At 44.0% G+C, this 72,089-nt stretch overlaps 1 protein-coding gene across 2 annotated transcripts; it reads left to right on the forward strand.

The window, feature by feature from the left end:
- Positions 1-13,151: 13,151 nt before the first annotated feature.
- PDPN (podoplanin) lies at positions 13,152-39,706 on the forward strand. 2 transcript variants are annotated; one of them, XM_088790122.1, is made up of 6 exons: positions 13,152-13,445; positions 29,053-29,189; positions 32,428-32,554; positions 36,139-36,165; positions 36,734-36,845; positions 37,721-38,121. In XM_088790122.1, exons 1-6 carry the CDS (start codon positions 13,385-13,387, stop codon positions 37,725-37,727), a joined length of 471 nt encoding a protein of 156 aa, XP_088646248.1. In that variant the 5' UTR covers positions 13,152-13,384; the 3' UTR covers positions 37,728-38,121. The 2 variants fall into 2 exon arrangements, with proteins under 2 accessions (XP_088646248.1, XP_088646249.1); XM_088790123.1 differs by having other exon boundaries at positions 13,186-13,445; positions 36,734-36,839; positions 37,721-39,706.
- Positions 39,707-72,089: the final 32,383 nt, after the last annotated feature.

Consider the following 72,089-nt stretch of genomic DNA (forward strand, 5'->3'; position numbering starts at 1 on the left):
CTTTCCTCACACCATATACAAAATCAATTCCAAGTAGATTAACAACTTAAATATGAAAGACGAAAGTTTAAAACTTCAGAATAGAATATGAAAGAAAATTTTTATGATGTAGAATAAGGAAGTATTTTTTTAATAAGGCTTTAGAAAAACTGAACACATTGAGCTATATTAAAATTGATAATTTCTGTTTATCAAAAGACACCTTAAAGAAAAACAAGCCAAGAATTGGGGGATATATTTGCACACATATAACTACCAAGGTAAGGTAGCATATAAAGAATATATGCATATATTAAATTGCTACAAATCAAAAAGTTAAACAATCTAATAATAATACATGCAAAAGATATGAGCAGGCCTTCCACAAAAGAGAAAATGCATATGGTGGCTAAACATATGGACTGATAATCAGCCTCATTTGTAATCAGGTACTAATTTGCATATAACATCCTAAGAGATAATATGGTTTTATACCATCTAGATCTGCATTGTGCAGGAGTTAAGAGCACAAACACCAGATCCAGGCTGGCTGGGTTCCATCCTGGCTCTCTAAGCCTTGGGAAGACTTTTCCATGCCTTAGTTTCTTATGTAAAATGGGACACTAATCCAGTAAAACCTTATTAAAAATTGTCTCCCATTAACCACCCAGCCCATTTTCATTCCACCAACCCTGTAATAAATAATGCCACTTAGTAGCTTAAACAATTGATATTTTTGGACCTCATGTAGAAGATTATGGCAGGGTTTTACTGTAGTACCTAATTCATAAGGTTATTGTGAGGATTGCACAAAAATTAGTATATGTAAAGTATACTAATTAGCGATAGTGGTATTGAAAAGTCTGACATTAACAAGTGACAGAGGCAGGGATGCCAATTAGAAAAACGAATCACTTTGGAAAACAATTGGGCATTATCTTGCAAAATTAGTGTCTTAGTTTGTTCTGGCTGCTATAACAAAATACCATAGACTAGGTGCCTTATAAACCACAGAAGTTTCGTTCTCACAGTTCTGGAGGATGGAAGTCCAAGGTCAAGTCTCCAGCTGATTTGGTGTCTGAGGGCCCACTTCCTGGTTCACCGGAAGTGAACTTTCGGCTGTGTTGCATGGCAGAAGAGCGAGGCAGCTCTCTGGGGTCTCTTTTGTAATGGCACTAATCTTATTCATGACCTAATCATCTCGCAAAGGCCCTCCCTCCAAACACCACCACGTTGGGGGAATAGGTTTCAACATATGAATTTGGGGAGACACAAACATTCAGTCTATGTCAGTAAGTCACACACATTCATAGGCACATTCCCTATAATCCGGTGATAATACTAGTGGTTCTCATGCTTTCGTGGGTCTCACAGTTGCCTGGAGGCCTTGTTAGAACACAGGTTACTGGGTCCCACTCCTAGCGTTCCTGACTCAGTAGCTTTGGAGTGGGGCCTAAGCATCTGCGTTTCTAACTCGTTCCCAGGTGATGGGGATGCTCATCCAAGGACCACATGTTGAGAATGGTTGGTTTAGAGACATTTTCAAAAGTGGGCACCAGGAGACTTGTACATGAATGTTCATGAACTAAAACTAAAACCGAAAGCATAAAACTAAAAACCCTACCCAAATGTCCATCCACAGGAGATAAAAAAATAGACTGTGATATTCCCATACAATGGAATATTACACAGCAGTGAAAAACGGAGTGAACTATGCTACATGAATATTAGCAACCTCATTCTGAACGGAAAAAAAAAGAAGTTGCAGAAAACCACATAATTTAGGACACTTTTTTAAGTTCAAAAACAAGCAAAATAACTTACCATTGTTGAGGTAAATATACATATGTGATAAACCTCTTTTCAGAAAATCGAGGGGAGGATAAATACAAAATTCATGACGATGTTAGTTATGGAAGTTGGCAGAAAGGCTTGGGGGACAATTCTACAGTATTGGTGATATTTTTGTTCTTCAGTTATGTGGTGAATCCACAGATGTTCATTTTATTGTGGTACTTTATAACTTACGCTTATGTTTGTATATTTTCGGCATGTGTCAGTTATTAAATAATTTTTTATAAAAGAGAATAGCTTTCTCACTGTGCAATTATTACTTAATGTAATGAAAAACACTTTGTAGCAGAAGCCAAAACTTATACACTTCTTTGGGGTATGTGGAGAACAAAGTTCTCTATTTTTCATAGATGTCCTCACTTTGATCCAGATTTTGGGTATTAGAGGAACTTAAATACTGTCACTATTGCTACCTCGATCTCTTCTGGTTTAGAACAGTCCCCTAACACCTATCCACTCTGTTTTTGGGAAATGCTCAGTTTCTCAAGGTTTCTCTCTCTAAATAGTATCTGGATGCAGGGGACGTTTTCACATCTCACAGGAGAGCGGTGAGAGGCCGTGGTTCTTAAACCTGCTGTGAGTGTTCTGGCTTTGTCATCGGGGGTCCTGCTTGCCCTTGGGCATCGGCCTCTGTCCTTGCTGAATCGGCTGGTGACATCATAGGTCCTGCCTGCTCTTAGGCCATGAACTGACATCTGCCATTGCTGCTGATTCTGAGCTCTGCTAGTTGCCCTGGTCATAAAGTCACTGCTCTCCGAGGTCTCCCTGTCCTGAACAGGGCTTCTGTCAGGACCATTGGTCCTCTTAGCATCTTTCTGTCCACCAGGGAGACATGAGGAACTTCTCACTGTGGGGAGCCAGATGTGCCATTTCAGGATCATCTATCTAGAACCTGTCTGGACACCTCCCTCACCATGCCACCCGACTCCCTCCTCACCAGGTTGGAAGTTTCTGGAAGCAGAACATCAACCCATATGTTCTTGGGATGTGCCCTCAGCCTGTCTAGAGTTTCTATCTCCTTCCTATCACCCCCGACCTTGGGCAGAACCCCAGGGACACAGGTGACCTCTGCTCTCCCCTCGTCTCCCTCCTGAATGTCTTCTTTACTCTTCCATCTCACTTCAGGAACATTCATCACTTCCTCCTGAGGAGAGGCAGCCGGACATACGACCCTGGAACGTAAGGCAGAGAGCTGGCTGAAGACGTCAGTTTGGGAGTCATCAGTTCTGATGAGAGTAGTTTTCAAAAATATATATCACTGAGTCATTTGAGCCATTTTCAGTTTCGGGAAAGCACACCCAAAACATATTACCAGCATTTATTAAGTGACGACTAATTTCCCTGTTGTTCTTGCATGTAGAGGCACTTTGTTTAATGCGTTATATTAAAAAACCAGTTAATAAAATAAAACCATTTTTTCATTTCAAAACACCTTTACCAATGTATTTAAATGAACTGATTTTATCTTATCACATAAGGGATAAATGTGTATATTTATAAATAAATAAATAATTTATATTGATTTTCACAAAAACCCATAGCTGTAAATTTTGCTCATTGAATTAATGGGAAATCTCTGCCATGAAACCTAATTTTCAAAGCCAATGCTCTTTGTTAAATCAGTCAGCCAAATCAGACTTTCCTCATGTCAAGAGTCTACTTTTGTTTCCATTCAAAACGACATACTATTATACACCTTCTTGAGAATTCTGATTCTTCTGACTTCTAATTCTAACATGGATATATGGACATGGCGGGAACCTTGGCCTTGAGTTTGCCTCCTGTCTGACACAAGGGGCCATAGCTTCCACAGTTTCTCTCTGTCCTCTCTTTTCTCTTTGCGCCTCAATTGCCCCGAGCTCTCCCGTGGAGCCATGCATCTGGGTCGAAAGCCAGGGCATGGAAGAGGCCAGCTCATTAAATTGTCATCACTCTCACTATCTGAATTCAGAATAACTCAACCTGGGTCAAAATACCCCAATTCCAAAGCTAGATTTCACACTGAACAGGAATATCAGAAATATCTGAGGGAATACAGTCAAGAGTCTTGTAATAACTATGTATGGTGTCAGGTGGGATAACTTTGTAAGCTGTACAAATGTCTAACCACGATGCTGTACACCTGACACTAACATAATACTGAATGTCAGCTGTCATTGAAAACTTGAAAATTAAAAAACAAAACAAACAAACTATATATATATATATATATATATATATATATATATATATATATATATATATAATCTCCATATGCCAGGAAAAGAGGTAAAGCTCTCCTGTGGGCTTATGGTGCTTTACTTAAAGAGGCTTGCATACACCAGCTTTTTGAATTGTCCCTTAACTGCCCTTGGAGAGTTTTTACATCCCTTAGCCGATGCACCATAGTAGGATTAAAGATGATTCAGAGGTTTGTCTTTCCACAGCAAAGTGGAAGAAAAACAATTGTGAAGGGGGAAGGTGACATCCACGTTAGCAAAGAGGACACGTGTTAATTGAGAATCTGAAAAGTGATACACTGTAAACTGTCCTGCCTGTGTGTCCCCTCAGAGGGTCAATGCCTCCCTCCGGTGGAACACACCCCACTTGGGTGGGGGAGAACACTGACCCCTTTTATTTTTCTCAAACACTCAGCACAGCCTCTACTTATTTATTTCTGTACCTGTCATCTGTCTCCCCCACAGAATGTAAGAGGGTCCAAAACGGCCACCCTGCTTGCCTTGTTCCGGGCCATGTCCTTGGAGCCTAGGACACTGCCTGGCACATACTCAATGTTCAATAGATAGCTGGTGAATGAAAGCATCAGTCATCTGTCATTGTAGCTTCCTGCTGTGAATGCCAATAAGAAAAAGATGTTCCTGTCCTCTGGTTCTGCTGAGGACGACAGTTAAACGCCTCCAATAACATCTCCCAGAAATTCTCCCGTGCCTCTTGCCCATCTCCAGAAACCGCGATGTTCCAGCGTGAGGACAGTCCTGTTCCTGACGACAGCTGGGGGCAGGGGGTGGGCACCAGGCTATTGGACTGCTAACATAAAAGCTGTTTTCTTCCAGCTTTATTAACTTGTAAGCCTTTTCCTGTTTTCATATCATGGCCAAACCCACTACCTCTTGGCCGATGCTAAAGTCTGAAGTTTTGAATTAGATTCCTGAACGGCGATTAAAACAGATTAGGGATTTCAACAAAAGGGATTCCAAAATACCAACAAGATCCAGACTATTCCAAAGGGATTGCACCCAGTGGAGGGAGGTAGACAGGGGTTTCGGCTCTGGGGAAGTTTCCCTCTGTCCTGGCCAGGGGATTCCAGGCTGGGATGGCACGAGGTCTGTGGTGGTGTTTTGCTGTCATTGCCCTCATTTTGGGGGCAGGGCAGACGCTGGTAGAAGACAGGGGGAGGTTGCTCAAGCCTTCAGCACACAGTGACGCCTCATGCATAGGTGTTCCCACTGACACGCAGAGGCCTTACCACCAGCATTTTCACAAGCCCACTTTCCACCCAGGGAAACTGAGGGAGAAAAAGGCTGGGATTGATATCTTCAAGGCCACCGCCCTCTAAGGAGCAGGAAGATAAACACCGGCCTCCCAGCCCTGTCCCCGCCCGACCTCCTAGCCTCCCACACTGAGATGCATTCATTCAGATTGTTTTCCAAGCAGTCTTGTTGATGAAGGCCTCTCTGAACACACCAGTGAAAGGAGCTTTCTGTGTGTACTGGTCTGAATTGTAAAAAACATCAACCTCTCCCAAGGCTTGTCTGTCCATTAAAAACTCAATGTTGATCCAAAAAAATAAAAATAAAAAAAAATAACACACACACACACACACACAAACACTAAAATACAAAACAAACAAAAAACGGATTCTATGGTCCCAACCATTCAAATCATCAGTGACCTTTTTCTCCCAAACCATCCAACATACCTGAATTTAAAGCCAATGGGGGGATTCAGCCAGCAGTTTCTTTTGGGCAGGGGGAAGGGTAGTATGTAAATAAGCAATTTGTTGTGGTGAGAAACAAAAAATTCTCAGTGGCCCAAGTTGAGTTCTTTTTGCATTTCTTTGGTGCAAAGAAATGGAACCGACATCAGATTTAGGGTAAATAACATGGGGGTATCATCCTCCCGGGGAAGAGGACGTTCCCATCCTCAGCCAAGCCAGAGCCGTCTGTTCTTCTAGAGGCTGTGGCTGTCACCCTGTGTCCAGCAGAGAGGCCCACGGCTTCTCCAGGACAACCAAGTGCACAGAAGCCTGTTGATGCTCTGAGCTGAATGTTTTCCTTATTGCTTTAAGTGAAAGCCCTGGTGCTTTTAATAGATCAGTGCAAAACTAAACATCACACCTTGTTCCTTGTCCTAAGACAGCCACAGGGCCCCACCTTGGCAACGAAGACTCAACCTTCCTCTACCAAAATGAGGGCTAAGAGTGGAGCCTGGGTGTCTGTCAGGTAGACGCTGGGAGAGGATGGCCAGCTCCAGCCACACCCAGGGGATGCCCCAGCCGAGCTGCCTCCTGAGTGCCTGGGACCAGCGATAAGCGTGTCCTGAATGAGCGAGTCCATGAGTTGCAATAACCAATGGATGACAGCATCAATCCTGGCTGTTGCTTGACCAAACACAGTGATAAAATGGGCAAGACGTGCTTTTGTGTGCTTTCTCCTTCAGGGCAGTATCTAAGAAACCAGCAGTCTCGACACCTTATCAAAACCTGCTCTTGGGGAAGGGAGAGAAACCCATGCCCACCAAACACTGTAAGACTGACCGTGCTAAGTACCATCCTTCCTGGGTACCCTTGCACCCTAGAAGGGATCAATCTTGAAGCAAAGGAATGGATCTCAGTGCATGGAACTTTAGCCACCAGCCAGTTTGCAGTGGGAGAGGTGGGGCGCACCAAGTTTTGGTTTTGTCTCTGCATAATCAGGATGGTACATCATGTGCCATTGACTCAATTTCTAGGCTGGGCTGGGCAGAGGTGGGGGGTGTAGGGGAGAGGCGTGCGGGAGCTGGGAGGTCCTCCATGGTGAGGATCTTCCAGTAGGTCTGATAAAATCCCAAGCTCTCTTTCCACACATGCTTACAGAGCACGTGCCAGAGGTGGAGGCTACAAACACGAATGTATCAGTGTACACTGGGCTCAGTCCTTTAATTACAGCACGAGGGTGAGGTGGCCCTAATGCTGGGAGGAGGTCCAGCCAGGCAGGGGGCTGGGACAGGGGTCTTCAAACTGGGGGGAGGGGACCTACAGATTTCCCCAGGGGCATGCCAGCAAGAGATCTGCTTCTCAGATCCTCAATGTGCATACGTTTTCCTCTAAGACTGCTGGAAGAAGGCAGCACCTTCACAATAAGCTTTCTCCCATTTGTGAAAGAAAGGCTGCTCCTTATGCATCCCAAGTCCTATTACGGAGCATTTTCTGGGGGTGAAGGAATGCTTTTGTCCCAGAGCAAAATATCATGAAATATTGTCTGTCCCCGTTTGGCAAACATGGCGGAGTTGGGTAATCTGAATTCAGGATAAGATTCCTGTAACCAAGGAGTCAAAGGCAATACTCATGAGCACTGGGCACTGATGTGGGTCCTGGGTCTCCTCAGGTGACTCACTGAGAAAACACAGCATCACAATATCCAACCAGAAATGCACACCTGCATCTAATCATGAGCAAAGAGCAGACAAACCCAAACTGAAGGATGGTCTACAAAATAAGGCCCATAGCATTTGAAAAACATCAAGTTCAAGGAGGACAAAGAACGGCGGAAGCAGAGTTCCGGTATCTTCTGGAGATGGGACAGCCAAGTGCATTGTGTGGTCCTGGATTAGATTCTTGTGCATGGTGGGGGGGGAGGGCTGTAAAGGGTATCACTGGGAAATTTGTCAAAATTTGAATATGCAGCGTGGATTAGATAATAGTGTTGTTTTAATATTAAATTTTGTGATTTGACAATTCCCACTGTGACTGTCAAAGAGAATGTCCCTGTCCTCAGGAAATTCACACCCAAGTATTTAGGGCTACAAGGCACCGGTATCTTCATGACTCTCAAGGGTTTCAGAATAAGACCAATATTAAAATGTGTATCAATGGAGAGATAATGATGAGGAAAACGGGGCAAAATACAAACAGATTAGTGAGTCTGGAGGAAAGGTATATGGGAATGCTTGCACTTACAACTTTTCTACAGATTTGCAATTTTGTCCAGAGAAAAAGTAGTAAACAAATACACAAAGAAATCTGGCCAAATGATCATTTTTCTATTTTCCTGCTTTTTCTACATTTTCTTTAATAAATGTATATTTTTATAATGAAAAATTAATAAACGCACATCATTTTTAAAAAGACGGTTAGTGATGCTAACCCTTTTAAGTGTAACTGGAAAGGTTTCCAGATCTATCAAAAAAAAATTATCAAGATGTATGAATTGAAATTCACAGATAAAAATTTTATGTAATTTTTTTCATGGTCAGTGTGCTTACTCGGCCAATATTATCATCATCTCATTAAATATATTTTCCAATTACAGTCAGTATTTATCTTCTCTCTTTTTATGAAGTGTTTAATACCTTGTTTCCCCCAAAATAAGACGACGTCTTATATTAAGGTTTGCTCCAAAAGACGTACTAGGGCTTATGTTCAGGGGATGTCATCCTGAAGAAATCATGCTAGGGATTATTTCCCAGTTAGGTCTTATTTTCGGGGAAGCACAGTATGTTCTACCTCCAGTGAAACATACTTATTTAACGCTTTAATGAAGATTAATTGGTACCAAGTTTTTAAACATTCCTTGAGGGGGTCTGTAAAATTGTGTGCAGCCCACTGGAACAGGGCATGAGACAGTTTGAGTGTGACAATAGGACGGATCACTCATTGGGGAGACCCCTGGGAAAGCATGGGGTGTTCTGGCAGACAGAGACAGCCCAGAGAGTCAGAAATCCAGTCTAGCTTCCTATTCATGCAGTGAATGCAGGAGCCAGCCTCCAGGTCGCAGTGCAGAAGCTAGCTAGTTCCTGGGTGGAACTGGGAGGTAATCTGCATCCCAGAGGGGACCTTGGACCCAGAGAGACGAACAAGGATCCAGGTGGGGCCTCTCAGGAATAAGGCCCAACGTGACGGTTGGACTAGCAGAGAGGACGAGTTGATGCTGAATCCCTATGTGTGGGACCAGCTGGGTTTCCTAAGGTTGAAAAGAACCAGTTCTATTGGGTCCATGTCAAGAACCTCTGCCCTGGAGGTGGGGCTGGCCAGTGTTCAGGTGAGGACAGGTGGGCACCCGAGGACTCAAGAGGCTGAGAACCAGGCAGGACAAGGCAGGGACGAATCATAGCAATCACAGCAGTCACACTCTTTGCTGTACAGAGAACCCTCCAAAGTAGGAATTACATGCCCATTTTAAAGAAGCAGAAACTGAGGCCTGTGTTGCCCAAGGCCACCAGGGAGCTGAATTTTGATTCCAAAACACTGAGGCTTTTCCCAGCAAACCAAGCTGCTCTGGGTTCCTTCAGTCACAGTGCCTCTCCCCACTCACCATCCCCATCCCCCGTTCCCCCCCCCCCCCCAGCCTCGTTCCATTCTTGCTAACCCCAGCTCGTACCTCCAAGTGCAGATCTATTCCTGAGTCACAGAGGTGCCTCTGACATCAGAGATCCCATCAGGTGCTACCTCAGCTCCGAGGGAGGGTGTGTTGGGAAGCCAGGGAAGATGCTGAGAAATCTTCCCAGGCAGCCGGGGAAGCTTGGCCCGCTGCTCCCAGAATGCAGGGAACATGAGAGATCCTCCTTCACTCTCCAGCATCCCTCAGTGTGGAGGGTCCCAGGCTGGATGCTCTGGCTAGATTCCTTCTCCTCCAGCCTAGTCCCCAACCCCGGGGGACAGGGCAGGGGATCCTGCTTCCTAAAGGCAACTTACAGACCTCTCCCCCCAGATCCTTAAGCAAGACACAGCACTAGTCCTGCCATAGAGGGACGGTGGCTCCATCTCTCGTTATGGACCACCCCAACCCCCACCGCTGGAGGATTTGTGTGGTCTCTAACCCAGCGTTTCTCAAGGTAGGGCCCCAGAAACTTGTTAGAAATGCGACTTCTTGGGCCCCACCCAGGCAAATCGGTGCACACTCCTCAGAAAAACCACTTTGCTTTGGAAACCCGTGTCCTTGTTCATAAAGTGAGGATTATCAGTGTTCTCACCCGGGGTTGTTTCGAGAATTCAGTGAGATAGTGCTGGATTCCTGGAGTTCCTGGTGTGCTGGGTAAATGTCCCCGCTATCTAACCAGTCAGCACTTTAGGAGCCCAAGCTGTTTCACAAGAAGGGAGGAGTCTTCTGGTGTGTTCCCTGCTTGTCCCCTTCTTCCCCTCATCTGGGGTGGCCTCAGGCTTCTGGATTTCACCCGTTCACTGACGTCTCTTACCCCGAGCCACTCAGGTGCCCCGCTCAGGTACACTGAGGCCGCCTCCCCTCCCTTTGCTCTGCCGTTTGCCTTGTTGAGGAAGGTTCCCCACCCTAGGCCGAGCCTTTCTCCTCAGTTCCTCAAACCCACAGCACCAGGACCCCGTCCTTACACTCCCCGGTCCTGGCCGCTCTCTCCATCCCCAGGATGGCCTCCAACACGATGCAATTCCCTGTTACCTGCTCCTCCATCTTCTACCAGACGGTCAGGTGATCAACACGGTAGAATCTAGACACATCCCTGCGGGGGCAGAGGGTAGAGGGGGCATCTCTGTCAATAATAACCTGGCCCTAAGCACCCTCTAAGTCAGCGGCGCTTAACCTGTTCTCCCACCTAGCTTCATTTCATCTCCATTTCCGAGTGTAGGTGGCCTTTTGTTTTTTTCTTGACTTTGGAGTGGATTTGCATCTATTCTCCGTCTAGCAGTTTCAACAGATAATGCCTGCTCTGAACATGCAGTAATAATAATAAAATGTATTAGCAAGATGGTGTTGTGCGGGAGACCCTGCTCGCTGCGCCATTTGTCGTGCAGGGGACCCTGCTCGCTGCGCCATTTGTCGTGCAGGGCGGCCTGCGGGGTCTCTGCTCCCGCTCCCCATACAAGAACGCAGGATATGGTGAGGCCAAAAAGGAACACCCACGGAGCCATAGATGGGGGAGTCATACCACTATATTCTCTCTGGCGGCACTATACTCTCACTGGAGGCTGGATCCACACTGTCCGCAAACCGCCATCCACGCTTGCCAGCCCAGCCGCCATCTTCTTGCTAGCCCCCATTCTTTCTCTCCTCTGCTAGCGTAGCCACAGCAGTTATATTGTGGCCAATGGCTCACTGGTTACAGCTGACGGCCAACTAGCCACAGCTGATGGCCATGCAATCACAGTTGATGGCCATTTACTACCTGAGCCAGCACCTTTCCACGTGAGGCCGAGAGCCTGGAAACTACTTTCTGAGGCTCTGCCCCCACAGATGGGCAAGTCATTTCAGATTTGATCTATTTCCAGTTTTCTCTTTACCTTTCCAATGCCTTGACTCTCTGGGCCCCTTCCTGTCCTTACTTCAGGTGTCAGCTCCAGGACCAGGCGTCACCTGGGGGATCTTTGGAAATGCAGACTTCTGACCTCCCCCCCAGGCCCCCAGAGGCTGTACCTGCATTTTAACAACACTAAATATCCCTGTGGACAAGTTCTCTGGGGACACTGGCTTCAAATATGAATTCCCAAAGGGTATGGATAATGAGTAGGGGTGGAACCCAGGAATCTGAGCTCTTAAAGCAGTCTCCCTAGGTAATTTTTAAGTGAATTTGGATAAGTAAGTCTTGGATAAAGATCTGAAAACAACCAATTTTCACCCCCATATGGAGCTTTAGGGCGTTAGTCTTCAGGTTTTTTATTGAATGAAATTGGTGACATCTGGGAGTGGGTCCAGGGCCACTTCCCCAACTCCTCTTCTTAATTTTTTTGTGTTTTTCAATTCCAACAGTTCAGAAGGAAATAAAGTATTAGGTTGGTGCAAAAGTAATTGTGATTTAATAGGTTAAAAATAATTGCAAAAACCTCAATTACTTTTTGTCGTGCGGGAGACCCTGCTTGCTGCGCCATGGATTGTGCGGGGTGGCCTGCGGGGTCTCTGCTCCCGCTCCCCACATAAGAACGCAGGATATGGTGAGGGCAAAAAGAAACACCCACAGAGCCATAGGTAGGGGAGTAATACCACTACAGTCTCACTGGAGGCTGGATTCACACGACGTGCGACCTGCTGTCCGCTTTTCTGCCAACTGACCGACTCCCCTCGCTAGCTGCAATCCGCCTTGCTAACTGCAATCCATGCTTGCCAGCCACCATCTTCTTGCTAGTCCCCATTTTCTGCTAGCATAGCCACAGCAGTTATATTAGTGGCCAATGGCTCACTGGTTACAGCTGACGGCCAACTAGCCACAGCTGATGGCCATGCAATCACAGTTGATGGCCATTTACTACCTGAGCCAGCACCTTTCTATGTGAGGCCGAGAGCCTGGAAACTGCTCTCTGGGGCTCTGTCCCCACACTTTTGCACCAACCTAACCCAAACTCTGCTTGTTGCTAGCATCTGGTACTTGCAACCAGGGCGATTGCTGAACCAGCGGAGTGGGGATTATGGGGTCAAACTCCAGCATTACAGAGAATGAGCTGGAACTGGAAGTGAATACAGGTTTGGTGACCAGGTGGGTCTGCTGACGTCCTTGGGCTGCAGACCTCATCCCACTGCCCACAATCATCCATGGGCCCCAGCATCGCAGCGCTACATCCAAAATCAGGAGGGCTAGTCTTGAGCTCAGCCTTTTCTCTGAAACTGCCACAGCCACAGCGTCTGCCAAGCTCTCTGCCACGTCTCTCCGGCAGCTACTGGGGAGCCCGCCTGCTCCAGTCTCCCCTGGACAAGGGCGCAATTTACCAGCATGAGCGGCCTCTGGCCCACCCAGATGAGGGCCCTTCTCCCCCCGCCCCCCTTTGAAGCCATCCAATTCAATGTTTACAAGAACAATCCCATGCTTAGTTCTAAAATTACTGGCCACACAAGGAACAGTTTACTTCTCATAACGAGAAAAACCTAGCTTGCGCCTTGCGCTTAAAAAACCAGAATAATAAATAAAGTTTAAAAATTTAAAAAAATAAATCGCTTACTGCATGCGCCCCCTTTCCCTCCTGTTGGGGAACAGAGTCAAAGCAATTTTGCCAGCGCTCGGGGCCCTCCACGCGTCCTGCCAGCCCCCACAGCTGCAGTCCTGTAACTTTAAACCTGGCCTGAGGTCATCGTTTTCACGCTGGCCAAACAGAGCAAGAGGGCGGTCCCAGGGAGCCCAGACTGAGACCACCTTACAGCGGGAACGCTCCCGCCCTCCTCGGGAGAGATAAATGCTGACTCCACTCCCAAAGTTTCCAACTGCAAAGTTTGCTCCTCCAGCTGCCGCGGGCGAAGGAAGCTTAGGGACCCCTCCCGCGCTGGGACGTTTGCCTCCCCGCACTCCAGCCCCCACGTTCGCGCTCTGCCAGGCGAGGGCCTGTGGCTGCAGATTTTTCATCTTCCCTCAGCACAGAAACTAGCTGCTCGACCCCCAAGGGAGCAAGTTAACGAAGAAGATGTGGAAGGTGCCAGTTCTGCTGTTGGTTTTGGGAAGAGCATCGGGAATTTTGGCAGGAGGTAAGACTCAGCGCGAGGAGAGCTCGCCGGGACTTGCAGGAATGCCTGGGTCTGGGATATGAGGTTGCCCGGGAGAGCAGAGGGCGGGCCGGGAGTGTGTGAGTACTCGAGTCTGGAGGACCCAGGAGAAGGAGAGACAGCGGCTTATCGGGTGCCAGGTCCCATAGAAAGAGCTGAGCGGGATGCGAGGAGGAGCCCCGGAACCCTACAGGCAGCAAGGGTGGGGAGCAGAGGGGGCCTCCCTCCCTGTCAGCCCACCTCCTGCTGTCCCCTGCTCCGCTCACAAGAGATAGGGCGACAGAAAACAGCAAGGAGGCTTCCCACTGGCAGGATTGGGCTTTCCTACAGGGCTGTACTGGAGAAATGCCGTGGCCTCAGAAGAAATGGGGCCCATGGAACGGGGAGGGACATTCAGGAGTGCTGGGGTTGGGGGCAGGGTTCCCCCTGTGCAGTGGTGGTGTCTCTCTGGGGGCTGCCAGGTCTTACACCCTGTGCACCCACAGAAAACACACTTAGGACCCAACCAACAGGGATGAGCTAGAAGAGGCCCCGTCTCCTCGTAGAGGGAGTAGTGTGAATGGACAGGACTGAAGTGCACGGCTCCTGAGTAACGCAAGCGAATGGGAGATGGCTCTTTGGGGCTGTGTGTTGAACCTGGCCAACAACCTGAGTTACTGCACGAATGCTGGTGACTCCTTAGATTTCAAATGTATTAGATCTGATGCTGGGGGCACTGCCTGTCAGTCATCTACATCTTTCCATCCCATTGCCCTCTTCTTCCTCTTCGCATCCCTTTGCCTCTTTCTGCGGAGCGCGCTGTGTGGATGGCATCCGTGAACATTTGTCATTGCTTTATTTCTTTTCTTGGGTCTTTATTATCTGTTTTCCCCCGTAGAATATAAGCTCCCAAGGACACAGCTGTGTCTTAGCCTTGATCCCCGGGGACAAACCAATGCCCTGCGCGCCAGAGTTGCTCACTAAATGTTGGCTGAAGGAGTTGTAAGCTAACGCTTGCTCTTTGGAGTTGGAGCTGGCCGAGCTCTGGCTCTGAAAAGTAAACTCTTGCATTGTCCAAACTGAAGATCCAGGTAGAGAAATCCTTGGAGGGCGTGACGTGGGGGAAGAGCAGACGTCACCTAGGCTTCTGTCACCTAGGCTTCCGTATTTCCACACAAAGGAAAACATCCTTAGCCCTAGGGAAAAGATACGGGGAGTAGTGTGCTCAGCGCTGGGCTGGTTGCTTTGGAGAGAAGGAACAACTCTCTCTATAGGCCTGGGGGGGGGGGGCTATTCGTGGTGGCCCTATTTTAGAACTTCTCTTTCCACTGTGATATAGACAGCTCTGCATTTCAGTTACATTTCCTTTTTGGCGAGACAGTGTGCACATGACACCATTTTGTGCTCACCAGGGCGAGGGGTGGGAGGCCCCCCAAACCGAGCCGCCTCCCAGCCCTGCTGAGCAAAGACGGCCTTCTCTGTTTGTGACCAGGGAAGGGTTAGCTGTAATTACCTGTAAGCCAGTTCCTGAGTGTCAAAGGGACTCCTGAAAGGTAGCAGTGAACCTTGTCTGAAACTACAGCCGTCCTTGGTACTAGAAACTGGACTGCTAAAGACGGAAGCCCCCTAGGCTGTGGGGGGTGAGGGGAGATGGCTGTGTGGGGACGCTGATTTGCTGGCCTGCTGGCAAGGAGCTGAGGCCCAGGAGGGGTTTTGTCTGAGGATAATGAGTGAGGCGACTTGCATATGGATGAATAACTTCATTGAGCTGAGCTATTGTTGGTTCTTGTTGGGGAGCTGGGGGTGGGGGGCAGCGGGTAATTATGGTGATGAATTTTGTGATCCTTCTCACAGGATCTCACTCCCCCACCGGGCTTCCCTCCTCTAGTGTTCTAATCTGGTTCAGTTTTATAATCTGGTCCCATGTGTTGTCTCTTTGGATGTGAGTGGACTCAAAGGCGCTCTGTTGTCCACACATCTGGCATTTTCCTCAATTGTCAGGCCCCACCCTCCCTCTGAACTTTCCTCCAAAACATACCTCAGGGCCTCTCCATTAGATCGTTTGTTTGGTGAAATTCTGCAGGCTGCTGCTTGCTGCAAACCCACAAAGTGCGTGCTTTTCCGGGATCAATCCACCCAGGATTAATCATGCGGCAAACAAACTTGCCTGTGATTTCCCCGAAACCCTTGCCAGTTTCGGAGGCCCTGAAATCTTCCTCGGTTGCTAAGACTGTGTGGAGCACATAAGGCATTGATCAAGCATTTAATAAAGATCAGATCTGTTAGAGCCTTCGTGAGGCAGGCCTATCCATTACACGGGTGTGTAGGAGCCAAAATAGCATTTAATACAGAAAAGCACATTTTAAAAAAGTATCCAAGCACGAGAAGGCTAAGTCAGGACACGGCACACAGGGAGGAGCCCTGGCTGAGCAGAGGTATGCGGCAGGCCCCTGGTCTCTTTCTTTGGCCTCTGAAATCAGTGGCCCATGAGTAACTCCATTCCCTAGAATTATAAAGACCCCAAAGCTTGGCATCACGTGGATGGGCTGCCCAAGTAGGAAGGATATCACCTCCCAGCTATTCCCGTTCCCTTCCCAACCACGTGCCAGGTGTGTCACAGTTACCTCATGTAATCATCACCACTCCTTAAATTCTATTTTAATCTTCAGACTATGCCAGAATTGAGATTAAAAATGGGTCTAACTCCAAACCCCAAGCTCTTTTTGCTACCTTACACTGCTGGAAAAAACAAAAACCTGAAACAATAACAACAACAAAATGAAGGTTGAACTTGAAATGAAAAGTTAACCTCACTTTAAGCTCCTTACACTTGCAAACAACATTTTTTAAGAGATGTAAGAAGCCCTTTATGTTAAATACATACCGTAATAGTCCTTAAGAATGAAGCTGTCACGGTACATTACAATAGGATTCATTCATTCATTCATTCCCCAGATGGTAATTCAGCATCTCCTAAGTGCTTGGTATGTTAGATGCGGACTTTCTTGCACTTTTGAGAAAGGCACACCTACCATTCTAAAGTGCACTCTGAATTCTTTGCCAGCAACGCAACAGACCTGTGCTTTAAATTCCATTGGCTTATCTGAATATTTGTCATATTTCTGGCTGCTAAGAACAGGCGCACCAGGTTAGAACTTGTGGAAATATTGTAGGGGAGGACATCGAGAGAGAAAAGGCTCAAATACCTAGGACTACTCTTGTGACACTCACTTGAGGAATCTGAATAAGTTCCTTCCAGGCTCTGCAAGGAAGCCTGGCCATTCCTGACACCTCTCAAGGAAATAGCCAGTGAGAGCATTTTGTTGGAAAAGAACCCAATGATTGAGGGGATGGGGGTACGTAGGTGGGGGTACTTTTCAAGCCAAGTAAACAGTTACTGAGATACGTCTTAGGATTCCCATGGGGTGAGCAAGAGAGAAAAACGGCTCTTGATGGGAAGTTTGAATCCTGTCCCTACTGATTTCTTAAAACTTTCGGAGAGGAAAGAACAGGCGTTTTATCTGAGGGCTATCAGAGGGAGCCAGGTTAGGGAACAAGAGGAATGCTGCCAAGGTCATCCAGGGCAGGAAGACGAAGGGTCTGGCTTTTTCCTTCCCTCCTGTCTCACCCCAGCACCCACCAACCAGGCCACTCACAGAAGGCCAGTCAGGACTGGTGCTCCCTTGAGCTTCTATCTACGGGTGGGCGGGCTCTCCTTTTCTTCCGATTTCCCGTTCCTTTGCCTCACTTGGGAAGAGATGTTTTTTCTCCTTTGAGGGCAATCCAACTAAGTCCAGAAGGAAACCAGAGAACCTGGTCATCCCATTCGCCTAGTTGTCTGAGGACCTGCAAACTGAAATTGTTAGGGCAACACTAAATTTCACGCAGGGGAGAAAAAAAAGTACACACTAAAACAACAAACCTGCCAAAAGGATGATCACTTTTCCGGAGGAAGGTGTGTTTCTGACCTATGTGAGGAGAGAGAGAATATCTCTGGGTTAATCGTTGACATTGTTACGTTGGTAGCGGGCAGGGGAATGCCAGTTCCATAGAGTATGGATGGGAAGCAGGGCAGGGGGGCATGCTAGAATGTGTGTAAACATATGACGGATGAGAATGGAGTATTTCCTGCAATTCATCAAGGTGTCTCCATCTGGGAGAATAAACCACAACTAATACTAAGCAAAGCTATGACCCAAGGAATAGTGTCCTGCCCAACGGACATGGGAGTCAGTTTGCCTCGAATCTGGAAAGGCTGAGGAAAGGAACAAGGATTTGATGATGTCCGACCTGTTCCAAGGAATGCATTTACTGAACAAACATTTCTTGAGTAACTGCTTTGCAAGTCAGGCAAGGCAAACATTATGCCTGCTTGCAGCTAGTAAGCAAGAGGTCATATCGGGTGGCCGTGGGGATTCAGATCTCAATGATGGGGGTTCTATGATGAATCAGAGATGCCTGTTCTATCACAGTCTGGAAATGATTCCACTCAACGGCCTCACCCTTTGTCTGTGTCCTATATACGCCAAACAGCATCCCAGATAATTTCACTCTTGAAAAGGGCATGCCAGGGTTGCAAATATGTGTATAAAGCATGGACAAAAATGATTTCCTGTTCTAAATAAACTATTTGGTTTCCTGGCTTCTTGTGAGTTTGGCTAATGTGAAACATTTTCATCTGAGCTGGATTTTCCCCTAATGAGACTAATATTCTGTATCTGTAAAACTCAGGGAACTGGACTCTGGATGGATGGTGTTAATAGCTGTAATTATGTAATAATTGCTACCATTTACTGAGCGCTTTGCGTGCACCAAGCACTTTCAAGCCTTGCTTCACTGAATCTGCACAACGGACCTACAGGGTAGGCACTATTTGTGTTTCATGGACAAGTAAAGAGGCTCAGAGAGGTTCAGTAACTTACACACAGACACAGAGCAAGTAAATGGCGGTGGTGAGACTTAAATGTAGGCAGCCTATCCCCAGAGCCCCTAACTATTCAGTACAACAACCAGCTATGCTTGGAGTTGAGGCCGCAAAGACACCCAGAACAGTCAGCCCGCTGATTTCTTCAAGTGCTTCTCTTAGAGCGACACTGCTTGTTACTTGTTAAATAATCATTCAGGTGGAAGAACTAGACGGCTCCAGAGGCACCGAATTGAAGGACCCGGTCCCTGGCCCCTTAAGCATTTACAGAGCGTGCTTGTTATTAAGAACTTGTTATTAAGAATCAGAGAGGAAGCATAAAGTGGGATCACAGCTCGCAAAGAGAGGCAAGACAGACGCGTGTGTGGTGTATACTACGTAAAAGAAGAGATGAGGCAGTGTCAAATGTCATGCCCTGAGCAGCACATACCGTTATCTGCTGCTAGGAGTTTGGAGATGAGATTCCTATGGCCCATGGGAGCCAGAAAAAGCCATGTGGGGAAGATGGGACTTGATTTTGCCTGTGGAAAGGGTGGGGTTGGTTGGACAGGTGGCAGGGAAGGGCAGTGCAGGCAGGAGAGACTACACGGCCTGAGAACAATCTAGAGTTTATGTGGGAAGAGGTGTGGGTGTCAAGGGCTGGTAAGGGCCGTGAAGGCTGGCCGGAGTCAAGCTGGTTGAGTTGGCAAGTGGCAGGAAATCAGAGAGGAGAATGAGACCATGCTGAGTGGGAGAGGTGAACCTTCTTCTGTAGGCAGTAACAGAAAATGGAGTGGGGCAGCCATGAGTAGTGGTTGTCAGAAGAAAATGATGAGGGCACAATAGGGGATTGAGTCTAGTTTAGGGGACCAGTGTTTTGGGGGAGGAGAGATTCAGGAGGTAAAGAGACTGAGTGTGGTGACACTAGAAGAGGGGTGAGACCAGATTTGGGGGAATAAGACTTGCAACTCAGTATTTCCTGATTTCTTATTATTCATCTCTCACAACACTCATCACTCTAATGAAAATTTTTTATTAATATGCAGTTTCACATGTCATAAAATTAACCCCTTGAAATTGAACAATCCAGTGGTTTTTAGTATATCCAGAGCTGTACAACCATCACCACTGTCAATTTTAGAATGTTTTCATCACCCCTCCCCCCAAACTCTCAAACCATTAGCAGTTTCTCCCCTTCTCCCCTCCCCCATCCCCTGGCAATCATGAATCTTCTTTCTGTCTCTATGGATTTACCTATTCTGGAGATTTCTCATAAACGGAATCCCACAATGGGTGACTTTTTGTGTCTGGCTTCTTTCATGTAGCATGATGTTTTCAAGGTTCATCCATGTTGTCGCATGTCAGCACTTCATTCCCTTTCATGGCTGAATAATATTCCATTGTATGGATAGACCACATTTTGTTTATCCATTCACCAGTTGATGGACATTTGGGTTGTTTTCCACTTTGGGGCCATTCTGAATAAAGCTGCTACCAATATTCATGTACAAGTCTTGTGTGGATATATATTTTTATTTCTTTCAAGTGTATACCTAGGAGTAGAATTGCCAGCTCATATGGTAACTCGGTGTTCAACTTTTTGAGGAACTGCCAGGCGGTGTTCCACAGTGGCTGCACCATGTTACATTCCCACCAACAATGCAAAAGTGTTCTAGTTTCTTTACATCTTGTTATATTCTGTTTATTTTTAATAGTAGCCATCCTAATGGATATGAAATGGATTGTCATTAGTGGTTTTGATTTGTGTTTCCCTGATGACTAATGATGTTGAGCATCTTTTCATGTACTTCTTGGCTCCTTTTCGGCTTTTAAAATTGGGTTATCTTTTTATCGGTGAATTTTTAATATACTCTGAATCCTAGACCCTTATCAAACATAAGAATTGCAAATATTACTCCCATTCTGTGGATTGTCTTTTCAATCTCTTGATAAGTGTCCATGGGGGCACAAATTTTTAAAATTTTGATAAAGTCCAATTTATCTATTTTTTTGTTTCCTATAGTGTTGGTGTGATACCTAGGAAGCCATTGTTTAATCCAAGGCCACAAAGATTTACTCTTATGTTTTCTTCCAACAGTTGCAAAGTTTTCGCTCCTACATTTAGGCCTCTGATGCATTTGGAGTTAATTTTTATATGTGATGTGACATAGAAATCCAACTCCATTCTTTTGCATGTGGGTATTGAGTTGTCCCAGCACTATTTGTTGAAAAGATGATTCTTTCCCCCACTAAATTATCTTGGTGCCTTTGTCAGAATCAGTTGCCCATAAGTGTATGCATTTATTTCTGGATGCTCAATTCTATTCCATTGACCTATACGTCTCTCCTTAGGCCAAGACCACAGTCTGATTTGTGGTCAGTAGCTTTTGTAGTAAGTGTTGAAATCCAGAAGCGTGAGTCCTCCGTCTTTGTTCTTTTGCAAGATTGCTTCGGTTTGTCTTTTCACTGTATTTTAATTACCTGTGTACATCTTGCCCCTTAGAGAAGAGAGTAGGACCCATGTCTTCTTCAGCACTTTAAAAGAACCCATCGTTGGTACATAGTAAACATTTGGCAGGAGGAAGAGGGAAGAAACTCAGTGACCCAAGCCTTTTGGCAGGAATGACAAGGAGACAGGTGATAGAACTCAGGTAGGAGGGTGAGAGGTCAGGATCCCATTTGCTGAGAAGGAGCAGCTGTTCATGCACTCTGTTACAGACACATGGAGTCTGAGGTAATAGTAAGACATCCAATGTGTGTATCTGATGAGTACCTGGGGAGATACTCCACTAAAATGACATCAGAAATAAGCCCTGGAGACAAAGTTTGCTGCCTGAATTCCCCATTCATTGGAACAAGGGGGAAAAGATGACAGGGAGGGTCAGAGAGACCCTCCTGGCTAAGAACAATGATTAAAAATTTACCGCAGCACACTTCAAACAAACCCTCAAACCAGGCTTAGGATCAAGGCCAAGGGCAGCTCATGGAAACACTGCACATTCTGCACATTCCTGCGGGCCCTTGTCCTCCTGGGCTCACAGCTGGGCTGTCTGCAAGCTGCATGGGTGGACGGTGAGGTCAGATCCAAAGGGGCTTCTCTTTTCACTCTTCCAAATCAGGGACTGCTCAGCTGACGGCCCTGAGTGAATCAGTTTCCTAGCAGATGGTGTGTTTCCCAAACACTTCACCACCCCGTGGAGATGCCTGCTCGGGGCAGCACTAAGGAAGCTGGCTTTAGTCATTTGGTTATTCATGTACTAAGCTGTCCTTCCTATGAAGTGGCCTTTCGTGTAGGATTCCAGCCCCAGCTAGGTCTAGAAAAGTTAGACCAGAGGTGTGATTCCAGTCTGAAAGACCGTGAACTCATTTCCTCTTTGAGAACATTCTGCTCTTGGTCAAGAGAGAAACGTCTCCCCAGGTTGAGTAATCTTGGTTGAGGTTGTAATCAGCAGCCTCTCGTTTCAACATGTGAGGACTTCTGAGCCCAGTTTGTGGTTGGGGGTGAGTGGGTAAGTTCCTGTGAACCCGGAACCCAGTCATTCATTCAGCTCTCAGAGACTGTGCTGGTGGTTGGGCCATAAACCCACCACAAAGCGGAATGGGATATGGCCCTGAAGGAGCCTCTAGATGACAGCAGGGAGAAAATAGTGTATGCCCAAGGTATCAAGTCCTAGACTAGGTTAGGGGAATAGCTTTCTCCTGGCACCTTGGGAGGGCTCTGAAGGAAGAGGTATTTTACCTGGGCCAGGTAGAACAGGAGGTAGGGTTTAGAGGGCGTTGAAAGATGAAGCTGCATGTGAGCTTGGTGTTCAGAAGCCCACGATCAGAGCAGCTCCAATTCTACTCCAGCCCTTTCTCTGTGGAGTAGAGAGGGATGTGAGTGGGACCTGTGGGAAAGTGGCCAGTATGTGCACAGGTTGTGTGATGTGGTGATTGGAGCTGGCGTTTGGCGTCTGATAGAGCCTGATGTTTAACGTCTGCGTCACCACTTGCTGGTTACATGGGCAGTGTACTCTCAAGCTCATCACCCTCCTCTACAAAAAGGAGGAGGGTATTAGTTCGCAAGGCTTTTGTAAAGATGAAGTGAGTGCTTAGCACCACGTTTTGCACATTCTCCTATTAATGCAATAAAGAGTAGCCATTATTAAAACATCTGCCTTGTGGATGGTCATGGAGGTTAATTGCAAAGATTTGTAAAGGGTCCACAGTAGGTCTCAGTTCCTTTTCCCCCATCACAGGGCAGAGAGAATGGATATGGATGGGAGGCCTGGTGTCGTTTTATAGACTGTATGTCCTGTTCCTTCCATTGCTGGTGACCTCGTGTGAGTCCCTGCTATTGAAATGAAAGTAAGTCCTCAGCCTCTCCTTTATTGCCCATCTTCAGCTGCAGGGACCCTCAGATTGCTGAGGTGAATCAGAGGGGCCACCCCACCCAGAGCCCCCTGGAAGGCAGTGTTGGGACATTGTACATTAACCACCTGGCTCTGAAGTCGGGGTGCTTGCTGCTCCAAATCTGAACATGTAGCACTATTCTGATTTCTCTCAAGGAGCTCGTACTACTCATCTGATCTCCTCAGCCTTGACATGTTTCTCTTGAATTTCATGGGAAAGGCACACGTCCCCAGTGCCGCCAGTGGGCAATGAAGTCTCATCGTTGGCCTCGGCCCACAGGGGCTGACAGGACCTGACAGTGAGCAGACAGACTGCTGCTCATTAAAAATCAAACCGCAAGGCAGCCCAGTTCGTCCTCATAGGTGGATTGTTCTATTTTCAGCCACGCTGTCTCTTTTATCAGGGGAAAGTATTTAACAACTCTTGGGTGAAGCACAGCGGAAAGTGGCGGGAATTTTATAATATAAGGGATAACTGAAGAGAAATTTCCTCCTTGGCTGTAGGCGTACTCTTTCAGTCAGTTGCTCAGTAAACATCTGCTAAATACCAGTGCCAGGTACTGGGGTATGTACAGTGTGGGCTTTAGGTGGCACTTTGTGGCCTGGAGGAAAATTGTGCCATTTCTGTGGGATGCTGAGTGGCAGGGCAAAGTCTTCTAGGAGTTGCCTAGATTTTTCCATGATCAAACTTCTGATCCAGTAAGCAATTTACCAGGATCCAAGGAAAGGGTGGGCATGGCGGGGAAGCCCACTGGCCACATCAGTAATTATATTGACCACAACCTAATGTCTGCCAGGAGTTGAGGGTCCGGCCTACAGCTCTGGGTCAGAGAATGGCTTTCACTATTTCATAGAGAGGCTTTTACACAAGGTGAGGAGATGGGCCAGCCGATGAGACATAGGGCATAATTCGAAAGATGTGGTAAGTAAAAGCAGAGTCCTAACACCTTTCTTCCGGTTACAGAAATCCACTTCATGGTATCTAAGGGCTCACCATCAAAAACAGCTAAATGTGGGATGTCGTGAATTGAGATGAAGGACTGTACAAAGATCTGAGTATCTGGGTGATCACAGTGGGTGGTCTGCAGAGTCCTGGAAAATGTTGGGGGTTGGTATCTTTCTCCAGTTTTGGGTGTATTGATTCTCAGGCTTCTGAGCACAGTATTGAGACATAATAGAAAAATAATTTACAAAAGCCTGTGTCTGAGCAAAGGAACGGAAGTGAATGTTTTTGTTTCCCAAATAGATGTTTTGACTTCCTTCTAAAAGCAATACTTCTTCCCAGATGTAATTGGGAGGAGGGGGGAATGCTAGAATTAATTGTTTATTAATTTTCCTACAGGGGGAAACCAGAACTTCCAAGGATATTGTAAGAAAAAAAAAAGAGATTCTAGTTCTCAGTGGCCACAGAAGTCATTCCAGGGCTCTGTAGTCAACCATTTCAAAGGTTTATTTGTGCATTTAGACACTAGAGAAGCTCAATAGTCTAGAGAACAGCAGGCAACACGAAAGATGCCTTAATCTGTTGGCTAAACCCGCAGGTTTTCTTTGAAAACCCCGAGGGTAACTTAGCTTGTGACTTCTTTCTTTTTAAAATCAACTTTCCCACTTCAAGATAAAACACGGTTGAAGCTGCTTCTCCAGCTGTCCGATTTTCAAGCTTCAGATCAACAGGCTTAAAGCAGAGGAAACCTGCATTTGCTCACGTAGAGATGGAAACGGGCAGGGGTTCTGTACCTAACGTTATGTAGGGGGCGTCTGTGGCTGTCCTAATGAAATGTGGTGAGGTCCAGTAAAGGACTCAGCATCATATAGGAACATCTTACTTTACTTTGCTGATGCCTTAACTTATATAGTTAAGAGGAGAGCTGCTGCTCAGAGAGGTACACCTTTCTAAAGCAAATCACACCTTCTTTCTAATCTGCCACTTCTGAAAGCTTAGTCCTAGAAAGGAGCTCATTTAAGGACATTGAGATTGTGGTATCTAAGCAGATCGGAACATTCTAACAAGATGCCGGAGCAGGCGGTTGCTTCTGACAACCAGAATTAAAATTTATGAAAGGATGAGGATGGGGGCCAAAGAGGAAGGATGTCAGAACCCAGCAGGGGGCAGCAGGCTTTGTAGCCCACAGCTGCCAGGGTGGTGCAAACGTGCTTCTGGATCTGTTTTGGTGAGGACTCACCAACCGGGCAACCTTGGAGAATCATTTCACTTGTGATGTTGTTAAAGAAAAAATTACTCTGACACTTGTTAAAACAGTGGGAAAACTTTATTCAAGACTATTGCAATAGGGGAGAGAGATAGGGCTCAACTCTGGGTACAACAAAGACAGCTGGGGATTTATAGCCAAGGAACAGAACTGAGGGTCAGTGGATAGAGAAATTAACTAAGAAGAGACACCAAGGATAGGGAGATTCTTGCTAAAAATAGCCTAACAGATCCCTACTAAAGGCAGGCCAAGGACTTAGACATCAAAGGTGGGGGTGGGGAACTTGATCAGACACCAAGCGTAGGCAGATTCTTTCTGAACTGACTTAGCAGGTCTCTTGCTGAAACTGGACTATCCAACGATGAACATGGAAGCCCAGGGTCGTGGCCTCATTGAGAAGGGCTCAGAGGAGCCTAACTAAAGTCTGGTCAAGGAGAGTGTCAATCTCACTTTCCTCATCTGAAAAATGGAGACAGTAATGCCAGTGCAACCCCCCCAGGGTGCCGTTGTGAAATAAAGTCAGCCAGAAGGCACCGTGTAGACCCACCCGTGGCTGAACAAATGTGAGAGAGGATCTGGTTATAAAGCTGGGCCTCCTGTGTTAAGGAGAGCCCACAACTCGGAAAGACCTCTGGGCACTTCTGTTCTCTGAGCCCCATGTTATTCTAGCGACATCCTTGGCACTGAGTTAATTAACTTGGCAGTGACCAGCTGATGTGAGGGAGGAAGAGGAGCTGATATGAGGGGCATGGATTTAGGAATTTGTTCTGGAAAGAATATGTAGAGAGGGCAGTAGATAACCGGGGGCAGTCGGCAGTGCTCAGGCCATTTAATCAGTTCCTTGTGCTGAAAGGTTTCTCCACGACCGTGACATAGTGTTAGAAAGAAGACATTGTCTCCCTGAGAGCTGGTTGTGAAGCACTAGGGCAAAGAGGATTTATTGGAATGACAGCCTAATCTTTTGGGGGAAATCCAATGATATTCCCATTTCACAACATGCTTCAAAATAAACACTAGACAAATAGAAACATTAAGTGTAAGAACAAAACCATAAGGAAAATATAGGTGAATATTTATATAATCTTGAAAGTAGGGTTGGTGATTGTGACATCAAAAGGACAAAAGAAGCTTAAGTTTGATTAGCGACAGAACTTGCCACTTACAAAAGGGATGCAAATACCAACTAGTAAAAAAAAAATGTTTGCAGCATTTATTGCAAAGACTATATTCTTAAGGTTATAAAGAACACTTACAAAACTATAAAAAAAGATGAAAACCGTAAGAGAAAAATGTTCACAAAAGAAGACATTGTTAAGAGCCAACAAACAGATAGAACACTCACTACCACTAATCAAAAGAAATGTAAATAAAACCAAAAAATTGAAAATGCTTATTCAAAAGATTTTTATCAAGAATGTGGCATATTACATAAAGTGATAATAGCAGTGTGATTTAACATGGCATCTCAATTTTAAGTATATTTTTAAAAATGCCATCCCACAAATGTATGTAAACTAGAATAATTTCTTTGGCGACATTAGGCTTTAATGCAAAGATAAAAATGATTCGTAATTAGCACTTTCGTACCAATAAGCATCTCTTCAGTTTTTGTTTGTCCTCAAACTTAACCTTAAGGTAAAATCAAGGTATCCACATCGTCTTCTCAGAGGTAGTATAAACTTAGGCCTAGCTAAAGAATAACACACACACACACACACACACACACACACAATTCCAAAGCAAATGGATGTGTTGCCACTTTATTTGGAAACTTCCATTGGTTCTGACACACAGCTGGGTGAGGCTGGGTGTGGCAGGAAAATGTGTGCATGTGAGCATGAGGGGACAGAGCTTCGGAACTGACAGTGTTATTGTAGGTTCATCATTGCACTTAAATAAACAGTTGTGCATGTCCCCTGCGCACTCGTATGTCTTAGGAAGACAAAAGGAATTGGAGAGCGTAGGCATCAATATGTGATTTGAATTTCACCATTCAAGGGAAAAGGATGGCAAATACAGGCTGGAAACTCGGCAGCTGGGCTGGAGGTACTCTTCCCCCAGGAAAGCCTTTGGCCAAAATAATAAGAGGGACAATTGAGTATCTCTTGTTAAAGATCAACTTTCCCATGGAGCAAAAAGAATGCCTGGGCAGTGAGACAAAGGACATGCGTCTTAATCATGGGTGTCATTCATAAAACACCCTTTGTCTATTCAGAGCGATTTTAGTACTTGGCTCTGTGGACCTCGAGTAGAAAAGAACCAGAAGGAATTTTTATCAAGTTACGCTTTCAATGAACTGAACTTTCTATGAAAGAATTCAAACCAACTTCATTCAGTACTTGTGTTTTTGTTTTTTTTTAAAGCAAGGGTGGTTTTGTTTTGTTTTGTTTTTTCAAATCAGAGGATGCCCTGTAGTAAGTGATTTTGCTGAACAGCCCCAGAAAACGTTTTTAAAATCGATAATTTGTTCACTGAGTTCAAAGAGGGGGAGGAAGAAAAGAAAATGATATGCTGAGGGTTGTTTGTGTTTTTATGTTTTTTTTTTTTTCTTTTTAAATTAGGACTACTTGCCCCACAATGGGGTATTTCCCCCTTGAGCTCAATAAATGCATTCAACATTTGCCTATACCAGAGTCATAAATCCCTGTGGGAGCCAATCACTACGCCCACCCCCACCCCGGCAAATAGCCAGGAGGGGTGGCCAACCATTTGCCTTCACTGAGGTATTCAGTTATTGCTAACTGGTGAAAGCCTTTCGCCACCCAGACCGAAAAATAGATGCGTGTACTTAGGAGGTTCATCCAAAGCCATTGATTGGCAGCCCTGGATTAGGACTCTAGATACAAAGAGAATACACAGATTTTAGAGGCTTTCTCCCTCTATGCATCAGCAAAGAAGTTGTGATCAAATATTTATTAGCTGTGCCTTTGGCTGGGCCGTCTAAGCATAGGGAGAAATACGTATCTTAAGGCAAGGACAGGCTGCTGACTTCAGCGCTGTGATACAAACCTATGCTCTAATTACACAAAGCAGCCCCCGAGTACTTCCTCCCGCTGGCTCCCGGGATGTGCGTGCTCCCTTATTTTGCAATTGTATTTAGTCATGGAATTTCCAGAGCCACTCTGAGTCTGGGGAGGCAGCCTGTGGCCAATGAGTCAGACTTTTAAGTTGTGAAAACGTTTATTTGGTGAGTTTGAGATGATGCTCCAGCATGGTCATGATTAGTTCCGGTCATTGTGACAGAGATGGAAGAGGACGCTGTTTTTGATCTGTTCTCTGCCCAGTCGTGGAATTCAACCTGCTTCCCCACCCTACCCATCCCCTGCTCCTCTGGAAACCTTTTTCCTTGGCACAGCAGGGTCATTCATCCAATGTTAATGTAGGAAAGCCAGGGCCAGGGCCAGTAAGTTCTCTTATTAGTATAGCTCTTGATGTACTAAGCATTGTTGGTTGTCTCCAGCAGCCTTAAATCTATTACTGACCTTCCCCTGTAGATGTTAACCCAACTGTAAAATAAGAGGTTGAACTCTATGTGATCCCTGAGGTCTGTGGTCAAAGCCAAAGGTTCTAATCATTCAGGTAGGCCGCAGTCTCAAAATTAAATAGAGAGCAAGCATGATTTTGGAAAGATGGAGCCCCTGCTTTTGGACATTCTGATTCAGAAGGTTTGAGATAGAGCCTGCAAATTGGTATTGATAGAAGTCTTTCAAGGTGACTGTATCTTAGAATTTTTCCAGGTCTAAATGATATTCTATTAACCAGAATACATTAATTGATTGTATGAAATGGCACCAAGAAGAATCTAGTTCATTACTGCAAAGGGACGGTATACATCCCTCTGTTCAACCTGTCTCAGTGGAGTACAGGGAGGCTGGGTACTTCACCTTTTTGTGTTTGTACCTTCCTTTCTTTGGCATTGGAGACAACCAGGCCATCATATGTGCCAGAGGTGCAGCAAGGAGAATGGTTTGTGGTAAGCAAGAAAGGTGGCCCCCCAAAAAATATCCCCAAAACAAATAGGAAAAAAATTATCTTATTGTACCCAGCCAGTTAGTTCTGTCCACACTACTTGCATTGAAAGCCCTGACTCAGTCTTTCTTTTTTAGTCATCACGGTCCGGCCAGAAGATGACATCATGACTCCACTTGTGGAAGATGTCCTGGTGACCCGAGGTGTGGAAGATGACGTGGTGACCCCAGGTGCCAGTAAAGAGCCCTATTGGTCTACTGGCTTGACATCTATGGTGAGTGTCCCAGGAATAAAGGAATTTGTTTTGTAGGCACACAATTACATGCAAGGATATATATATGCATATATAGATATAGCTATAGATATATAATATTCATTCAGCAGAAGCTACCATACATAGAATTGGTACATGGTTTGCAACAAAAGCTACTTCCCAGTTCCCTCCAACTAGTAGGTAGCTGGTGTGCTGATTGCAGGTGATTTGGGAGTATACACCAGGGTTCTCAAACTAGTAAGGAAGTAGGTTTATAGATGTCCAACTTATTACAGCCCGATTTTCAATACAGGAAAAGTCTTAGATCTTGCAGCACCGTCATTGCTATAAAAGTTTCTGAATACGTATTCACAATTTCTTGCCTTTTTGTAGACTAGTAATAAGCACAGACTAGAGCCCATCCACAGACCATGCTGGTATAGACTATGTAGAGTCTCAACTGACACATTCCTAACCTAGTGAATTTTAATTAATTCGTAATGTGTCTTAAGCACCTGCCATGGTCAAGACAAGATGCCAGGCTCTGCGAGGCATTGAGGAAATATATGAGGCACACTCTCCACGCTTGAGTTTATTTAGTTAGTAACATGGAACAGAGGCTCCTGCCTGCCTCTCTAACCTCATTGCACCACAGCCCCCTCACTTTCTCTATGTCAGCCATGTTGACCCTTCTGACCTTTGAACTTATTCTAACTTAGGTTTTTGTTTCCTGTGCTTAGAACACTCCCCAGATCTTTACATGGCTGACTTTTTCTCATGAGTCTCAGGTTCAAATGTTATCTCAAAGAGGTCTCAAGTAATCCTGTCCCCTCCACTCTCTTTTCCCCTCAGGAATTACTCTCTAGCCCTGAGGTCAGCAAACTACCCACCACCTTTGGCCCACCACCTGTTTTTGCAAATAAAGTTTTATTGGAACACAGCTATGCCTATTCAATTGAGAATTATCTGAGGCTGCTTTCATACTATAAGAGCAGAATTGAATAGTTAGTTGCAATAGAGACCAAATGGCCTACAAAGATGAAAATATTTACCATTTGGCCCTCTACAGAAAAGTGTGCCAACCTCTGTTCTAGTATATTCCCAGGGTTTGGAACCATGCCAAGCACTCAGTAGATACTCATTAGCACATAACATAAAATTTACCATCTTAACCACTTTAAATTGTACAGTTCAGTGGTGGTAAGTATATTCATCTTGTTGTGAAATAGATCTCCAGAATGTTTTTATCTTGCAAATCTGAATTTCCACACCCATTCAACAACAACTTTACTTTTTATCTCTATGATTCTGACTACTCTACGTACTCCATATAAGTGGAATCATACAGTATTTGTCTTTTGGTGACTGGTTTATTTCACTTAGCATAATGTCCTCAAGGTTCATCCATGTTGTAGCGTGTGACAGGATTTCCTTCTTTTTTAAGGCTGAATAATATTCCATTGTATGGGTGGATATACCGTTTTTGTTTATTCAGTGTTGATTTACACTTGGGTTGCTTCCAACTTTTGGCTACTGTGAATAGTACCACTATGAACATGACTGTGCACCATCTCTTCAAGACCTTGCTTTCAGTTCTTTTGGGTCTATACTCAGAAGTGGGATTGTTGTACCATATGGTAATTCTATTTTTAATTTTTTTTAGGAAACTCTGTCCTGTTTTCTCTAGCGGTTACACCATTTTACAGTCCCACCAATAGTGCACAATGGTTCCAATTTCTCCACATCCTTGCCAACACATTATTTCCTGTTCTTTTTTTTTTTTTAATTTTCTAAATTTTTTAAATTGTGAATTTTTTAATTGGGGAATATTGGGGGACAGTGTGTTTCTCCAGGGCTCATCAGCTCCAAGTCGTCCTTCAATCTAGTTGTGGAGGGCGCAGCTCAGCTCCAAGTCCAGTTGCCGTTTTCAATCTTTAGTTGCAGAGAGCACAGCCCACGATCCCATGTGGGAATTTAACTGGCAACCTTGTTGTTGAGAGCTCACACTCTAACCAACTGAGCCATCCGGCCGCCCTATTTTCTGTTCTTTTGATAGTAGCCTTCCTAACAGGAATACTCTCATTGTGGTGCCAATTTGCATTTTTCTGATGATTTGTGATATTGAGAATTTTCCTATTCTTGTTAGCCATTGTATATTATCTTTGGATAAATGTCTAGGCAAGTCCTTTGCCCATTTTTAAATCAGGTTATTTGATTTTTTTGTTGTTGAGTTCTAGAAGTTCTTTATATCCTTATCAGGTATATGATTTGCAAATGCTTTCTCTTATTCCGTAGGTTGCCTTTTCACTTTGTTTTTTGTATTTTAATGAAAGTTTATTGGGGTGACAATGGTTAGTAAAGTTACATAGGTTTCAGGTGTACAATTCTGTAATACCTCATCTATATATCACATTGTGTGTTTACCACGAAGAGTCAGTTCTCCTTCCATCACCATATATTGGATCCCATTTACCCTCATCAACCACCCCCCTCCCTGCCTTTTCACTTTGTTAATTTGTGTCTTTTAATGCACAAAGTTTTAAAGTTTGATATCCTATTGATCTAGTCTTGCTTTTGTTGTCTGTGCTCATTGACATATTTGTTGAATGTTACTCGGGCATAAACTTTGGAGTCCACAGAACCAATCCCAAGTCTTGTTCTGTCACTCGTTGGCTATGTGAGTTTGGTCACTACCTAACCTCTAAGCCTTGTTCATACTACAGGACTAATAATGGGATCTACTTCATGTATGGGGGGTGTGTGTGTGTGTGTGTGTGTGTGTGTGTGTGTGTGTGTGGTAAATGAGGTGTTTAAATGGGCTGGCACATAATAAGCTCTCAATAAAGTCTAGCCTATTATTTTCATTAGTAGAGGGTGGGCATTAAAGGGTGATACAACATAATATGTACCCAGAAAATGTTGCAGTGAAAAGTGCCATTCAAATTCAAGGGAGAGAAAGAATTAAAGCTAAGTGATCTGGTATTTTTTGAAGAATTAAGACCCCAGGAAGTCAACAAGAATTAAGACTCACGGAAGTAAAGAATTAAGACCCATTTGGCATTCATTTCTGGAGGAGACTTGGTTTTATTCTTGTTCCCACTGTTGTTGTTTGTTTTCTTATTTCCACTTTAAATGTATGTCGTCATATATTTTATGTATTTATGCGACTTTAAATAACTTCTTTTCTGTTGTAAGGTAGAGGATATCTTTTAAAACATTCTGTTCTATTTCTGTTTTGCCTCATTTACACCTCCAATAGGTGCCCACAAGTACAAAGAGCACTGCCGTTTATAGAGATGACCAGTCAACTCCAGAAAGTACAGTCCATGCCCAAGAAGAAAGCCAGAGCACCACAGCCTCATATGTGGCCGCAAGTCACTCCATGGGTAAGAAAACAGGTCACCCCATAGGGATTGATGGTTTTTTTTTTTTTTTCATAATCAGTGCGTTCCATAAACCCTGAACAAATATAATAGTCAATAGGATGTATAGTGGAATGCACGAGCAAATTCTGAACCGAGCTTTATGTGGTAGGTTTACAATTCGATGTATTAGGTTGCTACATCAACTTCGATTTCTTGGGTTGCTGGACACAGCTTTCTACCTTGAATGGCAACTAGTGATAATGCCCCCACAAGGGCAAATTAAGTAGCTCCTGGTGTCATGTTGCCGACCCTAAGATGATGCTACACCAAGAACTTTGTGTTGGCACCCTAGACTGTAAAACTCAACCAATGTAAATCTTAATTGATTCTGTACTAATATTTACCATCACATATTGAGTTCATGTCTGTACACATGGAGCAAGAATCTTTTTCTAAAACAGTCTTGCCAGGATTTGGGGTTGTAATTGTGGTTCATAGTTGGCACCTGCAGCAGTGTGAATAGAACACCTTGGAGAGAAACTGTGAAGGAAGACTTTAGACCCTCCCTGATAAGCACGAGGTTTAGACCCTCCCTGATAAGCACGAGGTTTAGACCCTCCCTGATAAGCACGAGGAAAGATCATTGCCATTACAATTCAGCAATAGAAAGAGATACCTTCATATTTCTAGAGCTTTCCTAAAAGAAACTCAGTTGTTTGGGATTTTAAAAAAATAAGCCCTAATTTGTAGCAGATAAGGATGGGAGAGGAAAGGAACTAATCCTCCAATAACTGCAATGAGTACCTGCTAACTTGAGCAATTTTATATAAATCATTTTATCTTGATAGGTATTTCTATCTTTAAATGAAAGTAAATACAGAGACCTTGCTTAACGCGGTGGCCCCTCAAACCAATTGCACATCTGAACACCTAGAAAGTTATTTTTTATTGTCAATATATATTTCCAGACCCAAAAGCTAATTTGATTTTACAGAATCTATAGCACTTCTGAGGATTTACATCTTTACATTTGTACACCCATGTTCATAGCAGCATTATTTACAACAGCTGAAATGTGGAATTCACCAACGAATGGATGGATAAACCTAACATCTGTGTAACTTTGCTATTTAGGTTGGTGCAAAAGTAATTGTGGTTTAGAAGGTTAAAAATAATTGCAAAAACTGCAAATACTTTATTGCACCCACCTAATAACAGTTGTCACCCCCAATGAACTTTAATTAAAAAAAAAAAGTGTATATACATACAATGGAATATTCTTCAGCCTTTAAAAGGAAGAAAATTCTGATGCATGCTACAACATAGATGAACTTTGAGGATATTATACTAAATGGAATAAGCCAGTCACCAAAAGCCAAATGTTGTATGAATCCACTTAGATGAGTAGTAAAATTATGGAGACAGAAAGTGGAAGAGTGGTTGCCAGGGGTTGGTGGGCGGAGGGAGCGGGGAGTTACTGTTTAATGGGTATAAAATGTCAGTCTTTCGAGATGGAAGGGTTCTGCAGATGGCTGGTAGTGATGATTGGATGATTGCACAACAGTATTAATGTACTTAATACCACTGAATTGTACACAAAAATGGTGAAGATAGTAAATGTTATGTGTATTTCATCACAGTAGGAAAAAAAAAAAAAGCTTCATCAAATGCGTTGAAAATAAAGCCTAAAGGTCACTCCAAAATGCTAAAAAAAAAAAAAGTGGTTAACATTTAAATACGAGAGAAAACCAAATAGGGCTACGCTAGGAAAGAATCCTCATTATAATTGATCATTAGAAAGCATTTCAAATTTTTGGAGAAGAATTGATCATTTGTAAGATGAGTTGACAGCTAATTAGCAGCAGAAAAAAAATTCACTTGCCTGAAAATACCCATTGTTACTCTCCTGTTCTGTCCCCTGCCCCACACTGTCACAAAAAGTGTGACTTACAGCATATTCCTACTTCATACATCCCAAGAAAATTTCATATGTGAGATAATATATGATTATAAGCACTCGGGTTATTTAAGAGGTAATTTTATTAGGGCAGCAGATGTCTTTCCCATGAAACGCCCAGGCTCGATGATGTTCACATGTATGACATATTTTATGATCACAATCATATAATTAATTGGGAGGGAGCTCTGGAGTACAGGACTAATGAGGTCTAATTTAGTAAGGAATCTTCTATAAACTTTATTTTTGGTGTTTTCTAACCAATGGTATCATTCATTGGTGGTGATGGTAGTATGTTATGTAAAGCTGGAACTGGCAGCCACCAGGGTAAGACGTGGTAAGCAAATGATTGACCTGTTTCTTTGTGTAATTGGCAGCCAGGGATGACATTTTGGGAGTTGATTCAATGACACCTTTGTTCTGGGCAGGACTCAGATCCAGCATTCTTCCAGCCGCTTTTTTATGGTGGGATGGCACCATCCGCTCCGTGTAAATGCTCCAGAGCCATGGGTTCAGCTCATGCAGGGAGAGTTGGGTTTGGGGACCCCTGCCCTGGAGCCATCTTGAAAAGGTGTCTTTCTGAAGAGATCCTTGGCGCAAAGAGGATGGCATCTCCCAAACCCAACCATTAGAAAAAGCAAACATCTTGTAGATAATGGTTGGCTGGTTTCACCTTTGATTATGTGAGAAAGCTATTGTATATCTGTGGTGGTCTGCTAGTTGTGAGCTAGGGTTCTGGGAAAGGGCCTGATTTACTTACTTCTCTCTAGCTTGTCATTAAATCAAGGCACCTTGACTTTTTCTTCGTCTGCAAACTAGATAAACAAACACCACTCAGAGGAGTTAGGGACTCTGTTGATGGTAGAAACAAAACAAAACAAAAAACCTTTATTTGTAAGTAGGAATTATGTAAAATTATCTGAAAGAAGCTAACAATTGTGTTACTCACCTACAGCAAGGTACCTGTGAGTGAATCATTTGTACCCATGTGATAGATAAATGAAAATATTCACATTGTAATTATTGGACTAGGTTTGGCTGTAAATAGAAATGCCAAAACAACAATGGCATGAACACAGAGTGTAATCTCTCGTTAAACTGAGCTGGTCATATTGCTTCCTGGTAAGATGTGGATTTTGCTACTAAAGAAAAAGCAGGGAATTAATATCACAAAACAGATCCCAGTCTTGGCCACATCTTCTAAAACGAGAGTATATAATGCTCTCAAAATGAACACCCTTCAAAATAGACTTCATCTCAGTGTGTTTTCCATCATCTTGACATTGGACCAAGAATCATCAGCCTTGGATTCTTTTGTGATTCTAAGATCTAAAACTTTTTGATCATTTATTTAGCACTTCTGTGGGTCAGTTTCCTGCTCTCTAAAGTAGATGAGAGAAAAGCAATGTACACAAAAGTGCTATGGACGCATAGGTGTGAAGAAGCTTTCATAAATTCAATAATAATAGTTTTCAAGACAGGATCATGTCAAAGCTTGCTTAAAAATCCCCTGATCCAATTTATTTCAAAAATTATCCTCTTCGCTTGTGTTTTGCTACTTTCCACTTAGGGTAAATTCATCTTTTGCCAATTGTTAAATTATAGTTATTAAATCCTAATAATTCTATATCATTATATCTCTTTACAGAGGGCACACAGACAACAGTTGAGAAAGGTAAGCTAGATTTTGGTATCAAAATATTCTTTGGGGATTAAAAAAAAACCTTCTTTGAACCTAATCTTTGTGATGAATTACATTCTTTCCTGGAGTGTAGTCAACAAGAGCAGAACACAGACCCTTCTGAGAACAGGTTTCAAACCTCTTTTAAGAGAGAAAATGGAATTGCCTGTATTTGAAAATAAGCAAACCACAAATGAGTCTATTCACTTAATGACAACTATGGGGAATGATGTCATATCATAATGTGTTACTAAGAACGAAAATGGGGGCAAATTTAATAGCTGTACACAAACGCTACCCAATAATTAACAGTGAAGCCACCCATGTGAATGGTGTGCTTGGTGGATCCTGAGACCCAGAAATTTTTCTATTCATAAGATGGGATTAGAATAGCCCAAAGTTTCTCCTCTCCTAAGACAATTTTCACTAGATACAGGAGAAGCAACATGGAACATTATTTGTTATCTAGAGTGGGGCAGTGGCATTGTGTATAAGTGACACATTGTATTGTTGCAGGTGTATTGTTTATCTGGGGTTCATGCCTTTTCTCCCTCTCATTCAGATGGCTTGGCGACAGGGACCCTGGCTGGAATCATAGTTGGAGTCTTACTAGCCATTGGATTCATTGGTGGGATCATCATTGTGGTTGTACGAAAAATGTCAGGAAGGTACTCGTAAGTAAATAACTTACACCCATGTGATAGGTAAATAAAGGTGGTCACTGTAGGGCTCCAACCTTTGAACCAATGGAAACCTCTCCGTGAAGGTCATGGTCAGAAGTGCCCTACCTCCATAAGTACTACATCAGAAGTTTCCCCAGAAGAACACGTGTCTACTTGATCCTATAAGTTTCCAAGAAAAGAGTCAGAGCTGGAGGTGGCTCTTTGGTTGACTCCCATTGAGATCTGACTAAATTTCACTTCTTGTCTTCATTTTCCAACTAACTGAACTTGAGAGAAAACCCAAATCAAGTGTGAACTTGATACCTCTTAGTCACCCTGCTCCCAATCATCAGAGGTGGGAGGTTTCCAGAAGACCATTTGCTGCAGAGCCAGAGCTCCACTTTGATGATGGATTCTACCGGGGATGAGGTCCCTTTCTCCACCCTGCCTTGCACATACCCACACATGGTGGTGTACTCCTAGCATAGACTATTGATAAGGGGAAGGAATTCTTTCTCTTTATTAAAGCTTCCTAAGAATTCAGAACACTCAGATTCATAGCCAGAGGAAAACTTTTTATTATTTCTGTTGGGGAGATGATACAGGATTGGGGGGTAGGGGGAGTGGGGAGAGGACAAATGTTATACAACTGGGGGGTTGAGGGACACAAGTGAGAATACAGTCACAGATTTATGTGTTTGGAAACGCCTGGGAATCTGACCCTGGCTGTATGAGGACCAGGCATGGAGGAAGAATGAGAGGGAAGGAAGAGCACCAGGTTCCAGAACTGGAAGACAGACAACAGGACAATAGAAACATGACTCATAGGTGACTATTCATAGAGCCCATAAAAGAAGTGACAGTCACCTTTCTCTTTGTTTTCACAGGCCCTAAAGAGCTGAAGAATTGTGCCCTTCCGCCAACATGTTAAAAGAGAGAGTATCCCACCGCCCCCATCCCTGAGCATGTGGGAGAAGATGACCCATGGAAATGCTTGGCCACCCCACTCAAAATCCATGGTGATCCCTCCACTTCCCAAAAGTAACCGACGGAAAAACAATTCACCAGACTTGTTCTTCTAGCATTTGTCTTTTGAGAATTTTGTTTTAAATATGCATCTTGTCAAAGATGATTTAAAAGACAAAAATGCATAGAAAATGGAGCACAACTATGTAAATTGATTTGTAACTAAGATCGATAATGTAATTCCATCGATGTTAGAAACTGTAATCACGTCTTGGTTCTGACCATTGTCTGTTATTGTTAAGATGCAAAGGAATCTGAAAAATATTTATACCCGTGGAGTCCTTGGGTCTAGCACTGTCAGTTAAGTGGCAAAAGCATTTTGTAATTTCTGATCTGTTGAAATGTACACATTCCAGTCTAGTTTGGCCTACTTTTAAAGCCCGACTTGGTGTGAATAATCAAGTAGGAAACCTAAACGTGGGTAATTTGTAATGAGCAACGGCCTTTCACTGCCAGATAAATAATTTCCAAGGCATCCATTTTAGGTCATAAACAGGAAGTCCATACTTTAGAGAAGCCATTTTGTTTCTCACAACAAGGCCACCCAGGTAGCCTGTAGGCTTGCTTTACTGTCCTCTCCAGTGATGATTTGATGACTCAAAGGTTTGCTCCTACTTGCCCCCTCCACCTCCCTCAGAGGATGGGGGGCCAGAGCTAAAGGGATGGCCTCTCATTCTCATGTTGCAACTCCTTCAGATTGGCTGCGTTGTTCTGGAATACAGAGATCTCAGCCCTGATGATGGCCAAAGAGGCTGAGGGGGCCCAGTGGTGCCAGAGGCGCAAGTGTTCCAGAAATCAAGAACCCTGGGAGTCCCCAAACAGAAAGAAACCCTGTGTATGCCTCTGGCATGGGAAATGGAGACTGCCAGCTTCCTAACATTAATTTTATGCCTCGGAGGAAAGATTTGGGAAGCAAAAATAATCTTGTAAAATAATAATTTTTAAAAAGCAGCTGGACTTAAAATATAGAAGATATTTTCCATCTTCATGATATACCACATGTTTCTGTGGGGTCATAATTGAGAGGATCAAAATAAAGATGCCTAAGCTGCCATTCTGTGTTGGCACCATCCAACTCAGTACATTTCTTCCCAGAGGTCAACGGAATGGTTTTCCCTAAACGAAAAGTTTTTATACTGAGCAGATGCTGTGTGGTGACTGATCGTGCAGTTCCGATATCCTCTAAACCAGGGGTGTCCAAACTTTTTTCAACGTTTTTCACCAAGGGCCATATGCGGTAAAATACACAAACAGCCGGGCCACTCACTCGAGGTGAAGTACGTATTGCCTCACCTGGTTTATTTAAGTAAACTAAGTATATTTTTGGAATTTGCTGCGGGCCAATTAACAATGGATCACGGGCCACAGTTGGCCCGCGGGCCGCAGTTTGGACACCCCTGCACTAAACTTATACAAGTGCATAAAATAGGAAAAAGTAAGCTATCAGTCGGAAAACAGAGCCTGATCCTCCCATTTTTTGTAGTAATATGTGGATGTTATTTTAAACAGTGTGCCCTTCTGTTGCCCAAGTCCAGCTGGTCTACCAGCCCAGGTTCCATATTTGAACATCCGCTGATTGAGAGAAGGGGATACAGAAGGGCTTTATAAGCTTATTTTTCCATTTCATCATGCAGATTCCTGAACAGGAGTTGGGAATAATGTCCATTTTGTCTTCCCTGTCCTTCCTTTTTTTTCTCACTGTGAAAAATAACAGTGCACCCCCCAAGTCGTACACTGGACCCATTGCCTGCTGGGACAGGACTGTGGGTTGCTTAGTCACATCTGTGTTGATGCTCAATGCAGTGTAGACATATTTTAAAATAAAACATGACGGCGTAAAACATTGAGTCAGCTTTGATTGGAAATCTCGATCGACTCTGGGTCACACAATATCTGCAGATAAGATTATAAATTGTCAATATCTGCCTCTTGGCTTGATAGGGAGTGAATTATAAATGGTCATAGGGGCAGCCGGATGGCTCAGTTGGTTAAAGCATGGTGCTCTTAACAACACGGTTGCCGGTTCAATTCCCACATGGGCCAGCGAGAGCACCCTCCACAACTAGACTGAAGACAACGAGCTGCCACTAAGCTTCTGGAGGGTCGACCGGATGGCTCAGTTGGTTAGAGCATGAGCTCTTAACAACAAGGTTGCTGGTTCAATTCCTGCACGGGATGATGGGATGATGGGTTGCCCGCTCCCCCCACCCCTCCGCAACAGACTTGGAGCTGAGCTATGCCCTCCACAACTAGATTGAAAGACAACGACGTCACTTGGAGCTGATGGGTCCTGGAAAAGACACACTTCCCCAATATTCCCCAATAAAAATTGGGACAAAAAAGGTCATAGGCATAGGAAGTACATTCATTGGAAAGAAATGTAACTATGCCTTTCGCCTAGGGTTCTGTGAAAGGAGAGCAGTTAAGATTAAGCAGATGAATGGGATGGCACCTTGGGACTTCTTTTGCCCTCTTGGTTCTGAGGGATTAACAAGGTTTTGCCTGGCTCCTGATTTCTCTGCTTGGAAGGGAGGGGCCGGGGTAGTGAGCAGTTACACCTTGCTCCTGTCCGTCCTCCCTGGGAACCTGACCTCAGGTGTGTTGGGCTTGGCTATGCAAGAACAGGCGGTAATAACCCTTATGAGGGTGTTTCAACTGTTTATGGGCCTGGGAGCAAGTTGCTCCAGAATTCCTGTTCTTGGGACCTCTCGGTGCTCCTCGGCCCTCAGCTGCAAATGCTCTGCCTGGTCTGGAGTTTGCAATGGCCCAGGTGCTCTGCTTTGGTCCGGTCCATCTGCTCCTCCACCACCTCTGCTGCTCCATAAGAACCCCAGTGCCACACTCTCATCTCCTCCCTGCCAGCCCTATCCGCACTCATAAAGGATGGGTAAGCTGTGAGGATCACGCCTTCCTCATAATAAACACTCGGTTTTGTTAAATCAGGATTGTTGACTTTCCCAGATGGCAGAAACCCCGAGTGCTCGTTTCTTAAGTGGTGACGCCAAGGGAACTTGACCAGGATTCAAGTCCTGTTCTGCTCCTTTACAGCTGTAATCCCTCAGACGAGTCAATTACTACAGTTTCTTTGTAAGAACGCCCATGCCGTGGTTCAGAGAGCATGCCTTTTCCAGCAGAAAACTAACCACATCCACCTACTCCCACAAACTGCAAGAGAATGGCCCTCAGCTATGTCAAGTGTAAATTTATGTTCCCTTACACGCTCCCTGCAGATGACGGTGAACTTGGAACTACCAAGGGACTGGAAGTTGAAGAAAACTACTCTTCCATCAGAACCATCTGGGGGGCAAGCAGTGCTGAAGTAAACTGTATGTGCCCTATTAAAGCCTTGTTTTAACCCCAATTCTTACTTTCGTTTGTTTCAACCTGGGAGAACCAATCGAACCCCAGGACTTGGTGCCACTTTTAATGAAGAGGGAAAGAACAAGTAATGTGGTTTAATTCGTATTTATTTAGTGTTCAGGGCGTGGGGCATGCTTCTCTGGGGAACGATGTGTAATCTGACATTAAAACTTTTCTTGCTAATTAAACGTCCAGTGAAAGTGGGAGAGGCGCTTCCCTAGGGCAGCTGGAAGTCAACACAAGCTCTCGGATCCCACCAGCATCCTCTTGTGACCATCAGACGACGACGTGGCGTTCCCTGAAAGACTGCATTTCCTTGCTCTCCCTGAGGCTTAGCAATAGGTGAGTGTACCAGATCCTAGGTTTCCAATTCAATAAATGTAAATTAAGTAACCACTGTGAATGGGCAATAATGCAGAATAAATTTAAAATCTTGGAGTAGAAGAATAAAGACTGTCCCACTGGTGTGAACAACGTACGGTCCTGCCGTACATGTATCCAGCCACCTGACACCCGCAAGTACCAGCCTGGATTCAGCCCTTGGATGCGCCCTGGGGATCATTTTTATCAGACACTGATGCAAAGTGCCGTGTATTCTATTTCCGGATCAAGGGCTCCAGACCACACAACAGACAATCCGGTCCATGATCCTGAGACCTTGTTTCTTCCATTTTCTTTTTCTTTCCTACCCCCTTCTCTCCTACTGCCTCTCACTTCCCACTGATACAAACATTTGAGAAAATCAGATGCCAGTCACACGCGGATGTTTCTGAAGCGATGCTTACACTCCGGTTGTCACTGTGGCGGTCTAAAATAAATGCTTGAACAACCCAAACCACTTAGAGTGCCCATGTGTGTAACCTCAGGAAGGCTAAGAAGGTTCTGACGGAGGGAAAGGTTGAGCCTTCCTTTTGCTTCTCACCCCACCGGCGCCTTGTAGGTGAGGACTGGGCAGCACAGGGGCTGTTGGAAAGGAAATGCGTGGTGTGGATGTTTGTCCAGAGGACCCAGGGACCAAAGATACTCACTTGGGTTGACAGGGTATTTTGGGCTGCTGGAGAGATGCTCTCTTGTAGGACACGAGCAATCTGTTCATTCATTCATCAAATGTTTATTGTCAGGCCCCGGTCTCGATACTGGAAACACATAATGAACAGGCCCACAAAATTCCTGCCCTTGGGGAGCTTTCATTCTCTCGTGGGAGACAGATGGTACCCTAACTAAATAAGCAAATCATAGAGTATGTGGAAAATGACGGGGGTGGTAGAGGCGATGGACAAGCAGCGGGGGAAGGAAAGTGGACGTGCAGGGTGGAGGCGAAGGCCCCACTGAGGTTTGAGCAACGTTCTTGAAGAGGCAGGAGCGAGCCCAGTGGGCATGGGGTGGGGGCAAAGCATTTGGGCAAAGGGAACATCAAAGGCCCAAGGCAGGAGCAGGTCTGGTGAGTTTTAGGGAACGCAGGAAGCTCAGAAGGCGGGGGCAGAGTGAGCCCAGGGGAGAATGGCAGGAGAGGAAGCCAGTGAGGTGAGGGGGGCCCTTGCAAATGGGAGCCATGGGAAGGCTTTGAGCAGAGGAGAGACACGATGTGACTTAGGTTTCAAAAATACTCACTCTCACTTCTGCTTGGGAACTGGCCGGTTACAAAGCCAGTGTAAGGTCAGAGCACTGGTGGACTTCAAGGCTAAGAGGTCAGGGAGACGCCGAGGGATCACCAGAGAAGTCACCCCCACGGCCTGGATGAAATACATCTCAGGATTAGCCATTTCCTTTTGTTCTCTTTCATGCCACTACCAACCTTCCGATGAATAATTCAGCTCTCCAAGTAGCTTAATGCTTGGAGTGGTGCCCTCAATAATGGACACAAATATTCCCATCACTGGAAAAGAATCTCACTCATGGAGAATTAGCAACCTGGAATGTGGTGTTACAAATCAGTTTCTTATGGGTTTGACTGGCATGAATTAGGCCCTAGAACCTGTTCAATTCTTAGGAAATGATTTAAGAATTATAAATCCAAGGATCAGATCTTCAGAGAATGGGAACCACATTAAGTTACCATTGCTGGGGGGGAGGAGGAGGTGGGCATACAACTCTCCACCCCACACAGCAGTTGTGTTGTAGATCCCTACTGTAATAGTCCTTTATGACCTCGCACAATAGGGCTTCCACCCACTCCATTGACTTGCTTGGTCCAAACTTCCAAATGACCTCCATTTGTCAATGCCCCGGCCTCTTCTGGGTCTTGTTCTCAGTAATCATTGGCAGCAGTCAGCTCTATTGACCCCCTGTGTGAAACCGTCTTCTCTCCCTTGGTTTGCATGACTTGCTACCATACTGGTTGCCTTCCCTGGCTCTCTGCTTGCTATTCCACGGGCCCTTTTCTTGTCCTCACTTCACCCTCTTTCCTCTTGGTCGTACCTAAGGCTCACTTTTCACTTCTCTCTCGTCTCTTCCTTGGAGAGCTCATCTACTCTCACAGATTCAACCAGCAGAAATTTCAGGAAGAGAGGAGACAGTTGGGTCTCCTGGAGCTGTGCCTGGCACATAGCAAGTGATTCTGTCACCTTCTAGGTATACACCACCACCCTTCTAGACCCTTTGCAGATCCTCAAGCAAAACCTTATCGTTATTGCAAAACTAAACACCCACTAACTCCCAGCTCAGATTACAGATGGGCCAGTAGTGTCCCCCGAAACACACCCACCCCTGCCTCCACGTCCTCTCTGTGTGTCTTCTCTGTGCTTTGGTTTCTGCCACCGGTGGACTGATTCACTCTGTATTCCAAGACTTTTGGTGTCCAAGGGAATCTGCTTAGCCTGGCCATTCACCATTGTCTTTGCTGCTCAGAACTTCCTGTGCCAGGCCACATGGGTCACTGACTACTCCCACGTCATCGCTCATTCCTTGTTTGCAGGTGATGGTTTTGGGAGGAAGAGCTTTGGGAAAAACCATCTGTTTCTGAGCTTACTACTTTTTACATGAAAAAATGTGGAACATAATACCGACATCATAGGGCTGTTATCAGCCTTAAAGAATATAATGAATGTTTAGTGCCTGTCTGAAAACACAGTAACTGCTCAATCATTAGCAGCAATTACTCCAACGGCCACTTGTTACTTCTATTATCATAGCCTCATTTACTCGCACACATGCCTGTGAAGCAGGCAAGACAGAGATTATCCCCATTTCACAAACGAAGAAATTGAGGTTCAAACAGTTCCCTAAAATTACAGAGTTACGAAACACACATGCAGGTGTGTCTTGACTCACTCTCTGGCCTCCCTTTCTTTTGTTTAGCCCACATGTCTTCTTGTAAAATTAATGGTCTCCCATCAGCTCTACAGCAGTGCATTTTGGAGACAGTCTCTTCAGCCAGCGAAAAAAGTAGGGAACTTATTTTTCTAATTATGAAACATTTTAAACATACAGAAAAAGACAGAGTAATACCAAAACCCCATATACCCACTGTTCAGCTCTAACAAACCCTACCATTTTCTCGTATTTTCGACATAATTTCTTTTGAGAAATAAAAACTCACACATACTGTCCCTCGGGTACCCTCTGACATTAGTACCTTTATTCTCCCTTTCCCTGAGGGACCATTCTCCTGTATCGGGCGCATTTAATTTGGAAATATGTATATTTTTCTACCATTCTTATTTGATGTTTATGTATCCATAATCAAAATATAGCATCATTGTACATGTTTTCAACTTTTATATCCATGGACTTATTCTCTGTAACTTGCTTTCTCCTTCCACATTATTTTTGTGAGATTTATCCTCGCAGATGCACGGAGCTGTAATGCGTCTGTGCAGCTGGTGTAGAGGTTGATTACGATTATACCACCACTTACTTAGGCTTTTCCTGTCGATGGATATTTAGGATGCTTCTACATTTTTTAATTTCACACAGTGTTGTGACAAATGGGGTCGTAATGAAAGAACTTCCACTTTTCTAGAGCGCAGTTTGTCCTCTAGGAAAAATAAAAGTAAAAATGAGGATTTAAAAAAAACACATATTTAAATATCAGGACTTGACTAGGAATTATTTGGAATTTTTCTTAAATGCCTGATGCTCATAGAAAGAGGTCTAAATTAATCCGGTTTAAATGGACAATAGCTTCACAACCATCCTTTACCTCTATCCATCCATGTTTCTTCAGATGACCCCCTGATCTGACTTTTCTTTCTATCTGAACACATTTGAATAAAAATACATTTATTATTTCTTTTAAAATGATAAAAAAATGTTTCATCTATATTCCATGAAATCATTTTTGGACCTAGTTAATTATTTCTGATAAAAATATAACAGTCAATTTCAAAGTCAACATTTTTTTAAAGTACAAAGCGATGGATCAGATGATGGAAGAGATTTTCCAATATGTAGAAGAAAAAGAATTTAAAGATGTAAAATTGGCTGCTGAGAAAAATCCTTCTGGTGACACAGAGCCCAAAATATTAATGAGGAAGATGTCAAAAATGGAAAGATTTCATAACAGGCAACTGCTCTGAAATGCAAAAGATTTGCTAGGCACACAGAATTAAATTCGACTTTTTCCTCTTTTAAATAAGAAATAAGGAATATGCTTAATGTTCATTGGGAATGTCTCAATGATCTCCACAAATCATTTTCCAGCATCACCTTCAGAAAGCAACCAGAGCCAACCCCAGGTAGAGTGGGTTGAACTGTGCCCACCTTAATGTGTCCCAGTTTCTTTGGAGGTAACCTTATTTGGAAAAAGTGTCTTTGCAGATGTAATTAAGTTAAAGATCTCAAGATGAAATCATCCTGGATTAACTGGTTTGGCCTTATATCCAACAACAAGTGTTCTTATAAGAAGAGGAGAACAGGGCGGCCAGATGGCTCAGTTGGTTAGAGCGCAAGCTCTTAACAACAAGGTTGCCGGTTCAATTCCTGCATGGGATGGTGGGCTGCGCCCCCTGCAATTAAGACTGAACAACGGCAACTGGACTTGGAGCTGAGCTGCGCCCTCCACAACTAGATTGAAGGACAATGACTTGGAGCTGATGGGCCCTGGAGAAACACACTGTTCCCCAATATTCCCTCTCCCCAAAGAAACAGAGTTAAGAGGAGAACACACAGAGGAGAGGCCATGTGAGCATGGAGGTAGAGATCAGAGTGATGCTGCCACAAGCCAAGGAATACCTGGGATGCCCAGAAGCTGGAAAAGGCTGAAAGCTTCCCCTGGAGCTTTCAGAGGGCCATGTGCCTGCCGACGGCTTGATTTCAGACTTGTGGCCCCCAGAACTGTAAGAGAATAAATTTCTGTTTTTTAAGCCACCCAGTTGGAAGTAATTTGTTACAGCTGCCTCAGAAAGTACCACTCCCTGTGAGTAACCATCTGTGAGGGCAGCTCCCCCTGCCCCATCCAGCCCATCCCTCACGGAAAGCAACACTGACCTCTTTTGCTCTGACCTTGGGCCATTCCCTTGATCCGTCCAAACAATGGGTTGGCAGCCACCATGCTTCCTTTGTGACAGACAGATGTGACTAGACCTTCCCACACTGTCATTCCCATTTTTCAGTCACGTTGGAGGAATCCCTGGTGAAAGAAATGTGGCCTAGAACAATAAGCGGAGCCAACCCTTGTATGACGAGTGGGATACAAAGGCAGGCCCAGCCGCACCCTCCATGGTGACTAACCCTGATATGCTTTCATTTCACTCACCACTCTCCCTGACAGGTCAGGAACACTTTCATGAAAATCATATCCCAACGTCTGCGGACTGTGCATTCAACGAATATCCATTGAGAGCCTCCCGTGAGTCGGACATTGTGCCATAGATGTTAACAGTAAGACGAAATTATTCTCCTAATTCATGAAGCATGCCAATGAAAGTATTCCTGTGGGCTTGTGGCTTGTTTGAGATCTAGGGAGCATTCTCCATTCGCAAATCTCCAGTGGGGCTGACAACCATGGTGGTGTTCACAGATTGCTGTCAGACACGCAAACACACAGCAACATGGTTTCAGAGATGCTTGTGGCAGAATTAAGAACTTGTTTGGCACCGTCCCACCTGCCTTTGTTCACTCCTCTCCCCCAGGCTCCTCATCTGGGCCCCATGGATGGACCTGCCCTCAGCAGGTTGCCAACTGACCCACCTTAGGAGAAAAGACCATGGAAGAGCAGGGACACGGAGTCAAGTGTGCGGAGACCTGGCTTGCAGTTACATACAGCACGTTACCTGTCTGTTTCCTCACCTGTAAAAACGGAAATAATAACATGGTCCAGCTCAGCTCATAAGATTGAATCCAGAGCAAATAGTGCGTGTGAAAGTGTTTTATGAATTATAAAACAATATGCCACAGCAATAGGAGTTACTGTTTATTTGGCAACTATCACACCCAGGCACGTGGTAGATCCTCTACATGCAACACACGTAATCCTTACAACAACCCTGAAACGTGGGTGTTATTCTGCCCTTTGTCAGGTGAGGCAGCCAAGCGCTGGAGTGTTTGAATTACCCAAGGCCACCCAACAGGAGGGGAAGGAGCTGAGGTTTCCAGCGCATGGCTCTTTCCCTGTGCCCCCAAATCAGGTATTCTCCCAGTAGAGGCTCACTTGGGGGAATTACTATGTCACGTCTAGAAAACTAAGTTCCGAGAATCAAAGGAACATCCCCAATGGTGAAATTTCAAGAACTGGATAGGTAGTAAAAGACCTTTTGAACTAAGGCCCTGCCGGTGTCCCTGAAATTATGCCACAGAAGCAGCCACCTGCTCCCTGCGTGCATTTCGATGTTGATGTCATAATCCTGGGATATGGTGTAATGCCGTCTTACTCTTGGTTGCAATCCAACTTACCACCTCTCCTATTTAGTAAGGTGAAGTCATAGTTACTGTGAATTGAGCAGCCTAAGCCTTGGTGCCCTGGCAGGGACACACAGACTGATGGCGCTGCTTGTCACTCGCACCCCAGCTCCCAGGGCTGCCCGGTGCTCAGATGTAGGAGCAGGTGGAGTGTTGGGTGCCTTAGACCTGCTTTCCATCTCCTTATTTGGTGACTGCAAAATGGCTCCTCTAAGTGAAGGCCTGACAGAAAGAACCAGGGTGGGGCGGGAGGGGTCCAGGGAGGTTCTGGGAAGAAGAGATCACTTTGTTAGGTTTGGGCTCAGGTTCCATTCACACGTCACAGCCCAGTGCCCAAAATCATGATACTCAGATTTCCCAAGGCTCCATCCAAGAGGAATACAAGAAGCAAAACGCAAACTTATGGAGCTTTTGCACTGAGCTACGCTTACCAGGGCTCAAGGTTAGATAAGTGAGGGAGACTAGAAGCATTAAAGGCTCAGGGCTTATGCTCTGATTTGGGGAAGCAATAGCAAGGGAAGACAGCCACTAACTCCACTATACAGTGACCACAAATTTGTGATGACCTGCAGTAAACACTCTGTACGCACTCACTCCCGACGTAGTATTAGGCTGAAGAACAAGAAACTGCCATTTTTGTACGACCAAAAAAAAAAAAAAAAAAAAAAAATTCCAGTAATGACAATTTCACAATTGTGAAACCCAATGTATGTTAATAAATTGTATATACGTGGACCTCTGCCAACTTACATATTGAATTTTGGTAAGACTTAGTTTCTTTCTTTTTCTTTTTTTAATGAAAGTTTATGGGCGTGACAATTGTAAATAAAGTTACATAGATTTCAGGTGTACAATAGCGTCTTCCTTTTTTGAAGAAGCAAACTGAATATAAAGAAAAGTTCTCAAATCTTCTTGTCTCCCCGGTGATCTGTGTCTGGAGGTCATTGCTACAGAAGAAGTACCAGGGGCGCTCTGACTTAAAAGAAGGGACATTTGAGCTGAGCCTGAAGACTGGGTGGAATTGTCTAGGCAGAGGGTCCAGTGGAGGGTCTTCCTGGGGCGGAGAACAACAGAACAAATCACAGAAGTGGGGGCGGGGCTTGTGGGTTGAGAGATGGAAACTGTCTATCAAAGTACCAGGGCCAGCCAGCCTGCCCACCGACACAAACATGGCCAGCACGCAGCCTTCTCCGTCAGCTCCCTGAGAGACTTAACTCACTTCCAAAAAACTTTATCTCGCAGGACAGATACCAACTAGATTTGTTTTCCCCATGTCGTGGTCTCTAACCTTGTCTAGGGGACACAGCACACGGAGACAAAAACCTGTGTCAAGGTGTAGTGGGTACAGCGGTGGCCCCCAAAATATATAACCATGTCCCTAGAACCTATGATTGGGACCTCTTTTGGAAAGGGGGCCTTTCCAGATGCAGTTAAAAATCTTGAGATGAGACATCCTGGATTCCCCAGGTGGGTCCTAAGTCCAAGGTGTCCTTATAAGACACAGAAGAGGAGAGGACAGAGATAGAAAGGGAGGAGGCAGAGATTGGAGTGATGCGGCCACAAGCCTGGGAACACCAGCAACCAGCAGAAGCTGGAAGAGGCATAGAGTGGATTCTCCCCTACGGCCTCTGGAGGCACTGCAGTCCTGCAGCACCTTGATTTTGGACTTCTAGCTTCCATAACTATGAGAAAATTATGGAGATTTTGGTATTTTGCTGTGGCAGCCTGTCACGCAGGGTCTCAGCTCCCGCTCCTCGCATAAGAACGCAGGATATGGTGAGACCAAAAAGGAATGCCAACGAAGCTATGGATAAGGGGTTCATATTCTCGATGGTGGCTGAGTTGGAGACACAGGAAGCAAACATCCGCCAGTACCCCAACAAGGGGTGTTCCTGCACCCCAGTTTCGCTGGCGGCCGGGCGAGACACACGAAGTAGGATCTACAAAATGCACAATCTGCCGTCCGGTTCTTTGCCTGCCAACCAACCAACAACCAATGCAGTCACGACAGTTATATCAGTGGCTAATGGCTAACTGGTTACAGCTGATGGCCAACCAGCCACAGCCAATGGCCATCTACTACCCGAGCCAGCACCTTTCCATGTGAGGCCGAGAGCCTGGAAACTGCTCTCTGGGACTCTGTCCCCACACAGCCACAGGAAAATGTACTCCAGTTTCCTGTGCTGGGCTATCTGCCATTGTTACATCATGTACAACTGATGGGGGGGAAGACTCATCTTTCAATAGCTCCCCAAACCCCTACCTAGAGGACTGTTTAAATTCGATCACCTCAGCACGACGTGCAGTCCTCTCACCGAACGAAGCCTGCCCTCTGTCTCTCCTGAGTGCTGCACAGGCAAAGCACGCCTGTTTATAGGGGAAAGTTTTGCTCACCCAGGTCAGGCCATCCCCAGTGACCCCAAACCCTGAAATCAGCTTCCTGCTAATCCCAGCTCAGCCTGAGACATCAACCTGTAGGTTATGAAGGGCTGTACCAGTGAACAACAAGGTGGGGAGAACATAGCCTGGGGGACCAGCAGAGGAGGTGTGGGCAGTGACTGGGTCTGAGTCATAGCTTTGTGCTATCCTCCAGTCACAGCCTGAGCCGCTCAGTAAATAAACCCCACATCGCACCAGCTATGTGTCTCCTTGTCTGAGTCTGTAGATCTAGGCATCGGACCAAAGCCACAGACCCTCTGGGTAACAAACACTTGGGTAAAAGTACAAAGATCTCCATTCAACCTCCTTGCTTGTTCGTTTCTCTGCGCTGAGGAGAGCAACACTTAAACCCTGTGCAAATCAAATTTGAGGTCGTTTTAACAGGCCGGCTCCTTTTTATTTCATACATTTTGGGGAGGACCTCAGTCCTGCTCACTGAGTGTCCTGGGCACTGAGTGGGAATGAGCAGGGGGGTGGGGGATAGAGGAGCTGGTGACTGTTATTTAATCAGTAAATGTTAATGTTAAGAATCCCCACCTCCTGTAGTTCTTGAAATCAAAACACCTCATCACATTGGATGTGTCCTTGATAGAGGCTATGGAAACCAAAGATCTTGTGGAAAGAAAGCCCCAGTGTCCTTTGCGACCTCCGGGGTCACTCACAGTAACTGGAGGAAAGCTGCCACCATGGACCTTGAGTTTGGGCAACGAACAGAGGAACAATTGGAGCCTAGACTAAGTGGACTCTGATGTCCTTTCCTGGATGAATCTTCTCATTGGTTGACCTGGAGCTACAAGTGCAAAGAAAGCCGTGATGTTGATCTTAATAATCAGAGGGTGGGTTCCCCTGGGCACAACAAAGTCAACTGTGTGACAAGTTTTCTGAAATCCTTAGGAAGCCATAGGCGTTTAAATGTCTCTTTTCAGTCACCCTCTCCCCACCCCCCACAAGCCCATGTTCACACCTATTATAATTGCCCAGCCCCTGGTAGGTACAGGCACACATCTGAGTGTGACAAAGCCTGGGGCCTCTTTCCTCTCCCTGGCTTGAAGCTCCACCGCATATGTCTTGAACCCACTCACTTTGTCTACCCAACAACTTCTGTCTGTCACTTCTGTCACTCTGTGGGGCAGATAATGACAGTAAACGTGCACACAGCCTAGTCCTATGATAAGCATCCGTCTACACGCCTTACATATCCTCATAACACCCAGGAGGCAAATGCTGTAATTCTCTCTGGTTCATAGAAGGGAAACTGAAGCATGGAGAAGTCAAATAGCCCAAAGCCACCAGCATAAGGAGGCAGAGCTGAGGTCTGAGAACTTGGCCTGGGGTCTACTGTCTCTCAGCTTCCCGGGGAGGCCTTCCCCACCCCCAGGCCAGGTCAGGCCCCCCTCGCATAGGCCATGAGCACACCCTTCTTCGTTATTAGTCACCACTGTAGTGCACGAATACGCATCTGTGTCATTAGTTACTTCATGTCCATCTCCTGTGCTGGGCTGGAAACTCCGCACTAGTTTCCTGGGGCTGATGGAACAGATGACCTCAAACCAGGCTAGGAGTCCAAGATGGAGGCTGGGCAGGGCTGCTCTACCCCTCACCGCTGCAGGGAAGGGGCTTCTTCTTGCCTCTTCCAGCTCCTGGTGGCTGTCGGAGCTCCTAGCTTGGGGCTGCCTCCGTCTAAGCATGGCCTTCTCATCTCCGTGTCTTTCCCCAAACTCCCTCTGCTGCTCTCTTATTAGGATGGATGTGATTGCTTTTAGGCCTCACCTGGCTAATCCAGGATAAACTCCTCCTCTCAAAATCCTTAACTGAATCACATCGTTTGGCAGAGAAGATAATACTCACGGGTTCCAGGGATTAGGACATGGTCACGTGTATTGGCAGTGGGGCGGGGCTCCCTTTTAGCCCACTATGATCCTTGAAGAGCAGCAACTGTGTGCCTCACTCCTAGCTGTACCCCCGTGAGGACAGGGCACCCTCAGGGTTTGGGGCCCCGCAATGCATTCCTGTGAGCTTGTCAGAAGTCCCAACTCTCTCCACAAGGGAAAGTTAGGGCCGTAGCAGGTACAAATTCTCCTTTTCTGCCTCTTTGGCGCCATCACTATTGCCTCCACGGACTGAGTCTCCAGCTGAATCCCCTACAGGGAGGGGAACTGGGGATCACCCCTTCACTCCAGGACTCACTTCTTCTTGCTGAGCCCCGTCAGTCAGTGTGCATTTGTGATCACGCCAGACCCCCAGGAGGGGCATCTAGAGAACGATTGGTTCAGAACAACTTATCTCCCAGACTCGCTGGTCACCATCACAGAGAGGCAGTTTGGAGTGTCTCCTGAACAGCAAGCTTCTCAGGGATCGCATGGTTTGGGATATGCTGGCTTGGCTGAGCTGCCGATTTCCAGATTTGATGTGTACTTGGGACCCTGTGCCTGATCAGGCCTACAGAATGCCGTCAGAGACACAGGTTTGTCTCCCTCGCCCCCACAGCTCCCACCTTCCAAAAGCTTACAGGGCTTCTCCCCCCTTCCTCAGTCCAACTCCCTTTAACAGAACCCTCCAGGCCAACCCCCTTTCTTCTTTAAAGCCTGAGTGAGTCTTGTTTGCCAAAGAAGTTCTATTGCGGCCATGGAAACTAAAACCCCAGGGTATGAGCCACACTACCACCAGGGGAGACAGTTCTTGGGGTCCTTAAGGCTCTGAACACGTGGGAACAGAGAAGCAAAAAGAGAACATGGAGCATGCACAAGATAAGGTAGCAGCCTCAAAAATCAACAAACAATCTGTTCACTGCTTTGTGGATGGACTTCCGGCAAGAGCTCCCATGCAAATAAGCTCGTTTCACATTAATGATGAGTCCTGAAAGGGTAAACACTGTCCAGTCTTAACTTACGTATGGAAGAAATTCAATCAAAGCGAACAATAGTAGGATAGAGAGTGGACCCTTTGATGGCTGCAAAGGACTTGAAAGTATGCTTGACACATTACATCCGTACAGCAAAATTGCATTTTAAATAGCAACTTGAGAAAACAACATTCTGCATTTAAATACTGTAGTTCAGGGAGGCACCTCAAAATCTCTTTTCATGGCACATAATATATTCTGGCATGTCACTGAAGCTTGGACTTGGTTTTCTGGGCTTTCCGGCTAATACTTTTACACCAGGGTTGCATGACTTCATTATTTGAGAAGAAAAATAAAGTCTTGTCCTGAATGTTGAAAGTCAGGCTATGCATTGCAAAACCCTGCAGAGTACACAATTCTGTGTGAAGATACAAGCTTAGGTCCTCATTTTATTTAAAATGATCAAGCGATGGAATGTTTTCAGAATGTACCTTCAATCCTTGATCAGTCACCATTTATCCTCCAAAGCTTTAATTGCATTTAAATAATTTTCACTGGGAGAAACAGAATCTGGATTTTCTGTGTGTTTGGATCATAGCTGACACACTAATTTTAAAATACCTTTCATTGTAAGGTGGTCTGAGTGTAGATGACTCGTTTGCAGCATGTGCTCCATGTGGGTCACCGTGTAGTAAGTTCAACTACACCAAACCGGTCGATAGTAGAGACTTTCTACTCACTTCAACAGGATCAGTTCTGGCTGTGAAGTTGGAAGTCACAGCAATGTCAAACTGTCATGAAAGTGTCTTCATGTTTACTCTCAATTTCTGCATTTTCTGTTCGGGAACCAGTAATGGTTCTCAGACAGGCACCAGTCCACAATCACTCATTTATTCAGCACATAGTAGGTGAGTGTCAAGCACGTACCACTTCACAGAAGGTTGCTACCCTCACGGCGCTTACGCTGCTGTGGGGGAGACAAATTATAAAAACAAATATGCAATATAATTTCAGGTTATGACAACTGCTATTCAGAAACACAAACCAGAGGAAAGGGATAGAGAGCGAAATGGTGAAAAGGGTGCTAATCTGAAACGCAGTGGTTGTGGAAGGTCTCTCTGAGGAGGTAGAGGAGATGAACATCTGAGTCGAGAAATGAAACGAAGCATGGGAGGGAGGCATGCAGGGCTCTGGGAGAGGTTTCCAGATAAAATGGCAAATGCAAAGTCTTGGGAGGGAAAAGAGTTTGATGTTTTTGAGAAAGAGAAGAAGGTCAATGTGGCTAGAGTAGAATGAATGAAAGAGGATTTAGGAAATGAAGCTGGGAGGTGGGAAAAGGCTAGGTCACGTAGAGCTTTGAGGTAAGGTGTTTGGTAAGGACTTTGGATTTTGTGCTACGCGTTATGGGAAGCTGTTGGAGGGTTTTGAGCAGGAGAGTCTGATGTGCAAACAGTGGGGCCGATCCAGTTAAAGTTGAGTAAGCCTATAGCAATGGCTCCCGATGGTTCTCACCTTGTGATAGGCAGATCCTTGCGTACACACCTTTAACATTAACTAGGTCCGACCTGTGTAACCAGTCGAGTGCTGTGGAAAAGGAAGAGTATGACTTGAGAGGCACGTTCACCAAAGGCCTGTGGCTTCTTTCTTGCTTTCACTCTTGGATCACTTGCGTGGGGGGAGGGTGCTCAACAACCCTGTGGAGAAGACAGAAGACCAGGTGATGAGCTGAGACCGAGTCCTCCTAACAACAGCCAGGTCTGACTAGTTGGTCAGGGGAGTCCGCCATCTTGGAATTGGATGGTCCGGCTTCAGTCAATACATCAGCTGACCACAGCCCAGGCCGACATCTTGATGGCAAAATCGTATGAGACCCTGAGCCAGAACCTTCCAGCTAAGCTGCTCCCTGAGTCCCTACCCACAAAAACTGAGATAATGTGTGTTTCTTGTTCTTTTAGGGGGCTAGCCTTTGAAGTAATTTGTTGGGCGGCAACAGATAAGTCATACAAGGAATATTTTTGGAATCTTGGAGACTCGTTTATCCAAGCAGCACAGAAGGTAAGGGGATCCTGGAAGGGAAGTTTTTCTGGGACATGAAGGTAAGTGGTGTTTTGAAGAGGGGGCCAATCCCAACTCATGTCAATGAGAGTTCTAGAAAGCAGAATGAAATGTGCATTGGGGAGGTGGAGGACAGTGCGTACTGTGGCTGTCATACTAAATACTTGGGACAGCCCAGTAAGGATCCGTTTCCTGCTATAAGCTGTATCTAAAAAGAGAATAATCAACCCTTTCTAAGGAAAGGCAAGTCTGTGATAAGAATTGGAGATCAAGCAGTAAACACCACAGACATGGTTCCCATCTGTATGGATATTTCTGTCGTGGGGGCTGGGGAGATAGACAGTGATCAAATAATCCCCCCAAAACCTAGGCAGTGCAGGTGGCTATGTACACTGAAGGAGAAGAAAATATATGGCAGGGACATGAAAACTAGTTGGGGGGGTGGTTCACAGAGGCCTTCCTGAGGAAGCAATGTTTGAGTTGGGTCTTAGGGCCTGGTAGGGTTAAGAGGACTAGTGATCTAATGGCAGGAGAGGAGCCTTCCGGTGGAAGGAACACCACATCGGAAGGTCCTCAGGCAGGAAGCATAGGTTTGAGGAACCCACCCTATGGCTGGGGTACAGAGAGCAAGGGGAGAGAAGTAGCAGAGGAGGCTGGTGGGTGCAGCCCGGCCACACCTGGCCTCGTGGACGTGTCAGGGATTTGGGTCTTTATGCTGCGGTCAGTGGGAAGCCTCATAGTCCTGGTTCTGTTATTGGATCCCACGAGTTTTCATCGATATTCTATTGCTCCTGGAACTCATTTTTGTGTTTTCTTCCCAACAAGTTAACACATCCATATGGGACATTAACCAAGTCCTACAATGAGGGGTTTATTGGTAACGATGGTAGAAGCTGGTACCCAAAAGGACACTTAGTTGCCTTTGATTAGAGATCAGCGTGTGCTCTGAGTTCCCAATGACACTGATTCTCCAGAAATAACACTGTGAGGAGTCTGGGAGAAGCAATTTGTGGCTTGGCAGCGACGCGCTGGGTTTGACCTTTGGGTGAAATTCAGTCCGTCTATCGTTATTTCAAAGAGGCTCCTTTAGAATACAGGCTACTTGTCTCCAGCCTTGCATTGAGCCTTGAGAACCCAAACACATACTTGCATGTATTAACTTTCCTAAATTTGTCAGAGGAGTTTTAGCATCACCTATGATTGATGCTAATTATTCTTCAAAGCGGGCAGTTTTCTTGCCTCAGAATGTGCGTTAAGGAAAGGGAAATGATCATTTCTTCAACAGCTATAGATTTGCATGCTGAGGCCACCTCATTAGGAAGTCAATTATAGCTGTATTAAAAGGATTTCAACATCACCAGCAATCACGAAAGCACGAAGGCTGGCTGTGATTGCCAGAGGCTGTGCTGTAGGACACCGAGGCTGCCAGCTCATTGGTGATCGTCTCCAAACACTGAGAGCCAGTATCATGGGATGAAGGGTGCTGTAGCGGTGAGGATGGTCTGATCCACTGCACCTTTCTCTGGCCATCGTCACTGTATGGATTTGTTATTTATCAAGAGAATGGACACTCTGTGGTTAACTCCCCAATAGCCGTTATTCCTAAGCAACAGTCTGAGTCAATCATGGATCTCATTCTTGCCCGTGATTGATTGATTTAGAATAGGTGTGGGAACTGACCTTGACTCCTGAGAAGACAGGGAATGTGTGCCAGGGCCGTGACCTCTGGACAAGGCACTTTCCCTCGGAGACTCCAGTGTGTCATCTGTCTCTTCCTTAAAAAGCTGTTGCGAAGATTGTTTCTAACTTACTAAGAAGAAACAAGAAGTAAAATGGGGTCAGAGTTTTCCAGCACAGCCGTTCTTAAACTTTTTGATCTCAGGATCTCTTTACACTCAAATGTTATTTAGCACCACGAAGAGCTTTTGTTTATGTGGTATATCTGCCAGTATTTACCATATTAGAAAACAAAACTGAGAAAAAATTTTAATGTTTCTCTATTCATTTAAAAAGACAGTCGTAAGCCCGTTACATAGTAACATAAAAAGCACATTTTTAATGAAAAAGAACTGTACATTCCAAAACAAAAGCAATGTCACGAGAAGAGTGGCATTGTTTCACATTTTTGCAAATCTCTGTAATGTCTGGTGTAATAGGGGACAGCTGGATTCTCATTTCTGCTTCTGCAACTAATCAATTGGCTTTTTTTGCTGGAAGAGGATCCTGCTGCACATTGATAGGTCGGAAAGGAGAGGCCCCGGCCCCAAAAAAGCTTCAAGGATCCCTCAGGCATTCTTGGACCACACTCTGTAGTTAGTGTGCTGAAGATATGTCCAAAATGTAAAGCCATTTTCCACAATGTTATCATCTCATCTAACTTAAATTCAAAACTCCTTAATAAGAACGCTCAGTCCGTCTACACTGTAATTTTCCACGCTTCCCATTTGATTCTTAGAACTACTCTTAAGTCCTTTTTGTAATCTAGACCATCCCCCTTCCCTTTTACCCTATTTCCCTTATGCTCTTGTTTAAGAACTGGATCTGTTTTTCTACAAGTGCCCCACATTCCGCATTTACTTGATTGCCTTCTTCTGGAGTCATTTAACTTGTAGGGTTTTCCCTTGTTTCTCCTGTAAACTAAATGTTAGGTCTAAAGGCTTGATGAGATCCTTTGATAAGCATACCTCACGATGGTACGTTCTATGGTATTCTATTTGTAAAATACTTTCTATTGCATCTCATCAACTGGTACTTACATAATCTGGTTGTCCTACATTTGGCGATGCTGAGATTGGTCAGTGGGTTCAGGGGATGGTGGTCTGGTGTCGCCATTGTAATCTTGGCAACCATTCTCCATGAGGTTTTGCATCAGTTTAATCTCGGGACCAATTATTCAATTAGGAGTTGAAAATGGTGATTTTTCTACCATCAACTAGGGCTACTTAGTAACCCAGAAATACAGTTCACATGGAATAAGCAAGCTACATGCTTAATTCTTTCCCTTTAATGATAAATTCTTGGAGTAAGGAGTTTGTATTAGTTAGCTCAGGCTGCTATAACAAGATACGACAGACTGGGTGACTTAAACAGCAGACATTTATTTTTCACAGTTCTGGAGGCTGGAGGTCCAAGATCAAGGTACTGGCTGTTTCAGTGTCTGGTGAGTCCTGACTTGTAGACAGTCACCTTCTTGCTGTATCCTCATATGGGGGGGTGGGGGGGGAGAGAGAGAGAGAGAGAGAGAGAGAGAGAGAGAGAGAGAGAGAGAGAGAGAGATACAAAGGGCCCACATGCAAATTCCTTCCCATTGGGAGTTAGGGTTTCAACATGTGAATTTGGGGGTGGTGTAACAGAGTTAGTGCCCTAGCTTCCAACAATAGCTTCCATGGTAACCAATAAATTTTTTTGAGCTGCCATTGCTATTCTTCTCTTTTTGTCTCGCTCTGATTATCATTATGAACTTGTTGATGCTTACATATTTGTTACAGGTTGACCAGTTACAGTTAGTCTTCTGTTTTCATGCTCAAATTGTCCCATCTTAGGCCATGGCAGCTCCACAAACTGGCTTGTTGACACGACCCCATTAGTTTTTGATAGTTTCCTTGCTTTCTGAAACAAGATGAAGCCCCAGGATCAACTCAAACATTTCCTGCCTCCAATTTAGACTTCTGCTTCTCTAAGAATCCCTGTTTGTTGTGGTGGGGGATGGTGTTTTCATTGTTATTATTATTGCTTCTGTTAATTGATTTAGAAAACACATATTTTTCAAAAACAGAAAGACTGAAATATTCATAGTGGTATTTCTGTTTCAACTTAACATCATTAGGTTTTCACTTAACTTCTTTAATTTTATATTGTGTTTTTCTGTTATAGTAAATGTCTTGATTCCTACAATAATTTTTATTGCCACAATGACTTATTAACCTACAATACACATATAATAATTTCAAAATTGCAATCCCGATATTGCTATTAACCGAGAGACTATTGAATGAAATTCGAACTTTCTTTGCAGTTCTTTTCAGCCTTACAATATTCCACTAATGATGTATAATTCCAATGACGCACCCAAAAGTAACTTGAAATAGCTTTTTTTCCTCTGTAGGTGCCACTTCACTTTGATATATAATTTAGTACTTTTTTTAATTTGTTTTCAAATTTTAAGGTATGCTTTTTTCCTCTCCTTTTGATTTAGTTTTCTTTCTTTCTTTTTTTTTGAATAAGTAAAATATTTCATGGTTCCAAAGTCAAAGCTTTATAACAAGATATATTCAGAGAGGTCTCATTTGTGTTCTTGTTTCTGCTTCTCATTCTCTCCCTCTTCTTCACAATATTTTTCCCACTGGTTCATCCTTCTTGTGTTTCCTTTTGAAAATATGAGAAAGTGTGTGTGTGTGTGTGTGTGTGTGTGCGTATGTGTTAGTATTTCCTTCCCTTCTTTACTCAAAAGATGGAACATTATATACACTATTTTACAGGTGATATTTTCTTTTCTTTTACCAATACGTCCTGGATTTCACTCCATCTAAGTGTATAGAGATATTCCTCATTCCTTTTTATAACACTTTGTGCTCCACTGTGTGGATTTCTCATACTTAATTCAATCATTTCCCTATTGATGGATATTTGGGTTGTTTCTATGTGTTTACCATTACAAATAATGTTGCAATTCAGTAGCTTATACATATGTCATGTTGTATGTTTGTTTGTTTGTTTTCTATGAACTATTTGTAACTTTCATCCATTTAAAAAAAAATCACTCTTTTTCTTCTCAACTTTTAGAAGCGTTCTCTATAAATTCCTTATCTATGACATAAGTTGCAAATACTTTCCCCTGTTTATTATTTGTGTTTTGCCTTTGCTTATAGTATTTTCACCATTTAAAAGGTCTTTGTTTTGTTTTTGGTAGTTGAATTTACAATCTTTTTTTCTATTGCTTCTGGATTTAAAGTCATAATCAATAAGGTTTTTCTCCCCTCCTACGTTAAAAAGGAATTCACCCACCTTTTTCCTGGTATTTGTACGATTTTATTTATAAAAGTTAGGTGTTTGATCCAGTTGGAAATTATCTTGATATACTGTGTGAGTGACAGGTGGAATTTTTCCCAAATGTCTGTGATTGATTGTGTTTTAGACTCAGTTAGTTGAAATGATTGATTTCTGGTTCATCAGATGTCCTTAAGGTAAGGTAATCTCTATTTCAAAATTTTTTCAGCGCTCTGTCATTGATGCGTTAAAACTCAAGAATATTTTAAAAGTTACAAGTCAATATTACAGGAAACAGTTGTTATCTTCTTTCAGCCTGTTGTTTTAGAGTTCTTTAACTACACCACTCACATTCCTATCTCAATATCAGTGCAATGCATAATGTTATACAGGAAGCCAGAAAGAGGAAACTATTCTTGTCGGATGAGAATTTGTGATGCAATATTATATACCAGATATAACTCGGGATAGGAGACTCTAACATTTGCTGTTGACAAACACAGTGGCTCACAGGCACCACGAAACATTGCCCATGAGAACACTTTCAGCCCCTGCTCCCAACTGGGAAAATTGTTCTAAGTTACTTCTAGAAATGCCAGATGAGACTTTAGATAGATTAATTTAGAGTATGACAAATCATAATATTTCTGACTTATTTTAATGATTTTTAAAAGCAGAATTTATAATGATGAGAGTGTAATAAAATGAAACTCGACGTATAAACATTTTTAAGGTATTTTGAAGGGTGACATCCGATACATCAAACTCAACCAGAAATGAAGTTGTCAGCATATTTTTATCAACAGATGAAACTTTTTTTTCTGTGTTTTTTGGTCGTAAAATCTGCTATTCTTCACTTGTGGAGGATAATGGAAGTAACCAACAGATAGAAGGACATGAACTTCTGTGTTCTTTTTCCATTAATATGAAAGACTAACGTTCCCTAGTCATGGTGAAAGACCCCACATTTGCAGGCAGACTTTCAATGACCTCTGTAAGGCAGTTTAATCATAACCATAAACTTGAAGGAAGTTCATCAGCCTAAGGAAGAATCAAAATTTCAACCTTAGTCTGTTTAGTACTATAGTGTAGTCAACCAAACCAGCAATGGAATTCAGGTTAAGCAACTGTGATTTATTATCAGTAACAGATCGCTATTTAAAAACGGCAATCAATTTATAAGTAGACATTAGTTGTGGGATAAAAAGATAACTCCCCCCCCCCCACACACAAATCACGAGGAAGAAAATAATAATAATAAAGAACAGGAAATAATTGGAAGCAAATATAGAATACAGAAAATCAATAAAGCCAAAAGTTAGTTCTTTAAAAAAAATTATAACATTGACAAAAATGTCTGCGATTAAAAAAAAAGACAGAGAGAATTCACAAATAACCACTACTAGGAATGAAGAAAGGGATATAGTACAGGTGTCATAGACATTAAATAAAAAATAAGATACGATAAACAATTATATGACAATAAATTTGAAAATATTTTTAAACGCACAAATTTTACAACCATTGATGAAACTGCACTGGTAGTAAAAAAAATTTCCATTAAATATTCCAGGGGCGGCCGGCCCAGTGGCTTAGGTGGTTGGAGCTCCGTGCTCCTAACTCCGAAGGCTGAGGGTTCAATTCCCACATGGGCCAGTGGGCTCTCAACCACAAGGTTGCCGGTTCAACTCCTCGAGTCCCGCAAGGGATAGTGGGCTCCATCCCCTGCAACTAACAACAGCAACTGGACCTGGAGCTGAGCTGCGCCCTCCACAACTAAGACTGAAAGGACAACAATTTGACTTGGAAAAAAAAGAAAAGTCCCGGAAGTACACACTGTTCCCCGATCAAGTCCTGTTCCCCTTCCCCAATAAAAATCTTAAAAATGAAAAAATTCCAGGGGCGGCTGGTTAACTCAATTGGTTAGAGTGTGGTGCTCTTAACAACAAGGTTGCTGGTTCGATTCCCCACATGGGCCACTGTGAGCTGTGCCCTCCACAACTACATTGAAACACCTACTTGATTTGGTCCTGGGAAAACATATAAATAAAATAAAATAATAACATAAAAATAAGTTTAAAAAAAAATTCCAGACTCAGATGGCCTTACTGGTGACTTCCACCAGTCATACAAGACATTATTCTAATCTCACACATACTCTTTCACAGAAAAGAGGAGTTTCCCCAACTCTAGCCACAGGGAAAACAAAAACCAGCCAATATCACTCATGAACATGCAGGCAAAAACCCTATAAAAATATTAGTAAACCAAATCTAGCATTATATGAACTGGATAACATACGATGAACAAGATGGGTTCACACTAGGAAGGCTAGGTTGGTTTAGCCTTAAAAAATTAATTAATGTCATTCACGACATTCCGCAAGTAAAGAAAAAGTAACACGATTGGTTCAACAGATGCAAAAAAAGAAAAAAAGCATTTGCTAAAACTAAACACATATTTATGATAAAGCTTCGCAAAGTAAAAACCTGCAGCAAGCACATTAATGGTGAAATGGGGAAATCTCTCCCTTTGTTACCGGGAACAAGACAAGGACATCTGCTGTCATCATTTTTACTCGGCATGGGAAGGGAGTCCAGGAAAACACAGCAAGACAGAAAAGGAAAAAAAAACTGTGAATTGAAACATATGAATATGAAACACGGGGAGAGAAAAAGAGCCCTGTGATGATGGATTGAGGGCAAAATGGTGAATTTATAAGAAAATATGTAAATGCTACAATTACATCACCTATAAATGTTCCAATGTAAAACTGTAAAATGAAACGAGTGCTGGCTAGCTATTTAGCTCTGTTGCTTCTGAACAACACAAATTTAGGGATTAGTCTTTTTATTAGGATACCTTTGTCTTTAAAATCTCTAGCAAAATAAAAAAAAAACGCACCATTTATCTTATACTATAAAATTCAAGAATAGTGAAAAATTAGCGTATGTGTTAGAAGTGACAATAAAATCAGAAAAGTCTAGTGTTGAAAGAGACTTTAAAGATCATCTCATTCAAAAGAAAAGCTCGCCGATGTTTATAAGTGCCACCGTGGGCTGGCAGCCACCCAGGGTGGGATCAACTGCTTCCTCCACTTGGTAAGCTAGACGGTGGCAATGATAGAAGTGCATGGTGTCACACAAAGAGGAACGACCCACTTAGGGTGACAGATCGCGGCTGATTCAATGTAATTGCATGCTTACTAAGTGGTATCCTAGCACCAGCTAGTGGCAGGAATTAATGAAGACATTATGTGCCAGGAAAAATAGAACATTTGTCATACTCCTAAGGAAATCTTACATTTCAATTTCTCAGCCACTTTTTAGGTGCCTTCCACAGTACATAATTTTTCCCCTCTTGACTAAATAATTCAGACATCTTTTTATAAAATGCTGAAGGGTGCTGTTTTGCTGAAACAATGCTGAGCAACTTACACACACAGTCGTCAGAATCCTGGGAAGAAGGTCGAGGATGCGGGTGAGTAAAGATGAGAATGAAAAATCGTTGTGTTTGGAATAAACTACCCTTGACTCTATAGCCTTCATGGAGCTTGTGAGTGTGTAGCAGTTTCTTGGTATTTCACCCTAATTCAGCCTGAAGGATACCCTAGCTGTCCTTGAGAGCAGTTATTAACCATCAGCCCCCAGCCCATTTATCACATCCAACATGATCGAAAACCTAGAATTTCAAACAGACTCACCAAAATCACATTCTGAGCCAGCTCTGACCCGGTCTTGCTCCGTCTACACAGACAAACAGAGAATTAAGGACTTCTGTGGCGAATTTGACATTAGGAGCTAGCCTGCTATACCTTGCCAATGAAGCCCAGTTTTGTGATTGTTTACACCCCCCCCCCCAAATCTAGTGAGTTCCACACTAGAAGTACACGCATGCAGCATTAATTCGTGATGATTGTGAGGTGGGATTAAATTGGATGCAATAGCTATCGTCTGGGGCTATAACAGAAATAACTGGAAAACGCACCTCTGTTATCCAAGGAAGATTCCTTTAGGATGAAAATCCCAGGAATAAAAATTATCCTGTGGAAGTTGAAACGCATTTCAAAAGATAATTGTTGAAGAATAAAAACTTTGCTGGGAGAACATATTGTTCCATAATAGCTCTAGGATCTAACAAAAATTAAAAAAAAAAGAATAAAGAAGGTGTACAAACCCACAATGTAATCTGTTCATATTGAGAAAAGAGATAGCTATGTATGTCTGGATCATTGTGTGTCCAAACACACAATGGCATCTCTACTGGTTGCGCTTTTGGCTTCTGGGAGGTAATTGTCTCAAAATATGTTGTGAAAAAAATACTTTCTAAACAGTGTTCTTTAATGGTGGTGGCTTATATGACCTACAGAGGTTAAAGTCTGCTTCTTTTTGAGGTCCTTTGTGACAGGAAGCTCTTCCGCTGACTACCTACTACTCACAGGTGAGAAGAAGCTGCTCACAGACTCTGCATCTCCATCAGTCAGACTGTTAAGACCTCGGCAACCTGCATGCCTCCCTCGGAGACAGAAACCATCAAGGGAATTACCGAAAGCAAGTACTCCTTCCATCAGAGGGTCTGCTGCCTCCCCGTCTCCCTCAATCCCAGTGCTCAAACGCAGGACTCCCAGTTCCTTGACGCCACTGTCTGCAGCCAGTAGGGCCACAATTCTGATCACATTCACACAGTCAGCCCTTTATTTATTGGTTCATTCGTTTGTTCAGCACATGCTTATTTAAAATTACTATGTAGTGAGTGGATGCTGGTATTTCAGAGATAAGGTTCCTCATCTTACTGACCCCACGGTTGGGAAGAAGTTCTTAAATTCCTAAACTGTGCTAGCACCATGTGAAGAGATTTAAAGGGATTATCTCATTAAACCCTCATACAATAACAAGGTAGATACCATTACTATCTTCATCTTACATGTGCAAAAAAAAAAAAAAGAAAAGAAAAGAAAGATGGTGGCGATAAGAGAGGAAGTCACGCTGACCCCAGAGTCTGCATTATTACGGTAACATGTCTCTTACGGGCATCTTTTAAGAAAAATAAAATAAAATAACGATTTATTTATTCTTTGCCATTGGTTTATGTTAGTATGGACTCATGGATAGTTATTTTATACTTCGATTTATAATCCACTACTACCTTATTTGTTTGTGTTGTTCAAATTGTTCCAGCTTTGGCCATTGAGAGGTCTGGCCGTTGGCTCATGTGTCCCTTTGACATACACCCATCATTGGATTTTTCATTTATTTGAGCACTATCTTCCTTTCTGGCACTATACGATGCTCCAGTCCCACCTTCTAGATTTCTCTGTTGGCAGTGTTTAAAAACTATATTAACGCTACTAATTTGATCAGGCGCACTGTAAGACACCATGTGTAATTATGCCCAAATTCGCGGTTTACACATTGAGTTTTCACAGTCGTACTTTATTTCTGTATTTCTGCCTTCCTTTTGGATGGGGTCGGCAGTTGTTAGGATTTGACCACAAACCTATGATGCTGGATTTAAACCCTTGAGTGGCACTGGTTTACAATAACAGAGTTAGTGCAGTGCTTTCCATGGCTCCCAATAAATTGATGCAATTATCAGTCTCTTATCATCACGCTTACTATAGTCCATATTCTGCTTTTGTTGAACACTTCTGGAAAAGTGTGAACACCATTCCATTGCCGCAACCCTAAAAATAAAAATCCGCTGTCCTTCCTCCATGTTGGAGTAAAACAAGACCAGAAGAACCTAACAGCTATATGCCATCTTGTAAGGTTTCTCAACCTCATCTTGGCACTACTGATGTTTGGGGCTGGGGACTTCCCTGTCGTGTGGAGCTGTCCTGTCATTGTAGGATGTTTAGCAGCATCCCCGGTCTGTCACCACTAGATGCCCGTAGCACTCACCAAGTTGTGACAACCAAGATGGTCTCCAGACATTGTCCAATGCATACCCACGGGCAAAACCACCCCCAGTTGAAACCACTGTTCTACAATCATAACCTGAGAGATTTCTATTTGCAGCATCACCACAGAAAGGAGACTCAGAAGTCTTGGAGTCAACAGCTGGGCCCTCTTCCATGTAATCTGATAAGCTTTGATTCACTGGGTAGGACTGAACTGGGCAAGTCTTGGCAAAAGCAACTTCCCGGACCAACAAGGGTGGCATTTGGGTAATTTGAAAAGTGATTCAAAAGGTTGGAAGTTTATTCTGTTTCATTCATTAAAACACCTGCACCTAAATAGCGAGCATTAGCTGTGTGGTCCTGGCTGATTTCCAGCCCAGGTGACGGCAGCTTACCTTCTTTGGTTCTCCTTCCAATTTTCGTTGCCCGTGGTACCTTTTCTTTACTTCTGTGCTACGCTGCGTGACTAAGCCATAATTATTCCCTTAACTTCTACTGATTGGTTAGGGGATATTAATTTCTGATATGTTTATAATATTTAAGTTGGCAAAGCACTGGGGGATGAAAAGGACAACTTGAGTTTCCTGTTTTAGCTCTGTGGGTTGGACTAGTGGAGAGAGAAACCTTCCAATCATCTTGCCAAAAGAGAAAAATTATCCAATACTTCATAAACCTGTGTAGGCCTTTCTTTGATGAAGACCAGTCCTACAGGAAGCGAGATGAAGCTGATTCACACTGTTCAGCACTTTGCTGTTTAGACACTGCTGAAGCACCAAGTGTCCTTATGTCAATAACTTCCCCCAACTGGCCTCTGATCTGCTGCCCTGCTTACACCTGCCCTTTCGGGAAATTCCGCCATTCTCCAGACTTTTCTCAAACCCTGTTCCCACTTAAACTGCCAGTCCTGTATTTTAACCCCCCGTAAAAGCACAACAACAGAGTGAATGCGCTACACCTAGGGGGACCAGCTTGTCTGGGTGTGTCCTAGAGTTGCTGGAATTTAGCGCTGAAAGTCTGGATCTCAGGAAATCTGTCAGTCCCGGACAAACCGGGACAGTTGGTTACCCTAGCTCCTTAAAGGCAACCTCCATATCCCATCTCCTGTGACCTCAACCCTCTCCTAACACACCTCCCAGCATCTAGGTAAGAAAGCGCTTTCCATCTTAAAAAATGAAAAATAAATGCTTGAATGAAACAGAAATTAACTGCAACTCCCTGACCACCACAAGGGGGCGCGTTCTCCCACATCCACAGTGTCGCCTGGACAGAAAGGAAGGAACGTTCCCCGTTAGCAGTGATCTAGTTAAAACGCTGGGGCAGTCAGTGACTGCCTGAGGAGTAGACATATAAACAAACGGTCAAGTCAGTGTCATTTCTGCGAAAGAAAGAAAGGAAGAAAGGAAGAAAGGAAGAAAGGAAGAAAGGAAGAAAGGAAAGCAAGGAAAGCAAGGAAAGCAAGGAAAGCAAGGAAAGCAAGGAAAGCAAGGAAAGCAAGGAAAGCAAGGAAAGCAAGAAAGCAAGAAAGCAAGAAAGCAAGAAAGAAGGGAGGGAGGGAGGGAGGGAGGGAGGGAGGGAGGGAGGGAGGGAGGGAAGCAAGGAAGTAAAAGAAACCAGTGCTTATGAAACTGACCCTCCCTTCTGAGTACCACCAGGTGCCAGGAACCTTATGTCCTTTATTCCCGGTCCTCACAACAACCTGGCAAAGTGGAAACTGCAGTGAAATAGCCTAAAGTCACAAAACTGGGTGAAACGGCAAAGACCACCATCTTTCCACTCTAACACATCACCTTACTATTTTAAAGAACCATGAAACGGGAGTGACAGACTGTTCCCTTGGCTGAAGGCGGAGGGTGAGGGGATGGGCGAGGGAAGGCGACACGGATGATGCCTAACGGAGACCTTGGTCCAGAGCCCATCAAGGGGAACAGGGCTGGGGGTGGAGGGCATCATTTCACAGTGTGCACACCCACAGGGGCTGGGTGGGAGAGGGGGACACACGGGCCCCAGGAGTGATGGGGAGGCAAGGACTCCCAGCCCTTGTGACTTTACAGGACAGCTGAGAGCAGAGGCTATTACTGCTGCTCCGCGTTCAGGAACTCAGAAAGCAAAGCAAATGGGATTCAGGCAGAGTTTGAGGCTATTCAGCGTGAGAAGTAACCACGGAATCCTTTAAAAAAGCCCGGAGAAGGGCCAGGTGGGACTGCACGTGTTGCAAACGCCAAGCCACCTGTGACTGCCGCCTGCCAAAAAGAACTGGCAAAGCCAACCCGAACTAAATTCAGAGCTGAAATACCAAGAATACCCACAGGGGGAAAAAAGCATCTGGTGGTTGTTGCTGTTAAAGCAAAGAGAAAGGAAGGGCACGGCAATTCTAATGAGTTGTTCAATGTCTTCATCCTGGGGTTGGTGCAGAAGAAATGCAATGTTCTGTTATAGAAAGGGTTACGGTGGTTGGGTGGGGGGTTCTCTTAGAAGAGAGACATTTAAATTCAGTTCGATTTCGATTCCTCTGGTGCTTTTCACACCTTACTGATATGTTCAGGAGTCCTGGAGTTCATTTGCTCTTTCCTCTTTCTTTTTAAATGAAAAACCGAGGTTTCACTATGACAGAGAATTGATTTATTTATTATTATTTTTTTTGTCAGTCTCTACCATTTTGACAGTCACAGCTTGAGAGACCTGCTGAGCTGTCAGGAAAAGGGCTCATCCTTGCATTACTTTAACCAAAACAATTATGATTTTTAAAACTATAAGTTTGATTACTGTATTGGTCCCAACTGACTTGACTGCCACCAAATGAACTAGCCTAACATTTCTGAATTGCAAATAATCCCTTTCCCCATGGATATATTTTTATCCAGAGCAATATCCCTTTAATTGAAGGCTTGAAAAATGAAGCCCATGTGATTTCAAGAAGATGAGCACTTTTAAGTTGTGAAGCATGTTGTAGCTTAAAAAAGAAAAACATAGCCTTCCAAAAGAATCATCTCTCCAGTAACCAAAAAAAAAAAAAAAAAAGAATCCCTTGACTGACAGCTCTTTTCAAGTGCAAATAACAGTGACAGCAAGAAGAGGTTTAACATTCTCATTAAGTTGGATGGTACTTTTGCTCTTTTAATGTAAATTTTTAATGTAAATATTGACATGTAATCTGTTTTTACTTGTCAAAAATCACTTATGCATACAAATATGCTCAGAATTTAATACACACCTTCTCTGTCCCTTTCCTGAGTCCCATATTTTTCTCTTTATAACTCCCTTCTCCAAGGAACAGAGAGTATGCATTATGACCAGTTTCAAAGTGGCAGGACTGAAATGCATCCCCAAAATTTGCCCACAAATAAGCAAAAGAGCCAACATACTTACATAAGTGAAGGTCTAGTTTCCCTGTCTGGTTAAAATTTTTTCACCAGACTTGTGAAAAAGGAGTTCAACATATATACTTCTGTACAGAACTGGAATGTTATAAAGCCATTGTGGAAGGAAGGGTGGGGACATGAAGAAAAAAACCCCTCAGTTATAGGGTTTCTCAACCCTAACCCTGCAGCCTCTGAAGAATATTTAACGGGGTTTTGGAGGACAAGCAGGTCCCCAAATTTAGGTCAATGTATTTTAAATTTCTTTATAGTTCTTTGTTATATAAACAAATAAAACACATTTTAAAATGAAGAGCAATATTTATTTATATCAGTGAACAAGATAATGTAGTCCTCTTTTAAGAAGGTCTCCATATTTTGTTGATTGCTAGGTTGAATCAAAAGTCTGGGTGCAAATACAATTGGTTTGGCTTTTTAATGGTTCATTAATTACAATTTCTCTCACAAGTGATAACTCTCAAATTAGCTTAATTTTGAAAAAGAATTTGTTAGCTGGCAGAATCAGAAAGTTCTGGGATACTGTGAACTTCAGGCATGGCTGGATCTAGGTGCCCAGCCCAACCGATGGCAACAAGAATGCGTCCTTCTTCATCTCTTGGCTCCTCTCCCACCCTCTTTTCTCCTGAGTTGCCTTTATTCTAGGCCTTTGTCTATGCGGCAGCAAAAATGGCCCCATCTGCTCCAGACTTGCGTGTCCTGTGGCCTATGCTCTCAAAAGGACAGAGAGTGTCTCTTTAAACAAAAGTCCCTGCAAAAACCTCCCCAAAGGCAGATTGACTACAGATTCATCTTGCCAGATCTAAATGAGTCACTGTGCACAGAAAATTCTGGACCCATCGGGCAGGCCTGGATTTGTACCCATCCTCAAACTTAGGATGGTATTCACATGGACCACACGGCCTGGGAGCACCGAGGGGGTAATTTCCCAAGAAAACTGAGGATGCTGTTACCAAAAGAAGTGGGGTGTCACATCTGGTGGGGAAAACAACACTTATCCACTTCATGTTCTAAGTTAGAAATTCCTCATTAACAGTTTGTGTCATTGAGGACAGCAGAACATGTTTGGTGGCTCTCAGATGGTTATGAATGCGCAGCTAGAACAAGGACCAGAAGGTATGGGTAGGTCTCCCAGGAAACTCTCTCTCCAGTGCTCCATCACAGGCTAACCCAACCAGCATGTCATATTCATTCTGGAAGTTTCCGTTTCTGCTTGGGAAGGAGCCAAGGGTGAATTCCTGTCTCCCGTTTGGTTGCTGGGGACACAGAAAGCCTTTCTTCTTGTTGAGTTAAGCATTTGGTATTAAGATCATTCCCAACAACATATCATTGACTTACTTCTTCATTGAGGACATCATTGATTCAGGGGAAAAAGCAAATTCTTTTTTTTTTTTTTTAAATTGGGGAAGGGGAACAGGACTTTATTGGGGAACAGTGTGTACTTCCAGTCCTTTTTTTTCCCCAAGTCAAGTTGTTGTCCTTTCAATCTTAGTTGTGGAGGGTGCCGTTCAGCTTCGAGTTGTTGTCCTTTCAGTCTTAGTTGTGGAGGGCGCAGCTCAGCTCCAGGTCCAGTTGCCATTGCTAGTTGCAGGAGGCGCTGCCCACCATCCCTTGCGGGAGTCGAACCGGCAACCTTGTGGTTGAGAGCCCACTGGCCCATGTGGGAATCGAACCGGCAGCCTTCGGAGTTAGGAGCACGGAGCTCTAACCGTCTGAGCCACCGGGTCAGCCCCGCAAATTCTTAATGATTGGACCATGGTGACCATTTTTAGTCTCCTTAAAAAAACAAATTTCTTATAGCTTCAGTGTTAAAAACCATGCAATTTCATCCTCAAGTAAGAGATTGCAACCTGTGGCACATGCTCAAGCATAGCACCAGTCATGATAGAAATGGTCTTTGTTGGATTATCAATGTTATCGGGAAATGTTTTCATTATCATTAGTGCTAAGAATTTTTTAATTTCCCTTTTTTATTTCCTCTATAACTTATAGGTTATTTCTTAATACTATTTAGTTTTCCAGACATATGGTATTTTTATGGTCATCCTTTGTTATTAAATTCTAATTTTATTGAAATACAGCTGAAGAACATGGTCAATATGGTATATATGATCCTATTCATTTGGAATTTATTGAGGTTTCTTTTATGACTTAATTCATGATCTATTTTTTTGATATTTTCCCCATATGTACTAAAAAAAATGTGCAGAAAAAGATGTGTTCTGTTTTTTGGTGTATAGAGTTTCTTCTCTATTACTATATATATTCAACATAGTAAAGATCTGACTAATAAATTTAAGATATATATATATATGCCTTAAATTTATATATATATGCCTTAAATTTATTAGTACTATGTACGCTCATGTTTCTTTCATCAACAAAACAGGAATACATATCATGCCAAAGTTATTGAAATTAATAACTGCAATGAACTT

The sequence above is a fragment of the Rhinolophus sinicus genome, chromosome 14 (genome assembly GCF_057876585.1).
Source record: "Rhinolophus sinicus isolate RSI-liver-muscle chromosome 14, RSI-T2T, whole genome shotgun sequence".
Taxonomy (NCBI): Eukaryota; Metazoa; Chordata; class Mammalia; order Chiroptera; family Rhinolophidae; genus Rhinolophus; species Rhinolophus sinicus.

Excerpts from the sequence above, each read along its gene's own strand:
- PDPN (XM_088790122.1), top strand. The coding sequence starts at position 13,385 with ATGTGGAAGGTGCCAGTTCTGCTGTTGGTTTTGGGAAGAGCATCGGGA. Across the intron at positions 29,190-32,427 it reads CTACTGGCTTGACATCTATG|GTGCCCACAAGTACAAAGAG; the intron begins GTGAGTGTCCCA and ends CACCTCCAATAG. Across the intron at positions 32,555-36,138 it reads GGCCGCAAGTCACTCCATGG|AGGGCACACAGACAACAGTT; the intron begins GTAAGAAAACAG and ends ATCTCTTTACAG.